The sequence below is a fragment of the Physcomitrium patens genome, chromosome 2, assembly GCF_059467195.1.
Source record: "Physcomitrium patens ecotype Gransden chromosome 2, ASM5946719v1, whole genome shotgun sequence".
Taxonomy (NCBI): Eukaryota; Viridiplantae; Streptophyta; class Bryopsida; order Funariales; family Funariaceae; genus Physcomitrium; species Physcomitrium patens.
The window spans coordinates 7,833,689-7,905,777 of record NC_143411.1 but is presented as its reverse complement, the minus strand read 5'-3'; the positions used below and the strand labels follow the sequence as shown (position 1 = coordinate 7,905,777).

Genomic DNA, 72,089 nt, shown 5'->3' with positions numbered 1-72,089 from the left:
TTATAAAGGAATTTCTGAATTTGGAGTTTGTGTAAAGAAGTTATAGAGCATTGAAGACAAGACATGTAATTCAGAGACAATAAGTGAGTCGTTTTGTTGATAGTAATGGTTCGAATCATATCTTGAGTTTTCAGATGAATTTTTTGCTAAAAATTTATAGAAGTATGTGTTATTGAATTAAAAAGCTATATATCAAAATTTTATGGTATTTTTATATTTAATTCATGAGATATAAAGAAATTTGTACATTGATGTATGTAAGCAAGGATTTGAAGCTACTATTAGAATTTTGGTCATATCTCAAGATCCATAATGAATTCATGGTTGAATTTTGTTGTAGTAGTTTTTAAAATTATATTAGTACTTCATGTAAAATTTGAGTTTATTTGGACAATCCAATTGTGAAATATGAGCTATTGAAGTTTGGGAAGAATTTATCTTAAGGAAATATAAGTTTTTTATAATATTTTTATCACCTTTTTGGTGATCTTTGGTACTTAAGGCTCATGTATTGATGTAATTTCTTCTAAAGGGACAATTTTATATATAAGCTTGATATTCTCTTTTATTTAAAAGCTTGGTTGAATATTTAGTAACAACCAAAAGTCCAACGTTTTCTTAAGGCAAATTTTTTCTACCACAACAACAAACTATCTAACTATCTTAGATGAACATTGTAAGTGTATACGATTTCCATAAGCTAATGCAATGGATCCTTGAATTAACCACAATTTATATATGGTCTAACCTTTTTTTTTGTGATGAGTGTTTTGGGCCAATATATGTATGATCTAAGTCCCTATTTGGCTTTTCTAATGTTGACTAAGCTAGAAACATTGATGAATAATGCTCGATCTCAGGTTTCTATTTTTTGCTTTCAAATTGTATCATCAATTGGAGCTCTATCTACCAAAGTTTGACAGCTCTTTTTAGCACGAAAGTAAAGAACATGGCTATGATCATAGCTACTTCTAAGTTGGTGTGGCTACACCATTTATTCTATAATCTATCACAATACAAAATCCTAAAATTTTCTATGGTAATTCATTATGATAACCAATCGACTCTTGTGCTCATTAACACAATAAAATTTTACTTCAAAATAAAATATATTACTATGCAATACCACTTTATTTGGCAAGTATTGACATTCAATAAATTATAGTTTTAATATTATTCTAAGCATAACATGTAGACTAACTTGTTCACCAAATTATTGTCTAAACTGAAGCTTATTCAATTTCTGCCACTCTTAGGTTTACTTAGAAGAAAATAATAATTAGTTATTTTTGTAGGTATAATAATTTTAGGTATAATAGACTTTAATCCATTTGAGAGGTTGCAATTTTTTAATCTCACCTCCTTCAATCAAATAACTTATGTGTCTCACAAAATACATTGATAATTATTCAATAATATTTTAAGCACATATTTCATTTGTAATTTTATGAGTCTTTTCCGCCTCTCAAATACTACTAATTGGACCTTTTTTTGTCTAAATAATTTGGAATATAATACAACTAATTCAAATCCTATCTATCATGCATGGCTAGCAGAAGTCTACTATATATCTCTTCTACAACCAACTAAGTTAATTACAATATAACTTAGGGCATTTAAGATGGTTCAATAATAATGTTTTTATATAGTACTCCAATCAACAAGATCAAGTGCTAGTCCAAAAGCATTAGACTTTTATTCATGTTAGTATGAGACAAATAACAATCTTTCTTATTATTTAACTTCAAATAAAAGTGGCATAATAATTGGAGAAAAAAAAAAGATAATTTTATTTAACAATTGTAGCATAAGGTAATCATGATTAATTGTAGAAAAGGTCAAATTATAAATCAATCAAATCAATCATGCTTTCTATACTCAAAAGAGGTAGAAAAAAACATCTTCTATAGATTTTAGGAATTTGAAGTTGCTTAGAAAACCTAAATCTTTGTTATTCACATTCTAAAAAAACTTGAATAATTTTACAATACACAAGTCTATTCTTTCTCTCGTCCTCCTTCCCTTCTCTCTTTCTTTAAATATGAAATAGTTAATATTTATTCATTGCAAATCTTGTCAATATCATATGATAATATATCTATATGATAAAGAATAAAAAATTAGATGTTATTATAATAGAGCCTAATAAAAGATGTAGTAAAAAAATAATGATATATTATAAAAAGATAATAAAAAATTTAATCTCAATACTATTTTTTATAGAAGAAACTTCTATTTACTTTATAGAGGCATAAATGAATCAAATCAAAGTAAATAAGATAAGAAATTAATAATGACATGTTTAGAAAAGAACTAACAACAAATTAAAGTAAAATTTACATCAAACTATTAAAATTTGATATTTAGTAAGGACTGGTGTTGTGATGTAACATGGCTAATGAATGAAAGAAAAAAAAAATATTATATCATAGAAGATATTATTTTAAAATATTATAGCAAATTATCTTAGAAATAAGTAATAATAAAAAAATAATAAAATTAAAAGATATTACTATTGTTTTTTTACAAAATAGGCTTCTAATTTTTTTTTATAACCATAAATAAGGCAAAAAAAAGTAGATTGAAAAATAAAATAATATAGACATATATAAGAGGGAATTAAGAGTAGATTTTAGCAAAATTTACCTTAAGAAATTAAGAATTGATACTTAGAGAGGACCGATTGTTAATTTGGAACAAAATCAGACCATAAGGCACAAAACCACACATCTATAGTGACTTCAAGGTTCTTTGGTAGATTACAAAGTAGGTTTTGAGAGCAGAATTGTGGAAGATTTTTAACTATCAGTTTTATGTCAATCAAGTTAATATTTAATTATGGAGAGATTTTCAAAGTTAGTAATATTTTTAGTTGGTTTAGATTTTAAAAAATAAAACTATGTTTACATATTTGAGGGTTTCTTGAATTTTTTGGTATGTATATGAATAAATTTTTAATGGAGTATTGATGTATTAGTTGTGAATATGTCTACAAATTTTGAGATCAATTGAATGGTTAGATCAAAGTGTGTATTTGTTTTTGTCGTTTGAGCTCTTAAGAACTGGAGTTTAATGGTTAGTGAGTATTTTTAAGATGTTTAGAAATTTTTTATTTGGATTGAAATAATTTTTTTTTATATGAAGACTAGACTTGATTTCCAATAGTTAAAAAAAATTTTGAAAGAAATTCAATGATTCAAAAAGAAGACATTGGCTTTGAAAATTCAACATTCAGATTGGAGTAGGAAGTTATCAAGGACACAAATTGGAAAAAGATACATAAACTTATAGAATCTATGTCAAAAAGAAAGTGATAAAATAGAAGAAAGTATATATATTCAAGAAAGAACTAGAATGGCTATTGTCAAAGACTAAAAAACATAAGACTCTTGAAACTAGACTAAAAGTAAGAAAGGAGTTGACAAGAGTGAAGAAGGCTTTATTCTTGCCTCTATATATACTATCTAACTAAGAGCTATGTGGCAATATTCTATAGGATCTCTAATATGTGTTGACTTTGTAGGACACATGCCTTAGCTTATAAGGTAAGTTTTCTACATGTGAATCATCTAATTATCTTGTTCTTCAAACTACTAATATAAGTGGTACATGGTCAACTTATTGACCTTGTTTTTAACCTAAAAAGTCAATTAAAGACACTATAAAGTCAAAGCAAGGTCTATCAAGCTTCTTAAAAGCTTTCTATAAGATATTATAATATTTATCTATTTTAACTTACTTCTATTTATTCTTATTATCTAGATAATTATCAAGGTAAATATATATGTCTCTGACATTATTCCTCCCTTTTAGGGACGAGTTCCACGAGGAGTAGTGATTACATGTTGATGAAGTCCAAAGTATGCCAAACTGTATTTGCTACATGCTTTGATCTTTGTTCCTTTTGAAAGTAGTTGATAGGTCCTTTCAACCATTGATAATGTTTCACACCAAGGCAAGAAGACCATCCTGATATTTGATTATTATTGAGGCCTTCATAACTTCTTTCAAATAAAACATTAGCAATACCATCAAGAATGGTTCATACTTCCAAAAGTATCATTAAACATCGGGAGTTCCTTCTAAGGTCATAGTATCAAATGTATTATATCTCACCATCTATTTGAGGAAGAACATGTCATGCTTGAGGGTCTTCATCTGGATTTTTTCATCTCAAAGGTTGTGATAGTCGTAATGTCTCATTTGGTAGTTTAGCAAATGATAGCTCTTAAGTTGAATTTGCTGGTTGTTGGTTATTTGTCTCCTAAGCACTAAAAAATCTAAAGAAAAAATGATACAAGATAGAATGAAATCTCCATTGGGCTTGCTTTGCTTTATAGCAAAGAATTTTTTAATTCTTCATTTTGATTTTGATGGATGTCATTGATGAAAAGCTTTAATTTTGGTTGATGCATTTGCTAGATTCCTAGATGGCTCCTATGTACATTCATTAATATTATATCTATGCCAATATACCAAATATTCTAACCTATTTTGGTACCGCCTTGAATCTAAGACTTCTGTTATTTTAAATTTTTCATTATTGTCTACTTCTATAGGAGGTGGTAGTATTTGTCTCCTTCTTTGTATATTTATTGCCTTGTATGGCTCAAGTAAAGATATATAAAGTAGAAGATGGATTTTCATAGACTCCGGTAGATATAATCGATAAGCAACTAGATTGATCCGTTTACAAATGAGAAAGGGTCCAAGCCTACGATAATCTAATTTGTCATAAGGACAAATAATTTTAATATTACGACAAAATAACCATATCTTATCTCTTACATGGAATTGATGTTGTTCCTTGTGATATACATCTGTGTTGGCTTTTTGTTATTATTGAGCTTCTTTTAATTGTACCTTTATTATTGCATGTAGCTCTGACAATCAATTTTCCACATTTTTTGCTGTAAGATTATCAACTTTTGAAAAATCAAAAGTATCTAATAGAGGATAATAACCATAGTTGGCAAAGAAAGGTGTTTGTTGGATAGAAGAGTGTATCAAATTATTATAAGAAAACTCTACTAATGGCAAAAGATTTATCCAATCATCTCATTGATAATTGATGGTACATCTCAAATATTACTCTAAAACTTAATTCATCCATTCTATTTGTCCATCAGTTTGAGGGTGAAAAGCCAAAGATAGTTTTATATCTACCTTCAATATCTTAAAAAGAGTTTTCTAAAATCTGGATAAAAATCGTATTTCTTTGTCTAATATAATATCCCTTCATAATCCATGATAGTAATAGATATTGTCAAGAAAGAGTTTAGCTATTCCTTCACCTATGATAGATTTTGTACATAGTATGGAATGTGCCATCTTGGTGAAACAATCTACAATCATGAATATGGAATTATAAGATCTTGAATTTAGAAGATTCATGATAAAATCCATAGAGACAGAAGATGATGGTTTTTCTAATATCGGTAATGATTGGAGGAGTCCATAAAATTAATGATGAGGAGTTTTTGATCTTGAAAAAATATCACATGTTTGTACAAATTCTTTAACAACCTTCAATATTTCATGCCACCAAAAATCTCTAGATATAAGCTCCAAAGTCTTATTATATCGAAAATATCATGCTATAAGAAAATTGGAACAAGTTTCAAGAGCACATAATTGCGCTTCTCATTCTAGAATATATAAGCATCTTTCAAAATAGAATAGATTCTCTTTAAACTCAAACTTAAAAGTATCATGAGACTTAGTGGAATTATTTTTAATATCATGAACAAGAAGATCTGAGGACATACTTATTTGGATTTGCTTGAAAAAAGTCAAATCAATAGTCAATGTTGATTTCATTGCTTGGAGATGAAATTATTCTGGCTTAAATAAAATTATCTTTTGTTAGTCAAAAATTACTTTTCTTTCTTTTGGTGTAAGATAAGAATGTCTAAAAAAGGCATCAAATAAACCTTGTTTTTTTCCTAGCTGATAAGTGATATTAAACTTAAATCTTGATAAAAACATTCTCCAACGAGCCTAACAAGGATTCAAAATATGTGCTAATATGAAATACTCAAGATTCTTGTGATTCATATACATAGTAAGTGGACTTCAAGCACCTTCTAAATAATGATACTATTCTTGAAAAGAATCCATGATTACAAGAAGTTCCTTATTGTAGATTTTATAATTAATCTTGACTGCATAAAATTTTCTTGAATGAAAAGCTATTGGATGAAGTTTTTCATCTGCTCCTATTTATGACAAGACTGCAATGAAGGCAAAATCAAATGCATTTTGGAGAAGTTGATGTAATACAAGATTGGTGTAGAAGTAAAAGCTTTCTTCAAAGCTTCAAATGATGCTTCTACTTTTTTACTCCACTAGAGCTTATCTTTATAAGTTAAGCATGTAAGTGGCACTACAATTTGAGAAAAGTTTTTAATGAAGATATGATAGTAATTGGAAAATCTAAAAAAGTATTGTATATCTTTTATTATTTTTAGAATCTTCTAATCTATAATTATGTAAATTTTTTAAAGATCCATTATTAGACCATTGTTTGAAATAATGTATCCTAAGAAGTCAACTTAAGTAGTGTGGAATACACACTTTTCTATCTTGGTGTACAATCTTGCATCTCTAAGTTTTTGTAACACACGACAAACATGAATTTTATGTTCTTCTATATTATTTGAATAGATTACAATATTTTCTAAGTAATAGACAACAAAATTATCTAAAAAATCATAAAAAATATCATTCATAAGATGTTGAAAAGCAATTGGTGCATTTGTGAGTCCAAAAGGTATGATATTATATTTGAAGTGTCCATACCTTATTCAAAATAAAATCTTCCATTCAACTCCTTCTTTAATATAAACCAATTTGTATGCTCTTTGTAGAACTATTTTTATATAGATCTTAGCTTGATTTAATTGATCAAAAAGTCTAGATATCAAAGGTAAAGGATATCTATTCTTAATAGTAATCTTGTTGAGTCCTCGATAATCTACACACATTTGCAATGATCCATCTTTTTTCTTCACAAATAAGATAGAAGTTCCTCCATGAGATTTTGAATGGCATATGAAATTTTTGGCCAATTTCTCATCAATGTACTTCTTGAGTTCAATCAACTTATTTTGTAATAAATTATAGATTGGACCAAATGGTGGCTAAGTTCCTTCTTTAAGATCGATTAAATAATCATATCGATGATGCTTTAAGAAAATATCTGCATTTTTCTTCTCAAAAATATCTTGAAAATCTTGATATTGACTTGGAATTTCACTTGAAATCTTTCCATCATTTAAAATAGATGTGCATAAATAATAAAAGACGGCCCTTCTTTTGCAACATACAAAGAATCTTTTGCACCTACAAAATAGATTTGGCTATACTAGACTCATGGCTTTCTATTGGATTAGAAAAATTCTTAATGATATTTGAAGAAAAGTCAAGTTTATAAGAGATCCAATCTATCACAAGATTATACTTTTTTAACCACGATAAACCTAAAATGACTGAATTACAAAGAAATTTAATTATATTAAAAATTATGCAACTATTATGACCATTTATTACTATATTTATAGGAAGTGTTTTATGAATAATATCTCTAGAAGATAATAGACGACTGTCTATGACTTCTACATATATGGATTTAGTTTTTTGTACTAATTATATATTATGACTTTTAACAAATTCTTCATCTAAAAAATAAATTAAGGCTCTTGAATCTATTAAGGCAAAGACTTTGTGGTTATTAGGTTTTAAATGCACATCTATTGTAAAACAAAGAGAGGGTTTTGAAGAGAGAATAAGACTTTTATTAGGAATTGTATAAGATTTCAGTCGCTTGGTCCCTATCGTAGCTGAAAAAATTTATTTTCTAACATGTTTTTATCTTTAATAGCAGTACTCCTTATTTTGTAGTTGCATCATTTCTTTGGAAAATTTTGAGTAGTTTGCTTAGTTTTTCTATAATATAAATATAGTCCTTCTTGATGACAACAAGTCTTTTCTTGTTCAATAAGATGTTTAGAATGTACTGCATCAATTTGCATATCTTCTACTTTCAAATATTTAGATTGAAAAATCGTTGGTGTCATCATTGAATTATAATAACATTGAGGTTTTTTTGTGCGATTCTCAGATTGAAACTCAAAAAGTCAATTCTCACATTTCTTAGCAAAATCAATTACTTGACTCAATATCTAACGATCAATTAAATTGAGCATCAATTTATTTACTTCATATTATAATGCATAGAGAAATTGGCTAATAAGTGGTACATCATCTCACTTGATATCTATTGCTAATTGTCAAAATTGTGAAGTGTATAATATCATTGATCAATTGCTTTGTCGTAAGATATGAATCTTGTTGGTTGTAACATGGATTGCATCATGTTTTCTATACATAGAATAAAACTCCACTAATAATGCTTCCAAATTATCCAATATTGGATCATGTCATTCAAAAAATGATGAAAACCATGATAAAGTAGAATCTGAAAGTAATGTTTTAATAAACCTGACTTGTGATCCTTGAATTGAATAACTTTGAGCTTGTAGTTCAATCACTAACTGTACCTGATTGATGATTCTTTGAAACTTAAATCTTGTGCCATCAAACTTCTCAAGCATTCCAATTTTTGATTCCTTGAAACTTGAACAATGTTCTATTGTAGGAACAGTAGTATGGCTTAGTGTAGATGTTGAAGCAACTCCAATCATCTCTATATCTTCATTGCCTGATAATCTTATTGCACCTTGTGGTGGTAGACTCAGTCAATGCATTATAAGTATTAATTCTGTCATTTGCTCTTGCATTTGAACCATTGTACTCTTCATTTTAGCAAGCTCTTCTATGCTAGCATAATAAAAAGAAAGGTTTCTATTCTCATAAAATATGATACTCAAGAATTAAGAAAAAAATTCTAGAAAAAATATCAGTTTAGAAGAGGATTATCTGTAACTTCTAATATGCTTATGTCTTATTAAGAAAAGGGGATAATCTACTCTTAATTAAGAAAAGACAAAGCTCTGATAAACAAGTTCAATAGCTAAATTAATAGATATTGGGATTCTAATCTACTTTAGGATTGGTTTGAGTTGGTTAGGTTTTAGTTAAGATTTGATTTAGGATTTAGAATTTGTCTAGGATTTCGTTTAGAATTTAAGATCAATCTAAGATTTGGTTTAGGATTTAGGATTTGTCTAGGATTTGATTTAAGATTTAAGATTTATTTAGGACTTAAGATTTTTTAGGATTTAATTTAGGATTTAGGATTTAATTAAAGTTTATTAAGATTTCAATTAGCAATAAAGTAGAATTTGGTTAAGATTTATTTAAATTTCCTCTAATAATTCTTTAGGATGTCTTTTGTATTTATTTAATATATATATATATATATATATATATAATTTTTTTAGAAGTTCTTTAGGATTTTTTCATGTTTCTTTTGTAATTGCTTTAAGATTTCTTTTGGATTTGATTAAATCTTGATTAGAATTATTAAGATTTAATTAAATTTTATTTAAGATTTTATTAAAGTTTTTAAGATCTTATTATTGTAATTTCTCTTCTATCTTCTATAGCCTAGTCTCCTGTACATTTTCAAACAAGACTTCAGGTAATACAACACTAATTGTTAATTTAGGACAAAATCAGACCCTAAGGTACAAAACTGAATGCTTATAAGAATTTTAGGATTATTTTTGTAAATTGGAGAGTAGAATTTAAAAACAAACTTAAAAAAAAGAATTTGGACATTGGTTTCATGTCATTTGAATCAATATTGAGAGTTTGAAAGATTTTTAAAGTTAATGATGTTTTCAATGGATTTAGATTTCGATAAACAAAAATATGTTTACAAATTTGTGAGTTTCTTGAATTATATGGTATATTTATAGGTAAAATTTGGACAAGTTGTTGTTGTACTTGTTGTTAATATGTTTAAAAATTTTAAGTCAATCAATCAATTAGATTGAAGTATATGAAGGTTTTTGTGGATTATGGTCTTAGAAATTTGAGATTTAGAATTAGCGAATGATTTTGAGATTTAGCAATATTTAGTACTTAAATTAAAGAAAAATTTAAAGAGCTATATTAAGACTTGAATTTCTACACATAATCTAATTTTTGAAGTAATTGAATGATTTAACAAGGAAAAATTGGTATTGAAAGATTAGCATTTAAATTGAAGAAGGGAAGCAATCAACAATTGAGAGGTTTTGAGAACTTTTCTTGCAATTGGTAAGTTTGATTCTTTTCAAACTTTGTATGCTTATTAATTTCTTGTTGGTTTAAATCTAAGTAAAATTTTACTTAAGATCTATAACTCAATTAATATTTATTGAAGTTTCAAATAGTTATAATAATTGATTGAAATTTACTTGAGATTTCTTAGAGTTATTTAGAATTTGAGATTTCATTCAGATTTGGTTTAGAATTACAATTTAAGGTTTATTTAGGATTTGAGATTTGTCTAGGATTTAACATTTTATTAGGATTTTAATAGGATTTAATCAATGATTTAGTTAAGATTCATTAGAATTTCAATTAAGATTTCAATTAGGATTTGATTTTAGATTTGATTAAGGTTTATTAAAATTTAATTAAGATTTAATTAGGATTAATTAGAATTTATTTAAATTTTATTTAGAATCTTTATTTTTAGTATTTTTTAGGATTCTTAATTATTTCTTTATATAACTTTTATTTGTAGAATTTCTTTAAGGCTATTGTTGTTTCTTTAAGGTTTTATTTTTATATTTTTTAAAGATTTTTTCATTATATTTCTTTGAGATTAAATTATAACTTCTTTATGTTTCTTTTGTATCTTCTTATAAATTTATTTTAATTGATTAAGATTTGATTGGAGTTATTAATAATTACTTGAAGTTTATTTAAAATTCTATTAGACTTAGTAGAATTATTGTTGCATTTCTACTTACCTTCTACAACTACGTGCTTAATACATTTTCATGCAAGAATACATGTAATATGACACCAATATTTTAAAGTAAGTAAATTTTGGCTCTTATTCTGAAGGCTAGAACTTAGGTTCATTTTGTTGGCCAGAAATAATAATATCTTCAATCAACCACCATAGAATCAAATAAGAGTTGAGAACTTGATTTGATAAGGATTACGCTACTACAAGCAGATTTCTTGGTTCTAGACACAAAAATAGTGCAATAATAATTTAAACATATGACAAAAGGTTTTAGTTGAATTTGACTAGAAATAAAGTAGCTTTGTGAATCTCTATATTAAAAATAGCAACCAAGTTACTTAGGACCAACGTTACCTTAGATGGTAGCAATAGTTAATAGTACCTTTAAATAGACAAAGTAGGTTTTTTTTTCTCTCTTCCTTCCTCCCTATGTTTTGTCATAATTGATATAAGCAATCTATACTTTGTCTTTTATTGTAATTAAACAAAGTTCAATTTTTTACTATATATATAGATTTGTATTCATCTTATGTTGTTGTAAGTCTATAATTGTAAAGAAAAATCTTTTGAAGATACTTATTGATGTGATTAAACTTGTCGCTTATTTATAGAAAATATTAACAAAATTGATTTTATTTACAAAGCTACAAGTTGTTTGCTTAAGTTTTAAGTATATTCATTAGTCATAACTTTATTTATAAGCATAACAAGATCTTCAAGGTGCTCACTTGTAATAATAACAAATATGTAGAAATAAGAATTTTACCAATATAATTGACTTAAGCCTTCAAGAAGCTAAAAGTTGTTTTATATTTGGCCCAAGAGGACATTTAACCTTTCAAGAGACAATTAGTAGCATCCTAACCTAAAGAAATTCATTTAAGAATACCAATCCTATTAAATCCAATATATTTAGGCTAATTTGTAGCTTGATGAAGTATTAATAATTTGGATACTTCAATGCATGGCTTGCTGCATTAGCACTTTGACTAATTTAATTAAAAAATACCATATTTCTTGTTTTAACATTAAAACAAGCCAACAATGTATAGACCTTTTTAAATAGTTGATTATAGATATTTCAAAAATAACATAATTTAAAGAAATATAAGTCATACAACAAAAATACTCTAATGATAGTACTCCTATTACTAATAAACTTATAAGTCTATAAGTAAAGCTATAAATATATGGCATTTAAGATATTTAGAATATAAATGAAAATTGGCTCTTTTATTAAATGACACCAAATTACATTACCTTATAATATTAAATTGAAGAGTCCAAAAAGGGCAAGACTCACTTTACTATAGCATTCTCAGCTAATACAAAGAGACTTTACAATTTAGAACCACTTATTATTGATTATTCTAAGAAGTTGCACTACTTCTAAAGAAAATAAGCAAATAGCTTAACTTTTACTATTGCTACAATTAAAATTCTTGATTGAATATTCTTATTTTTTACAAATAGATATGAAGTTTGGATAGGAAAATATATATAGATGATTGACATATCTTCCTACTTTTAGACAATATATCTTAGAATGGCATTGATAACTTTTTCTTCACCAATGTAAATGTATTCATGTTGTCTTTAAATACAATCTTTAGTATCCAATATATGGATGTTGGATCATACTTACCTTTAAATGCCACTATTATTGCTTCTAGTTACAATACATAATCAACAAAAAAAAAGTCAACAATTACAATGACTATCAAATTTTTTAGAATTAATCAATATTACAAACAAATAAGCTATTAGAGAAGAGATTTTAAAGTTTATAATTTCACTTTGTATAATAAAATGCATGTCAATTGATTCTTCTTTAATCTAATTAAAGAAGTTAATTCAACATACATAAGTTTTTTAGAAATCGTTAGCACTAGCTAGAAAAAAAATATAAAGTAAAGGATCAAATAGATGCAAATGTAAGAAAAGACTTTGTTATTAAATTTTTGGCCCAAAAAAAATTATGATTTTTAGCTTTGTCACAATTTTCCTTGATTTTGTAAAACCTATCCATTTTACAATGCATCAAGATCTATAGAATGTATAATATGATATTTGAGCTTCCAAGACCTATACAATCTACTCTAGATAATTGACTTATGTAGTAAAATAACACCTTCTTTGTAAAAAAAATATATCTTTAACTTCATAATTGCTATTTAGGATATTAAGTATTAAAAATTGAAAGTAATAGCTTATGCCATAGAAAAAACATCAAGTTATAGAAAATTGACCTAAAAAGATATATATATATATCTATATATATATATATATATATATATATATATATATATATATATATACTCTAATGCTTATTTTAAATTAAAAGATGAATTTTTTTAATTAAGATCAATCCGTTGGCTTAAAAAACCTCATAAAAAACATCTCTTTTTATTATTTTGCTCACACATTACCTATTAAATATATATGATATACCAAATTAATACATATTTTGTAATAGTATATCAAGATATAATACAACAAACAATCACACATCTTTGGTGCTTCTTTATTTAATATAATTCATAAGATGATTACATAATTCTAAAAACAAAATCTATAATATATAATAATTAATAATGATACTAAAATATTAATAGGTTGATGAACAAAAATTTGATTCATAAATTTTTATTTTATTAAAGTGTTTTTATTATTATAAACTAATAACTATATTCATGAAATATAAAATTTGAAATAATTTTATAATTTGACACTATAATTATCAAATAAAATATATTCAAGAATAGATGTAAGATATATATTAAATTTTTATAGTCTTATTATAAAGTTTAAAAATGTAAAGAAAATTTGACTTGATATTAAAATTACTAAATACAATAACAAGACATAGTCCTATTTTGGAAAAAAAAATGAGTATAACACAATTTGTTACAAAATCACTTACTTTACTTACCAAAGTGGAGAAACATACTTTTTCATAATAAGTTCAGAATAATCTTAAATCAACTATAATTAGAAATGTTATTAAATAAAAAATCAAATAACTAATAATTAAAAATAAATATTATAAAAATAATATTCTATAAAAAATTTATAATATTTTTAGGTTATTTTTTAAAAAATTAAATTTAGTTGTTTTATTATTTTTATAAATTATTATTGGAAAATAAAATAAAATAATATATTTATAATAAAAAGAACTATTTCAATATTTTTATCAATATTTTATTGATATAAAATATTAAATAAATTTTATTTATTTTTAAGAAAAAAAATTTCATATTATTTTTATGTTTTTAAAATCTCAATATTTAAAAAATATTTATTTATTTATTTATTTTTTATTTTTATTTCTTAAAAATTATACACAAAGTTAATAAATATTTTTATTTTTTAAAAAATAGTAAAAATCTTATTTATTTAAAGCTATATTTTAAGATATATTGAATTTATGAAAACTATTAAAATTTTAAAACTAAAACAACAAATGTATGATTATATCTAAAGATATAATTTTTTACATACACTTTGGAAGTTTTTAAGCAACACGAAATTATCAAACGACCAATTTTTTGCTAATTATATATATATATATATATATATATATATATATATTATCAATATTCCTCTAAGTTGTTAAATCAAATTACGGATCAATTGTTGCTGTATTTGAATTTTTGAACACATATAAAACATTACTTCATACTCACTATAATATTAAATTATAAAAACATTTTAAAGTTCTTTTGAAATATATATAATCACGTCAAAACTTGAACAATAGAAATAAAATCCTTGTTCAAAATAGAAGATTTTTTTTAAAGTAATAATGTTATAAATAGAAATTTGGCATCAAAAAAACAGTTTATTCTTTAGTAAAGCATAATATATAGTCTTTTATTTTTTAATGTTCAAATTTCAAAAAATTAGAGTGTAAAATACATAATATCATTGACAAATTTAAACATGTAAAAGAGTTATGAGATTTTTTTGATTATTTAGTGTTGATTATGTTAAATATTATTTTTTACTACCAATTAAAATTTACGTGATTTTTTTTTAATCAAATCCTTTTAACAATATAAAAATTTTATATCAAATATATTTAAGGTAGGATTATATGTTTACTATTTCATAAGTACATTACTTATAAGTTTATAAATAAAAATATATGAAAAGAAAAGCCTTCTACAAATTCAATCAAATATAAGTCAACAAATAGTAAGACAAAACATCTATAAACAAAAATAGTACATATATAGTATTTGTTTAAGCAATTGAGGTAACTTTAAGTCTCCAAAACAAGTTTACTTAACCATATGCATGATTTTTATTAAAAATTAAAACTAATTGTAAAACAAAATTCTAATTTAAATATTTTAAACTTTTTTTTTAATTCAATTACTTCAAAATATATAACAAAGATGCAAATATTGTATTTGTCTAGAAAAGTTTCTATCAAAATATGTGAAATAAATAGAATGTGTCTAAATAGTAATAATTCTTATTACAAGATTTCATGCTCAATGAAGAAGTCTTTTAAAATAAGCTTCTATAAGCCACCTATAATAAAATAAGCATTTTTTTATACAATTCAAGATTGACTTCTTGCTATTATAGTTTGGTTTATAAAATCTATGTATGTTATTAAAAAAATATTCTAAAGAAGTCTTTAAGCTTAGGAAAAAAGATAAAAGAGTATTATTAGAGAAAATTTATACAGAAGCTTCGAGAATAAAATACAATGTAGAATTTGTTGTTTTTACATAAAATTAATAGTTTTAATTTATAATATATTATAAATCATTATATAATTTATTTATTATAAAAATTTAAATTTAAATACTTTATTTAAAAAAAGATCTTAAAATTTTTCTTTTCAGATACTTAATTCTTTTTTGTGTAGGCAATTACATCTCAAAGTTGGCATTTAGGTATAAACACCCCCCTAACAATACTGTTGTGGATCATGGATTTTGTTTTAGTAACTAAGCATAGATATACATTATAATTTGTTGCATATGAGGTAATGTAAAAAAAACACATGAATAAATAAGATATTTTGTATTAAGGTCTTGTTATTAAGATTATACCAAATGAGCTTCTCTTTTGTAATCTTCATCATTCTAAAATAAAAACTAGACCATTGCATACAACATACTATTAAATTACAAAATACCAGCTAAAAAAAACCTTTTCTCTATGTCCATTAAAACAAATTGATAAAATTTGATGTTTACAAAACCCAACATGTGGACCCAAGTTCAATTTGTAGCAAAGAGGCAAAAATACAATAGAACAATCCAAATCCTAACACCAATCGAAGATAATCTTTTGCATGGACAAAATCTTCAACATGGAGAAAAATAAAAAGTTGGATGAACTTGAATACCAATTGGAAATATCAAATATACACAAAATTACACATACCATATATTTTATGTATAATAATATACTAGCATAAAGTACACCAGAAGGTCACACGTCTAGAGTACATCTTGTTCAAGTGAGAGATGAGCGTGTGATGTTGCGATTACACAATTCAATGTACTCTTTTCACAATAAAGCCAACGCAGCACATCCCACATCTCCTCCAAAGCAATGAAACACTAAACGAAATTGAAACACTTCACAATATGGTGCACATTTCCGACAGTTACTTTGCTGGGTGGGTCAGATTCAACAGTGTGCCTGCCTCATCAGAATCCAGTTTTGCCGCAACTTCTGATCAGTAAATCCATGAACTTTCACGAGCAGTGTCTGTGTTTTCTAGAACCCGGCTACGTCGACGAAGCGTGCAGCTTATCACCATGTGAGTATCAACTTCCTTTGACAGCAGCTCCAAAGTCAGCCCCGAAGTCTCTGAGAATGCATCACGGATGAGGGCATTCTTGTGTTCGATTAAACTATAGAATACATTCAGCAAATCGGTAGGAATTGAGGCGCTCTACACCTTCCGCACTTTCCGAGTGCTTGCACTGACAGGACTTATGAGTTTCCGTATTAGTCAAACATAAATTGTGTTCCGCTCTGGAAAAGTCGGCCAATCTGTGAAAGCAGCCACGTAACGGTTGGCCCCGGAGAAACTCTGTTAGCCATGGTTAAGTTTCGATGTTCACGCCCACTTTTCACTTCAGCGCGGAGTTGCCTGTTCATTGCTTGCGGCACCCCGTCTGCTTTCACTTAGTCGGCTTCACTCACCTGGACACTTTTGAGTGTCGGTTTTTTCTTCCAAATTGGGGTGAAGTCTAATCCAACGCGCCGGGGGGTGAGGTTCTGTTGCTCGGGGCACCTGTTGTTGCGGCGAAGTGGAGATCAGAGGAGGTGGAGGAATTGGGGCTTCGTTTTCTTTGTATTTTCTTGCTTGTCGGGTGGTCTGGCCATCGGTCATGGTAGTAACTCGCCAAGAGAAGGGAATTGTCGCGTGAAGATGTTCAGTGATGTAGTCGGAATTAATGTCGGAGGTTTAGAGCACGTAGCTCTGAATTAGTTGTTGCTCAAGGAAACAGGGCTGATCACGTCCTGGTTGATTCAATCTAGAAAAGTCGATGTCTACAGCATTTGGCGGTAATTGTGTGGAGGTGGATTTGCCTATGATCCAGTTGAGTTGAGAGTGCAGATGGGTGCTTTTGTTGGTTGCTTTCAGTGAAAAGTCTGCGTTTCCATTAGTTTTTTTGCTTTGCTTAGAGTTTTCTTTTTTGCCAGAATGCATGTCCCAGAGAGAGTTTTGAAGAGGTTTTAGGTTTTTCGAAGCATGAGATTCTTTTCCTCTTTATCTTTGGGTATGATTCAACAGGGATTTGGTTCTTAGTGCAAACATATAAGCTTGGTGGTGGTCCGTAATTTTCCTCTTTGTGTTTGACCAGAAATCCATACACGTGACAAAGTTCTCGGTTCCACAGAGTCTCGAAGAATTGAAGTTTTTTTGTCCATCCACTGGGTTGTCAAGGGCATTTCTGGACGTTTCTCAGCTTTTCAAGAAACGGATCTTCTCCATACTTCATATTCATTCCTTTCCACATCAGGTAGGTTATGACCCATTTGTCTCTGGAATATCGTTTGTACGGACGCTGGACTTATTGCCCCGTTGTATAGCAACTTGAAGGCTAAATCTTTAAAACCTTCTATTGTGTATCTGTGTCACACACACACACACACAAATATATATATATATATATATATACATGTATTTTTAATACGTCACAGTATGCCATGGGTTTGGATTGTGAACCAGAGGATTGCAAAGGACCCAACAACACACAGACAACTACATGTGAATGTGACAGTTTAAGCCGTTACCAAAGTTCTTTCAAGGTCTACCCTCTTATTAGAAAAGGTTAACCAGGTAATTGTGTTGTGCACGTGTTGTGTATTGTAAAGAGAAATTAGTTATTTGCGAGTTGAGATACGCACAATTTTATGAGGGTTTAGCTGCATATTTACTGATTGACGCTTACCGGAACACTTGATGCAGAGTTAGACGGTTTAGAGCCATCAGAAATGATAGAAAAGAAGCCTTCTCGGTGGGGGCTGCTCTCGCGGCAGGCTAGCGTCCTGGGTCGCTTCAAAAACAAGCTTAGATTGAAGAAACTCGAATGGAAAAGGTTTTACGAACAGTTCTGGGGGCCGGCACCTCCAAATCCAGCATCACAAGATGATTTTAATGAGTGGCCGGATAGCTGCTACAGCACTGAAGGTAGTCATACGTCAAAGAACAACTCGCTGCACTTGGACTCCTCATCTTCGGAGGATTATTGGGCTCTTTTTCGACAAGAGCAGATTGAAAACCCACCCCCATTCCAACTAGGTGATCGAAGTTTTGTGCCTGAAATTTGTCCAGTGGTTCCCTCCACATTCCAACAGGACTCGGGAATGTATGCGCAAAGTGAACAATTCCATCTCACGCAAGGCAGAGGCGATTTTGTCACGACGGCGCTGCCGGGTTCTCCAGTTGTCGGCACAACGGAAGCATCGTTAAATGGTCAGCAACAACTACCGACGCCGCGGTTGGATCATACGAATTCATTCGACTCAAATCCATTGTCCGTTGACGATTATGCAGAAACGGAGAATGATGCCATTTCGGAATGGCTGCAGCTGGATTTACCGAAGTCGGAACAGCAAGGATCGTCTCATCTGAATACCGACATCATGAGGAGCATGAACACGAGATACTCGGGAGAAGCTTCCACTATGCCATTAACCCCTGAAGCTCGACTGCAGTGGTTCAAACAATTTTTTGAACTCGGCGCGGAAGAGGCATTGACACGGCCTCACCAAGCCTCAACAGAGCTAGGCTGGCGGGTCATGGTGCGTATCGTTTGCGCCTGCCGAAAACTTTCAAGACTTATAAGAAGAAGAAGAGTGGACGAAATTCCGCCGGTAAGAGTTCTCGTCTATATTCCCTCCGTTTATCACTTAAGGATATCTTGTCGTATGTTAACGCCTCCTTTCAATCGTTTATTGCAGGGTCGGGCTATAGTGCGTAAGAGAAACAGAGGATTTGGAGAAAACCGCAGCCAATTGTACAGGGGAGTTCGGAGAAGAAATGGGAAATGGGTATCTGAGATCAGGGTTGGTCAGACAAACGAGAAAGTATGGCTTGGCTCCTTCGATACAGAAAAAGAGGCTGCGCTTGCATTTGATGCGGGGAAGTATCACTGCAGTTCACAGCGGCGCTGCAGCTACAACTTTCCGGAATCTCCTCTATTGCTTGGGCCTCCCGTGAACATCCATGAGCTCAGTCCTGCGGACAGGAAGAGAACCATTCAGAAGTTGGCGGAGGATCATGTCAAAGCTTGCACATCAGATCAAATCCGATCAACCAACTAATTCTGCTTGGTGACACCTTTCACCACAAGGACGACAACCTTAGGGCTTTCCATTGTTCACTTTCACCCATTGTCAATCAGTATTCGTTTTTTCCTTTTCCTCTTCTTTTAAAAAACTTAGAAAATTCTGTTTTCAATGCAATGCACTGTGTCTACAATGAAGTAGGCACTGGACATGTTGCACAATAGCCCAGAAGTAGCAATTTTCTTTCCTGCTTTAGAGAATCCGACAGTCTGGAGTAGTTCCGTATCTGCAGCGTAAGCGAGCTAATATCCGTTGAAGACTTCTGAGAGCGTTGTTCAACGAAATGCCTACCTTGGAGATCGAGGTACCACTTTTTTCCCCACCTTACACACGACTGCGTTCAGAATGAGTTTCACGATTCTATGCCTATTTAGGATGTGTCTTGTGTTCAGTTTTAACGGCATGACATCTCTCATGTGCCGCGATTGTTTCCTTTCCCTCGTATCCAGTCTGAAGCAGATGTTTGTCCGACCTCAGAACAGTATTCAACTTCTATATTGCGTGTTAGGAACACGGTTCATGTCTTAGTCTTTGTATTGCACTGTCAGTCCTTTACTTCCCCAGTTGCCAGTATTCAAGGCAATACCTCCCAATTGAATGAGGTTTTTGGATGGAGGATGTTTTTTCGTGATCCAATTAAGCTTGGGTTCACTCTCTCAGGATCACAACGTCGTCAGTACCGACTCAACATCCTATGAAGCAAACTGCTATGACATTGCTAACTTTTTGTGTTAATTCTGGTATCTGAAACTCAGTGCTTGATATTCAAGCTCCATCACTCGGACCACCAAACACTGGCATTGAAGACGTTGCAGAGGTACTCAAAGATGTGCAAGTCCAAGCGAAATGGTGTCTAGAGATGGTAAGTGCCTGCACAGCAATCAATGCTTAAGCTGGGTCAAGTCATCACCCAGAAGATTAAAAGAGCACATGTGCCATAATGGCATTGAATAAGTGCTCATGCAGTGGACTCGTTTGCTTTGTTGTTGTTTCTGTGAGACATGAATTCTCTACTTGAGCTTTTCGAGGTGAACTTTCATGGGTGCCATCTGAGAGCAGGTCTGTTCACTCTTGATTGCAACACTTCGTGCTGGGAAGAAACGCAATCATCAGTGCTGATCGTTGAGCACGACGCAACTTACGAAGAAGCCATACAAGTCTTGCAAGATATGAAGAATGATCAATATTGGGCTGCAACAAAGTCTGATGGTTTTCACCTTGAGACTTCATTCATAGCAAGAAAGTAGCACAAAATATTCTGATTCGCATCTCTCTGTTATCTTGCAAGGGGTGTAGCAATATTTATTGAACGATATTGTGTACAAAATTTTGGTAACTTTGCACACTGCAATTTGAGCCATCAATGTTAGGGGAATGCTACATGGTCAATTTACCCATATTCTCACGGATTCACATAAAAGACCTTACCAATTATTTAGATTTTGTTTTTGAATTCTGTGAATTTAAATAGGAATAATAATTTCATCTTTGAGTCAATTGCTATTGTTAAACTCAACAAAGAAAATGGATTAAGATCAAATTTTTGTATTTGTAAAACATATAAAATGAGTTGCAATCCAAAATTTTCATTTGAAATCGGCTAAAAAATAGATTACAAGATAAAAAATTATATTTTATTCATGTACTTTGCATTGATACTTATAATGCATATTAATTTGAAAAGACTATGATATTAATAATTAATAATTAAATCTTTCTAGTTGAATTTGTTAATGTATCTTGCAAATTTTGTAAACTTTATTGAAGTTATTTATAAAAAAAAAAGAAAAAAAAGAAAAAAAAAGATTAATGGAATATAAAAGAATATATTTTTTAAAGAAAATCATCATATTGGTATCAAATTTGAAGCTCATGAAGAAAACTTCACAATATAACATATTGTAAACATACTTGTAGTTGATAGAATAATTTTTTTAAAAAATAGATTATTTGGTAATTTAATTCATGTATTCTTTATAATTATTTTATTATAATCAATATTAATTCTTAAAAATCCAATATTTTATTAATAATATTAATATTTCAAAATCTTCTTACTATTTTTATAAACTTAAAATAATTATGTAGAATAATTCTTTATACCTTTGCCAATAAAAAACAAGTTTGCTTTTGTGAAGCTTATAATTATATACAAGCTCATATATTCACAAAGTTTACATAACCACAAGTGTACCATCTAACTTTCACTACCATTAAGTATAATCTTCATTTGCATTAAAAATTGCCTACAATCTTCTATGAATTTCATCTATCTATTTATTGATAATGTATTAATTTATGAGGTTCCATTCTTTATGTGCTGCTTCAAACAATTGTTGGGCATCATGAGGTCTCTTCTCTCTCTACAAGAAAATATCACTAACAAACATATTTACTTAGATAAGAAGTACTAGATAGAAGGTAATAATAGATAGATTTAATATTATCTTATAGTATAGCTTTTTAGAAGCTTCATAGATGCATATTTGACTTATACATGTTTATAGTTGATTTATAGGTTAGAAACTTAGTCAACAAGTTAGTTATGGATTACACATGTAAGTAGCTTGTGATACAAGCTAATGATATGGCATCCATATAAGAAACTTATCTTACAAGTTTAGACATATATCTTATAAATTAGATAAGTATTAGAGGTCTTATAGGATGTTATTATGTAGCTCTTAGTTGGATAATATATGTGGAAGTAAGAGCGAAGCCTTCTTCATTCTTATTAATGCCTTTTTAGTCTTTAGTCTTATTCCAAGACTTTCTAATCTTCTTGTCTTTAGCAATAGTCATTCTAGTTCAATATATTACTATCTTTGAGTGATTTTTTAGTCTTTTTAAGTGACTCAAGAGTATTAATCTTGTAGTTCTTTAAGATGCATGCTCTTGATAATTTAACAAGAGCACTAACTCATTGTCTTTATTTTTTATAAAAAGTAAATAGATTATCTTATTTCTATTGTTGAATTTTGAAGATTACGGACTATCCATTATTAAATTAATAATTTAGTTTTATGATAGTGATTGTTTTCCTTAAAGAGAGTAGAATAACTTTTTTTGTAGAAACTTTCATTTGATATTAGAGGTTCTAATTAATCCTCATGTAATTTGACTTATAGATTTGTTTGAGTTATCTATGGAAGGAAAAATTATGGATATTATTCTTGGCAAAAGTGAGAATACATTTGTAACTATTGTAGATCTTTATGAGCTTCTTAGTACTCTAAAGGTGGAAATCTTATGTATCTTTAATATCAACCATGGAGGTAGTATTCTGACACCTATGGAAGAAGTCCATAATAAAACTCAAGATCTATGCCAAAAAGTTGTGCAATTGAGAGAAGCAAAAAACTTAAGCTTATAACTAAATCCATGAAATCTTACTACTCCAAGTATGAAAGAAGCAAACATAAACATGCCCAAGAAGTTTAATGGAATAAGATCAAAATTTCAAAGATTTTTACAATAAATAAAGTTCTATCTAAGATTGCATCCTTTTTGATACTTTAATAGATTTAATCAAATTGGATTCATAGGTATACTTTTTTCTAAGAGTACTCTCTTTTAGTTTGTATCTTTGATGAAAAAAGATTCATGTCTTCTTTATGATTTGAATTCATTCTTATAAGTATCTATAACTATTTTACAAGAAAATGATTGAAAAAAGATAACAAAGGCTAAACTTGTATCTTTACAACAAATATCATGTTTAACTACTATATATGCTATAGAATTCTAAAATCTTCTTTATAATATAGATTAGAATGATAAATCCCTTATCAACCAATTTTGATAAAGATTAAAAGATAATTTTAAAGGTTTATGATTTAAAATATTAAAAATAGATTTGTTAGAAGAATTTATTACTTAAGCTATTATATGTGACAATCAATTCTTTGAAAGATGCTAAGAATAAAGATTGAGCTAAAGAAGTACAAATCAAACCATGGCGACAGCCTCTAAGTTCACAAAAACTAAATCATTAAGACTAAAATTTATGCAAATTGATGCAATATATTTCAAGCTTCTTATTGAACAATAAAAAAAATCAATGTTGTTAAGAAGGTTCATACTTATATTTTGAAGAACTTAAGCTTATTAATCAACATTGTATAAAGAAAGAAAACAACTACAAAATAAGAAGTACAATTGCGAAAGAAGACAATGTGTTGGAAAAAAAAAATTGTAGCTGCAATAAAGACTATACAATTGGAATCTTGCATTCTAATTAATAAAGGCCATATTTTCTTTTTAAATTCTTCATATTATTTTATAATAGAAGATGATTTAGAACCAAAAAATCACAAAATATTTTTCCTATGATTATTCCATTGATCTTCAAGATAAAGCTCAATCACCCTTTGGACCAATTTATAGTTTATCAAGAAATAAGTTGGTTGCATTTAAGGAATCCATTTAAAAGAACTTGACTAAAAACTTCATAATCCATTTTAAATCTCCAATAAGAATTTCTATGTTATTTGTAAAGAAAAAAAATAGATCTTTGCAAATATATATAATCTTTAAAGATTCAATAAGATCACCATAAAATAATAGGTATCTTCTATCTTTGATTTTAAGACTTCTTCATCAATTAAATCAAAGAAAAATCCATATAAAAATTGATCTAAAAAGAGCATACAACTATATATATATATATATATATATATATATAAAATAAAGATGAATAGAAGAATATATTTTGAACTAAATATGAGCAATTTAAATATAATACTATATTTTTTGGACTCAAAAATATATTAGTTATATTTTAACATTTATTAAATGATGTCTTTTACGAATTTCTTGATGATTTTATAGTAGGTTATCTAGAAAATATTTTAATCTACTTTAAAAATATAGAAGAACATAAATTTCATATTTGTTACATACTACAAAAACTTAGAAATATAAGATTATATGCCAAGATAAAAAAGTGTATATTTTATACCACTCAAGTTGAATTCTTAGTATAAATTATTTCAAATGATGACCTTATGATAGATTTTAAGAAGATTAAGACTATTGTAGATTAAAAGATCCTAAAAATAATCAGACATAAGTAATATTTATAAAAATTTACTGATTTTTAGTAAATCTTCATTAAGAACTTTTTCAAGTTGTGGCTCTTCTTACACATCTTACATGTAAAGTCAAACTTGAATTAAGCAAGGAAGTTGAAGCATCTTTTGAGGCTTTGAAGATAGCTTTTATTTTTGCACTAATTTTGTTTTGCATCAACTTTTTTAAGGCATTCTTTATAGGAATAGTTGCATCAGACTTTGCTTTAGAAGAAATATTGATACAAATGAGAATAGATGACAAACTCCATCCAATAGCTTTTTATTCCAAAAAAAAATTAATAATCAAGATCAATTATAAGATTCATAACAAGGACTTTTTATAATCTTGGATTTATTTCAAGAATGACATCATTATTTAGAACGCATCTCTAATCTTATCACTATATATATGGATCACAAGAATCTTAAATTTTTCATATCAATACATACTCTAAATTATTGCCAAGTCCACTGAAACATGTTTTTATTAAGATTTGATTTCAAGCTCATATGTTGATTAAGGAAACAAAAAAATTGTCAGATATTCTTTCTAAACATTCTTATCTTGTACCAAAAAAAGAAGATATAATTTTTGACTAATAAAAAATAATTCTTTTCAAGCCAAAATATTTTTATTTTTAAGCAATGAAATCAACATTGACTGTTGATTCAACCTTTTACAAAGAACTTAATTTAAGTATGCCTTCTCATGTTATTATTCATGATAATAAGAATAATTCTTTTAAGTCTTATAATACTTCTAAGTTTGAATTCAAAAATATTCTACTCTATTTTGAAGGCCACTTATATGTTCTAAAAAGTAAAATATAATTATGTGCTCTTCAAGCTCAAAATAATTTTTTAATAGCTAAACATTCAAAAAAAAAATTAATTAATTAATACTTGATATTGAAAGATTTTTTGTGTCTTCAAATATAAAAAGTAGTCAAAGACTTTGTACAATCATGTGACATTTATTTAAGATGAAAAAATCCTTATCATCAATCTTATAGACTTCTTCAGCCATTATCTATTCTCAAACAACCATGGTCTTTTATTTCTATGGATTTTATTATGGATCTTCTAGTCTTAGATTTTTATGATTCTATATTCATGATAGTAGATCATTTAACCAAAAAGGCACATTTTGTACCATGTACAAAATCTATCACTAGTAAAGAAATAACTAAGTTTTTTTTTAACAACATCTATTGCTATCATGGATTAATCAAAGATATTATATTAGATATAAAGATATAATTTGTATCAAGATTTTATAAAATCCTTTTTAAGATTTTAAATATAAATATAAAGCTATCTTTGACTTTTTATTTTCAAATTGATAGACAAATAGAGCATATAAATCAAGTTTTGGAAAAATATTTAAAAAATACAATCAATTACTAATAAGATGATTAAATAAATCTTTTATAATTAGCAAAGTTTCTTTATAATAATATAATATATTCTTCTATTCAATAAAAATATTTCTTTATTAATTATAATTATCATCCATAACTTGATGCTTTTCACTTCTCAAAAATTAATAATATTATGGTAGAAGATTTCACAAATTATTTATCTAAGTCACATACAACAATGAAAGCATAATTAAACGAAGCTCAAGAATGATAAAAGACCAAGATAGATACATATTGTAAGAAACAACCTCAATTCTATGTTAGTAATAAGATATAGTTATTTTGTTGCAATATCAAGACTAATTGCTCTTGTGATAAGTTGTCACGGACACAAAATACAGACTTGAAATCTAACAAGAAGTTCAAGAAGAAGTGGCAGAACTAGATTAAACAGATGAGTACAAGAACAACACCAGAAAGGTGAGCTAGAACTCCAAGAGATGTGTTGTCGAGACTGAAGAACTCTTCAGCCTCGACTCCTATATATACTACTGGCCTATGGTTCTAAGGAAGCGCATCAAGAAGCTTCCCAAGAACTATGAAGCTTCTCGAGCAACTACCCAAGAGCTAGGAAGCTTTTCAAGTAACTTCCTAGAATCTACTAGAATATTCTAAGAATCTTCTAGAGCCTTCTAAGGAAATCTTTAGGGAATCTTCAAAGAATCTTTAGGGAATCTTTGAAGAATATTCTAAGAAAATATTTAAAGAATCTTTTGGAAGTTTCTAGAGACTTCTTTCTAGAAGGTTCTAGAAACTTGTCTCTAGAAAGGTCTAAGGACTATGTCCCTAACATCACCTCCTCCTTTAGCTTCGAGGTCTCCGAGAAGCAATGTTATCGTCAGTCAATATCAACGCAAGAAAATGAAGATCTGTCGCATAACCTCTGCTATGAACTCCAATTGTTGTTCACGAGGCAAGTGATTCAATGGTCCTTGAAGCCAACGGTAGTGGCCCACGCCTTCAACTTCTGACCAAGCATGAACCTCCGTGTCTTCATTGTGAAATTGTCCTGCAAACACTCCTTCTGGCTGACCATTGTAGGCAGACTCGACCTCAAATACAATCACCAGCGATCTGTTGCTCGGAATCCTTCGACGTCGTCGTGGTGCAGGCGGTTCTTCATCTCGCGGTCGTCTTCGTGAGCTAGTTGCTTGAGATGACATGACAAGTGTAGTATCTTGGCTATCCATATTCAAAGGCTAAAACAATAAGAACAAACTTGGGCTACTAACAAAGTTCTATGCTATGTTGGAGAGAATGACTACATCAACTATGGATTTTGGTGGTACTCTCTCCTCTTTTCTGTTTTTTGGGTGAGCAAGCTTCAGTAAGAAGCTATCATCGAACTGGCTTGGGTTTCTCGGGATATCGTCGATGAAACTCCTGTACCTTTTGCGACGCATTCGTAAGATTTTCGGCCGGCTCCCATGTTCGTTCATTAATATCGTAACCGCTCCAATGCACAAAGTATTCTAATTTACCTCATCTTTGCCGTGAATCCAGGACCTTTTCTACCTCGTATTCTTCGTGGTTCTCTATTTCTATGCTAGGTGGTGGACATTGTACTCTTCCAGGAAAAGACGATTCTCGATAAGGCTCCAACAAAGAAACATGAAAGACAGGATGTACCTTCATAGTAGCTGGTAACTCCAGACGATACGCTACAGGATTGATCTGCTTCTGGATAACAAATGGTCCCAATCTCCGATAGTCCAATTTATCACATCGCCGTTTGGTCTTAATATTTCGTCGAAGCAGCCAAACTTTGTCTCCAATCGTGAATTTAGGTGCCTGATTCCGAAATTTGTCCGCGGACGCCTTGTAAGATTCTTGGGCAGTTTGCAATTGAAGCTTCAATATAGTTTGAAGTTGCAAAAGCTCCTTCACTAATCCTTCAGCTGCCGGATTGTTAATCGTTGACGAACTCCATAAGTCAAGCTTCGGATGGTATCCATAATTGGAAAAGAATGGCGTTTGTTGAGTTGACGCATGAAGGGTGTTGTTATATGCGAACTCGGCTAGCGGTAGATATGCGGCCCAATCATCTTGTTGATAGTTGATGGTGCAACGTAAATATTGCTCTAAAACTTGATTCACTCATTCTGTTTGGCCGTCCGTTTGAGGATGAAATGCTGAAGAAAGCTTAATATCCACCTTCAATATCTCAAAAAGAGATTTCCAAAACTTTGACTCAAACTGGGTTCCTCGATCCGATACGATATCATCTGGTAGACCATGATATCGATACACATTATCAAGAAAGAGTCTTGCTGTGTCTTTGCTTGACGATGTCTTCTTGCAAGGGACAAAATGTGCCATCTTTGTAAGCCGATCTACGACAAAAAAAATGCTGTCAAATGAATTCGATGGTGGTAGATCCGTAATAAAGTCCATGGAAACCGAAGACCATGGTCGGCGCGGAATAGGTAATGGCTGTAGAAGTCCATAAAGCCAATGTCGAGGGTTTTTGGATCTTGAACAAATGTCACAAGATACAACAAAATCTTTCACATCCTTCCACATTTGAGGCCACCAGAAATCGCGGGAAATAAGTTCCAAGGTCTTATTGAATCCAAAATGTCCCGCAGCTGGAAAGTCATGACGAGATTGAAGAACTCGGAGTCGTGTTGGCCCTTTTGGGATATACAACCGCTCTTCGAAATATACTAGATCTCCTTCGATCTTGAATTTATCATCACTAGCATGTTGCTTGATATCAAGGGCTAGAGAATCTTCAATGGTTGCGGCCCGTACCTGGTCGAGGAAGTCAGCATCAATTGGTACAATAGCTGCGTTGAGTCGAAATTTCTCTGGCTTCAACAATGTCGTGCACTGTTGATCAAATGCTGCATCTCCAGCCTTTGGCGCGAGATATGATCTCCTTGATAATGCATCGGACAACCCTTGTTGCTTCCCAGGCCGATAAGTAATAACAAAGTCGAACCTGGATAGCGACATACTCCACTGAGCTTGACGCCGATTCAAAACCCGAGCCGACATAAAATACTCCAAATTCTTGTGATCCGTATATACGGTCACTGGATGTGTAGTTCCTTCGAGAAAGTGGCGCCACTCTTGGAAAGAATCTACTATAGCAAAGAGTTCCTTATCGTGGATCTCATAATTGATCTCAGCAGCAGAGAATTTTCGAGAATAGAACGCAACTGGATGGAGCTTCTCATCTACGCCCATCTGTGAAAGTACAGCTCCCAAAGTAAAATCCGAAGCATCTGTCTCCAAATAAAAGGCCTTTGTAAAGTCCGGATGTACCAAGATTGGAGCTGTAGTAAATACCATCTTCAAATCTTGGAATGCTTTTTCTGCGATAGGTCCCCATTCGAGCTTGTCCTTGCACGTTAACCGAGTGAGAGGGGTAGCAACTTGAGAATAATTCTTGATGAAGATCCGATAGTAGTTAGCAAATCCAAGAAAACATTGTACGTCCCTAACCGTCTTCGGAACTTCCCAAGACATGATTGCTTCCACCTTCTTTGGATCCATCTTCAATCCTTCCGTAGTCGCGATGAATCCCAAAAACTCCATCTCAGTTTGGTGAAATAAGCACTTTTCCAATTTGGCATAGAGTCCTCGTTCCCGTAGTTTTTTGAGTACCAGACGAACGTGCTTCTCATGTTCTTCCTCGTTCTTAGAAAATATCAAAATATCATCTAGATAGATGACAACAAAATCATCTAGATGCTCTCGAAAGATGTCATTCATCATGTGTTGAAAGACCGCTGGAGCATTAGTAAGACCAAATGGCATGACATTGTATTCAAAATGGCCATACCTTGTTCAAAAAGCTGTCTTCCATTCATCTCCTTCCTTGATTCGCACAAGGTTGTAAGCTCCCCTTAGGTCAATCTTTGTAAAGATCCTTGCACGCCCAAGTTGTTCTAGAAGACCAGAGATCAAAGGCAGTGGGTAGCGATTCTTTTTTGTCACCTTGTTGAGACCTCGATAGTCCACGCACATCCATAGTGAGCCATCTTTCTTCTTCACAAATAAGATTGGTGCCCCAGCTGGCGACTTTGAATGACGGATGAAGTTCTTGGTTAGATTCTCGTCAATGTACTTCCGCAACTCAGTCAACTCCATCTGCGACAAATTGTAGATTGGTCCAAAAGGTGGTTGTGCTCCTTCTTGCAATTCAATGGCACAGTCATAGGATCGATGCTCTGGCAGCATATCAGCATTCTTCTTTTCAAAGACATCTTTGAATTCTTCATACTGCTTTGGAATAACCAAAGTCGGAGTTGCATCTTCTCGAGTCGGAGTTGCAAAGATGACAAGAGGTGTATTTTGCTTGGCTTCCTTCATGAAAGCCCTTGCACCTATAAACAAGGATTTGTTTCTAGACATTGTCTTGGCAGATTCCACCTTCAAGGAGTTTGTTGGAAATGTCACTTTCCGCAACTTCCAATCTATCAATGGATTATATCTATCAAGCCAAGATAGTCCCAAAATGATAGGACATGAAGGGGTCTTGATAACATTAAATACAATATTGCTCTCATGGTTTTCAAGACGTACCTTCAATGGTTTAGTTTCATGGATAACATTGCCCGAAGACAATGGTCGTCCATCTATGACTTCTACATGGACAGGCTTAAGTTTCTTTACAAGAGAAATATTGTGAAGCTTGGCAAACTCTTCATCTATAAAGCAAGCGGATGCACCCGAGTCTAATAAAGCATCGACTTGTAGTTCTTGAATACCCAGATGTAAAGGTACCATAAAACAATCTGAAGGTTGAGCTGAGAGAAAGGGACCTTGATTAATTTTGGATGTTGAGATGTCCAGCCGCACGGTCCCTATTGTGGCTGGGCGTCCTTGTTTTCCTGCATGCTTGTACTCCTGAGTCTTGTTGTTTGAGGCTTCTGTTTCTTCCGACAATCTACAGCTTTATGGCCTGCTTCTCCGCAATATAAACACAAGTTTTGTTCAAACCGTCGCTTCCTTTCCTCAGCTGTGAGGGATTTGAAACGTACCGCATTAATTTGCATGGGTTCAGGATCTGTGGAGTGATTCTCTGGACCTTTTGAAAATGTAGCAAATGCTCCATCATTTCTCCATCCTGATCGTCTTTCTTGTCGTAATTCAAAGAGGCGGTTGTCACAAATAATTGCCTGAGATATAAGTTCTTCTAAAGTATCCGCCTTAGGTATGGTGATCAATAAGTTCTTGACATCATCTCTCAGTCCATATCGAAATCGTGTCATGAACGCCTTATCATTCCAATCAAGGTCACATGTAAGCTGTTGAAATTCTGCAGCATAGATTGCAGTAGAACGTGATCCTTGTCGCAGATTTTGTATCTTTCTTTCAGCCACTCTTTCTCGATCGCTATTTCCAAACGCAGCAGTAAGTCTCTCTATGAAAGCCTCTAGGTCGTACAATATTGGAGAATCCTTCTCCAATAGTGGAGCAAACCAAGAGCGAGCATTTCCTGATAGAAGAGTACCTATGAAAGCAACCTGGGTAAATCCATTCGGATAACGAGAAGGGTATAGGCGTAGGTAAAGCCGTACTTGTTGCACAAAACCTCGAAAGTTGGCTCTTGTTCCGTCAAACTTGTCTGGCATACTCGCTTTTGGTTCTTTCGTACTAATCCTTGAAGTATCTATAGGGGTCGTATGTGACACATGTCTTGCTTCTCTCAGTCGAATAATCTCTTGTTATAGGCTATGAATTTCGCGTCTAGCTTCTTCGGTCACTAGATCAATTTGAGGTTCTTTACTTGGATTGTGAAAAAATGCAATCTCCTTTCGTACACTATTCATAAGAGCTTGAAGATCTGCAAGAGTTGCCACTCTATTGTCTACTTGTGGAGATGCACTGTCTATGACCTGGTCTACTTCCATATTTAGAGAATAGATGGATTAAAATTTTGAGAGAAGAAGAAATTGCTAAGTCTCTTGGAGAAAATTGTAGCACTGCCTGTCACTAAAACCTACTCGGAGAAAAGGAAAAAAAACACTAAACGATTTCAGTTTTAGAGGAGGGTAATCCGCAACCTCTAAAAATGCCTCAATGCTTTCGAGAAGAGGGGTAATCCGCACTCTATCAAGAAGGCAAAGCTCTGAAATCGATGTTTAACAGTCTTTTCTACTAGCTATGCTAAACAAAAAGAAGGAATTAATATCAATCCAAGAGAGGGTAATCCGCAACCCTTAGAACGCTCAAGTATCTCCAAGGAAAGGGGTAGTCCACTCTCTGCCTCAAAGAACTAAGCTCTGATATTGTGATTGAGAAAATATCAGTTTAGAGGAAGGTAATCCGCAACCCCTAAAGCGCTAGAATACCTTCAAGAAGAAGGGTAATCCGCTCTCAAACAAGAAGGATTTGGCTCTGATATTAAGATAAAGGTAGTCTCGACAAACTGTCACGGACACAAAATACAGACTTGAAATCTAACAAGAAGTTCAAGAAGAAGTGGCAGAACTAGATTAAACAGATGAGTACAAGAACAACACCAGAAAGGTGAGCTAAAACTCCAAGAGATGTGTTGTCGAGACTGAAGAACTCTTCAGCCTCGACTCCTATATATACTACTAGCCTATGGTTCTAAGAAAGCGCATCAAGAAGCTTCCCAAGAACTATGAAGCTTCTCGAGCAACTACCCAAGAGCTAGGAAGCTTCTCAAGTAACTTCTTAGAATCTACTAGAATATTCTAAGAATCTTCTAGAGCCTTCTAAGGGAATCTTTAGGGAATCTTTGAAGAATATTCTAAGAGAATATTCAAGGAATCTTCTGGAAGTTTCTAGAGACTTCTTTCTAGAAGGTTCTAGAAACTTGTCTCTAGAAAGGTCTAAGGACTATGTCCCTAACATAAGTTGGATTACTGTTGACTTAGATTATTTTTTATTTGTGAATAAATCAATCTAATTGCTTTTTTATTATATCTATTAGAGTCTATGGAGATCCATTTTGTATTCCATATATTTTCTCTTTCAGCCATATAAGACAATGAATATCTTGGAAAAAAGACAAATGACACCTCTTATTATAGAAATGAATAATAATCAAAAGTTTGAAGTGAGAGAAGTCTTCAACTCAAAGCAGTGGAAAATAGGTTGGAATATTTTGTTCATTGGTACAACTATGATATTATTGAATACACATAAGAATCAACTAAAAATCTTGCAAATATAACAAAGAAGGTTGATGCTTTTCATTGACAACATCCATCAAAACCAAGATAAAGAATAACAAATCTTTGTTATAAAATAATTATAGTTTTAAAAAAATTACATTTTATCTTCCATCTTTGTTTACAATTTATATATATTTATGGCACTAAGAAGGTAGAGAACCAAAAACTTGCAAATTTAATTCAAGAACTATTTTCTACTAATTTATGAAATAAGAGATTAAAATTGTCACAACCTTTAAGACAATATAATTTAGATGCAGATTCTTAAGAACAACAAGTTCTTCTCTAAATAGATGGCAAGATATAATGCATTTGATATCACGACCTTAGAAGAGATTTTCAATGTTTGGTGATTTTATTAGAAATAAGAATGAATTTTGATGGTCTTACACATATTTTGTTTGAAAGAAGTTACAAAGACATCAATAATGATCAAATAACAAAGTAGTCTTTCCATCTTAGATTGAGACATTATCTATGACTAAGAAAATCTATCAACCACCTTCAAAGAGAACAAAGGTTAAAGTATGTTGCAAATATAATTTGCCGCATTTTAAATTTCTTCAATATATGATGATCATTCCTCATGAAACTTGTTCCCAGAAGAAAAATTAATGTCATGAACATACATATTTATCTAGTTAAAAAATACTAGATAGAAGGTAAAAATAGATAGATTTTATATTATTTCATGGTTAAGCTTCTTAGAAGCTTTATAGATACATATTCAACTTTATACATGTTTATAGTTGATTGATAGGTTAAAAACTTGGCAAACAACTTAACCATGTGTTGTATGTGTAGATAGCTTGTGATACAAGCTTATGATATGATGTGCATATATGAAACTTGCCTTGTAAGTTAAGACATGTGTCTTACAAATTGGACACATGTTGGAGGTCCTATAGGACATCGCCATATAATTCTTAGTTGGATAGTATATATGGAGGCAAGAATGAAACCTTTTTCATTCCTATCAATACTTTTTTAGTCCTTAGTCTTGTTTCCAAACTTTCTAGTCTTCTTGTCTTTGGTAATAGCTATTCTAATTTAATATTATGCCATCATTGATGAATTTTCTAGTATTTTTGAATGACATAAAAACGTATTGATTTTTTAGTTCCTTGAAATTTATGTCCTTGACAGAAACAATTTTAATGTGTCATTTAAGAATCATTCAATAATTCTCAATTAGATTGAAGTTTAAAGAATTGGATAGCCAAAGTACTTGTGTATAGCTATATTCTTTCTAAATTCTTGGATACTTAAGTCTTTGGTACTATCTTGCTCCATATGTTGTTATGTAGATGTAATTTGGCTCATCGCTTAGAGTGCAAATAAAAAGAACAATATAAGGTTCATGCAATTCTTAAGCAAATTATATATCATTGAAGCCAAGTCTATTACAAGGAGTAACATACTCCCTCTTTGTCGTCATTCTCACTAATGCTAACCTAAAACAACATCTTTTTGTAATATACACAAAAATCCTAATATTTGTCTCCTTTTGAATTGAAACTAGGTTTCAAATTCTTCTTGAGTAGTTTCTTACCTCAATGCATATGGACCCTCTTTTGTGCAAGATATGGAACATAGACTATAGTAGCTTCATCAATGAAACAATCCTAGTCCATTATTGCAAACTCCATCCACTGCATCTATGAGCAAATTCTTGACGTTTTTCTTTTAGATATGACCTCTAATAAGATTCATCCATGGTACCTTTAAGCAGAAATTATTAGTAGAATCAATCTTACAATTATTTGTGAAAGAGAGCCCAATATCTGCTGCTTTTGCAATCTCTTGTAAAGATAACTTAAGATTCTTATCTATCACATCTTCTACTCTCTTTTTTATAACTTTTGTAATCTTTTGTAGACGATCTTTGTAAGAAGCATCTTCAATATGATTCTTTTGTGAATCTTCTCTCTTCACCACCTCCTGAGCTCTTGACTTTCCTATCTCTAAAGCCTTTGCAATCCTCCCATAATCATAGTCTATTATATTGTAGATGTTTTAAATCCTCTTGTTAAACTCTTCCCTTGTCTCTTTATAGTTGCATGAAGGCTCCAATATAGAGACAATCAAATACAAAAATTCTATTAAAAGAGGTATAAGAACTTATTACACATAACTACATATTATTGATTTTTTTATTTTATTACTTTAAATTATATAATCATTTTAATTCTAATATTGAAATTAAAAAATAATATCACATGTGAAATTTTTTAATTTTAATTTTTTTAAAAAAATATATATATATATATATATATATATATATATATATATATATATATATATTTTAAATATATATACATATTGAATATTAATAATGCAACAAACCATAATCTATTTAACATAAGTTTTTAGTTTTTTTTTCTTCTAAAAAAAATCTTGTTAATATTTATTATATTTATATATTTAAAATTATACATAATATGAATTTAATTTTAATAATTTATTTTTTTATAAAAATAAATTGTGATAGGAGTAATAAAAATTATGGTGGCATTAGCAACACCCTATATATAAAAAGAGAGAGAGAAAAAGAGAGAGAGAGAGAGAGAGAGAGATTTAATATAATAGATAAAATCTTTGTTTGTTTGTTGATTTGTTTATAATCTTTTTTAAATCTTTGATAATTTACACAATCTATAGATATTTAGAGAATAAAAATTCAATATCAAAATCAAATAAAAAACTTTAATTATCATATATATATATATATTTTAGAGAATAAAAATTTAATATGAAAAAAAAAACTTTAATTAATATATATATATAAAGAAAAAATTTGAATTAAGATTTTACTTCAAAGGTTTATTGATTGTCTTAAATGTGACCCCTTTAGCATTTAAAGTATTCTTTAAAATATATGTTTTATCTTAATTAAATACCTATTCTAAAAAAACATTAAAAATATCCAAAATTAGGGCCGTAAAGTAAGGCTCATAACTTCTACTTTTGGTTTATTTATTTAGTATGTTCTAATACATAGCTGGTTCTTGTCCAGCTGGATAGTATGGGGTCAGGACCAATGATGCGACGCCCCGTCAGCTTTGTTCAGGGACAGGGTGGCTGGAGCTCGAGGTCTTCGTCTTCGGCTTGGCTTCGTGTTCCTGTGTCGGCTCTTTTCTCTAGCTTGATTGTCACCATTGTGTGACGATGATAGCAAGATATATTTACACTCTGAGGATTGAAACGAGTCTGTGTCGCGGTGCTGGAGATTTTGCAAGTGATTAGCTATGTCTGGAATGGGAGATGGTTACGTTGGCACGGCGCAAGATGCAGCCAGAATTCGGCGGCTGGAGAAGCAGCGGGAAGCCGAGCGCAAGCGTATTGAGGACCTTAAGAAGAAGTCCGCGGAAGGGCAGGGAGGTCTTCTTCAGTTTGGTTCTGGTACCTCAGAGGTAGGGCACTGTGAGTATTGGTCTGTCTTTTTTCTAGTTTTGTTGTTTTGGTGTAATTAGGGTTATGAAGATGGATCTGGATGCTGGAACCGTTGCCTCCGGAGGATTGGCTGTGTAATTTGATGTGTTTCGCGGAGTGCGAACTCTTAAGTTCATTTTATTTGAAATTTCTGAGGAAATTCGTTTAGCTCGGTGTATTGGCTTATTGTGATGGTGTTTTATGAAGCTTGCAGCAGGACACTGTGTTGTGATTATTCTGAACGGTAGTCTCTACTTATTCAGGCTTTCCTATCTTATGGTAAAATAATTGTTGCGTGAAGCCCGCATGGTGAATAGGATAGAATCACGATGAGCTGAAGAAGTGTGAATCGTTTTGCTGACGATGTGTGTGAGTTAGGATCGTCGTCTCCCCTATGGTTCCACTTCAAGGGCATGTCTTATGTTAGGTTGCAAGGTTCATTGTAATATGTTATTTTAGCCGGCAGGTCGAGGTGGTTTTATAAATCCTTAATGCCTACCGTTCTGTGCAGAGTCTTCAATAATATGTAGTTTAGATGTCGTTCAAGTTATGAGTCATGCGTCTGATGAGTAATGCGTCATTAGTTGCTTAAGACTCCTGTTTCACTCAAATATTATGACGATAGAATATCCATGAAATTTTTTTTATCATAAAAGACTCTCTTCCAGAACGAGAACTTAAATCTTTACATTTATTTTCTTGATGCATTGTCCTGCTGTAATGATTGATATTCCTATTTCTGTTTTATTTTTACTTAGATCGCACTTTGGTTTCTTCGCTGTGATACAGTTGTTGGAGAGTGCATTCAAGAAAGAAACAGTCGGACTTGTGACTCGTGAACAGTTTGTGGAGAAGGTAAAACTGTTATATATATTTTGATCTTTGATGAAGTCTGAATTTTTCACGTTATCAATCAAAGTTCGTGTTCTCATGTCTGCCTCGTTCCTTGATTCATCTATGTCATTAGTTTAGATTTACTGGAGTTCTCAGCTGGATAGCTTATGCTGTTGTGCCTGACCCAGTAATTTGATTTCTTTTGTATTTGTTTCAGCGAGTCAATTTGCGATCAAAACTTGAAGAGGAAGAGAAGGAAAAGCAGCAAAAGCTTGCTCTAGAGTAATATGCTGAACCTTGTCGCTTTTTGACTAGGATGTGCAATGGTTGCATCGAAAGTTTCCCTACTCTGGTCATTACTCATAAGGGTATTTTCTTATGTTCTCTTTCACTAGTAGCTCATCTTATATTCGAATCCTTAGGGAGGAGCAACGACATGTTCAGAAACGGAAGAAACGAAGGGTTAAAGGTCCTTCTCGTCTTTCTTTTGCTGATGAAATCGATGGAGATACAGATGAAGAGAATGAAGCGGCTGGTATGTAAAATCAAAGAAGCTTTCTATGTTTGTCATATTGACTTGTCTACACACGTGTTTGTGAGTTTGTGTTTTGTTTTTGGTTTTATTTTAAAATCAGAAGTTCAAAAGTCTTTAATACTCCCTTTTCGTTCAATATCTTGTCGAGACTTCTGGTTACTCTCATACGACCTGCTATCATCAAAATCGTATTTTTCAATTTTGACACCGTAAATGGGGCACTGAAGTCGTTCGGATAGTATTGTTCCTTGAAGCAATGTGACAAAGTATCTTCTGTTGAAAAAGTAGTTGGATGACAATGTCAGTGTATTAAGTCACTCGTTTCCCTCTGGAATGTTGATCTATCCTCCCTACCATTCAGGGAAACAAACGTTAGAGCCTATCAAACAACAAAAGCTAGGAAAGTTCGGTAAAAATCCAGGCGTTGAGACAAGCTTCTTACCTGACAGGTATGATTGTTGTACTTCTCTCACCACCTTTAATTAATCACCTGATCTTTGTGGACGACACTTGGAACCTACGACCTCGGATGTTGTTCATCGTCATTACCAATTATCAGTGATGGGCGGTCGAAGCTGTTGTTTCTGCAGAATTTTAGTTATGAAGCCAGAGTTTATGCCTTGCTATTTGACTCTTTGTAGCTCTGAAATGAACTCTTTGTAGATCAAAGTTCTTGTTGTTCTAACCGGAAGATTAGTGTCTTTAAATTGGTTTGCTCATTTTTATGATTGGACTCTTTGGGAATCGATAGTTTACTGTGTGCTATCCTGCCATAATACCTTACTATTCTATGAAGAGTGTGGAGGGTGGAACTGCAGAGAGCGAGAGGCTGAGGAACAAGCCGAGAGAGAGCGTCTACGAACCCAGTGGCTTCAAGAGCAATCTCGCGTCAAAAGTATTGCAAACTGCTTTTTTGTTCCTATCCAGTTTAAGAGGGAGCATGTACAGCCGCGAATGAACTTGTGTGCTATGCTATTACATCAGTTGTTTGCCCCAGGTCCATCTGAAGTATTTTAGGTTGACACGATTCTTTTAATTTTGCTTACAGATGAAGCTTTGGAGATAACGTACAGTTACTGGGACGGAGCTGGTCATCGTCGAGTCATACAGGTGACCTCTCGCTCGCAACTCCCTCATTTACAATGGGTTTTGCATTTCCACTATTTATATTTTGTTTTCCTCCAAATTGAGTACACTCTGCAAAGTTGCCCTTGCTGTTGTGGATCCACTTCAACTTTCTATTTTCATTGCCGATGATGGATTTTGGTTTGAGAATAATTGCAGGTTCGCAAAGGTGACTCTATAGCCGAGTTTTTGCGTGCAGTTCAACAGCAGCTGGCCTCAGAGTTTCGAGAGATACGCACAGCTTCTGTTGAGAATCTTCTCTATGTGAAGGAAGATCTGATCATTCCTCACGTAAATACTGACTTTCTCTTATCCCGTGTTACTGGAAATGATTTTCATTCAGCAGTTCCGCTTCTTGGGTGCGTACAGTATATACGGGTGTTTCTTTGATCATTCGTTACTGATGATCATAAACATTATGGATTCATAACACACTTCGGATTAAGAGTCACTGGTTTGAGGTGATTTTTTTATTTGGGATAACACCTTTGATCGAATATTGACTGCGCTCGTACATGTGGGTGTTTGGGTCGTGCAGCAGCATAGCTTTTATGAACTCATCATCAACAAGGCAAGGGGCAAGAGTGGGCCGGTACGTCGGTGTGCGATTTATTTTGTTATATCTTTTCTATCACTATTTAGGAGTTGTAGTTTACCGACCTGGATCAAGTGTTAAGGAACGTAATGAATCATATCCATCTGAAGGTTAGGTCAATATGCACGCTTGAGGTTAGATCACAATCCACCTTCGTTTATAATTTTCTATATTTGCAACTCATAGTTAAGGAAACATAGTTGAAGAAGTGTTTATATATATATATATATATGTGTGTGTGTGTGTGTGTGGAAAGGGGGTATTGTTCACTTGGGTTTCATTATTATGTTCTTGCTTTCAGCTTTTTCATTTTGATGTGCACGAGGATATTCGAACAATAGCAGATGCTACGATCGAAAAGGATGAGGTGAGAATTGATATCTAGTAGAAAACCATCTTTTGCTGCTGGTTAGCTAAATCATGGAGACTGCATTTGTTATTTTTCGTGTACGTTTTTGGTTGTACTTTGCAGAAAAGTATGTTTCAGATGTTATTAAAACTTATGTGAAGCAGACAAGCATTGTAGTAAATGTTTGTATCTTTTGACAGTCGCACGCTGGAAAAGTTGTTGAGCGTCACTGGTATGAGAAAAATAAGCATATTTTTCCAGCTTCGAGATGGGAGGTAAGTCGGCGAAGTTGACTAGCAATAATCTGTTAAATTTGTGAAGGCTTATTCCGTCACCTTATTATCCAGCGTATACCATCAGTGGTCGAAGGGTTGGCTCTAATTCAACAAGGTTTGTGATTGTCTAACAACGCCGGTTGGTTTCAAAGAGCATTGAGCTAAATTTTTTGCTGTTTCTGTTTCAGATTTATGACCCCACCAAAAGATGGGAGCGGTATACTATTCACGGTGACTAAGTGGAGATAAGTTGTATGAGTTTGTGGGTGTGGAGTAATCACCTATTTTGATAGGATATTGATCGGTGTAGTATCGATTCAGTTTCATTGCTCCTAGTAGTAGATTCTGTAGCTCCACTGAATATTCTGAACTTAGAAGTATGAGAAGCTAAATTTTGGTTTTCCTTTCGGAATGCAACAGGGAAAAATATTAGTTCTGAAAGTTCCGAATAGCCCAGTGTTGGTCACGAACTCCTTGGGTTGATGGTTTTCCATAACATGTTTTAACGTGAGTCGTAGAACCAAACTTATTAAAACTAATTATTTTGAAAAGCAAAGCAAAAGCACTGAAACAGCCATTTCTTGATGAACCACATACACCTTCTTAACTTGAGCGTACTTATCTAAAGGAGAAACTTTTTCCCAAAATAATCGCTTAAAATTCATATCTAAGTATTTGGTAATTATATATTCAAGATTTGTGACAAATTGAAACCATATGAACATTTTGTGTTCCGACTTCTCACAAGGTTGTTGATATTGGGTATTTTCCTTCCAATAAGCGAATTTAGAATCATGTATTTAATTTTTAATCTTATAAATAAAAAGATTCATTGTGAAGGGCTTCCCATGAAAAATATTGCAAATAGTGAAAATTCAGTCTGATGAGCAGAAGCAATGTCTGGACCAGAAAGGTTACTCCACTTTCTGGAAGAGTAAAAGTCTTCGTTTATTCTTCAGCAGTCGGCAACCTCATTCCATTCACCACAAGTGTATCTCCTTTTGTACAGACTCGATAGGGGATAAGCTGACGTCTTCAATTAAACTGAACGGCATTTATGTTTTGAAATAGCGAGTCATTTCGTGTTTTATTCTGATGGTATTTGCTGCAAAAGAAACGATTAAACAGGACGTGTGAGCAAGTATCTAACCTAAAAATGTACCTCAAAGGCTGGAATCGGTCACTTGTGCTTCATATGCTACAAAACAGAACCATCCACCCTTCACAAGAGTGTTGACTCTCAATTTATATGCCCCTACAGTGCCCACCAGCGTTGCCTGCAACCAACAACAACAACAAATGAGCGTCTGAACATCTGCTCAATTCGCACAGTAACAGCAAGTTATCTTTCCGCTACAAATGCACCCTAAATCCAAGCTACGAAGCTCAAATGATCTCTACCATCTCATAAGATTAAATAGTTCAATTCATATCGTCAGTTGTATAACGCGGAATCAACTAAAAGAAGTAAAGGCAGAAAGTAATGTGGTTTGAGTCTAACCTCATGTAGTTCCACTCTCAGGTCCATTTCAGAACAAGCAACAGGGTAAGATTTCAACTAGAGGAAGAAGTCGCGATATAGGTTAAAAACACGACGAAGGTTTATAATTTCATGATGTTGCTTATTCTGAAACGGAACTCGACCTCTGCAGCTGCGTGTCATCGTGAATAATCTTCAACACAGCTTGGTAGGCTCTCAATGCCCAAAACCAGAGCCTATTCTACAATAATAACAGTGTCCCTTGCAACTGCAGACGCCGTGTGTAGTTCAGCGAATCAGCGATAAGACGCTGCAAATGTGCGGCTCATGATGAATGTAAAAGAACTAACAAACCATACTGATTCAGAGGAGAGATGTGTATGAATAGTGTTTCAGTGCTTTAGTGACAGGGCGTTGAGACTAGCCACATACTGTGGCGATGAATGTGAGGGATTGAATATCTTCATAGAAAGGCCAGTTCGTCAGTTGAATTTCATCTGCCCAGTGCCCATCCGAGATAGAATCAAGAGGCCTACTGCTGAGCCGCAGAGCACAATCAACAAGATGACCAGGAAAAGAAACGCAGATGCTTCATCTTGCAACTTCAAGGTCTTCTGCGTCTTCTTCAATACTTTGTCCATGAACGGGGCGAGAGCAGCAGCACCAGCAACCCGCAAAGGCCTCGTGAAATTGTTCCCCGTCCACATCGATATCATTCCCTGCCATCATAAAAGAATATTAAGTCGAAATTACTTTCTCCGTTTGAAGGGCGCGACAAGAACAATCTACCAGTCACAAAAACTCAACAAGATCTAACATCACAGTATACTTACGCCAAGACATGCTTTTAGGTTGTTCGCAGGATTTTGTCCCGTGCTCTTCTCAAAGGCCAGGAATGCAATGAAAAAGAACGTGGTGTATGTGATGCCATTGAATAGACCATAAGCAAGCAAACCAGCCCGGCCCAACTTCGTGATTTTCTCCCGCAATTTTCCTGAACTCATCTACGCAACAATTTGTACACTTAATCTCGTAGGCATGTGAACATCGGAGAGTACTGTGACAATGAACCTCCAGAGCCTCCAAATTGAGATCCTTCTTTCCCCCCTAGATTCTACAAAACAAGTTTATAAGCCTGAAAAGTGGAACCACAAAAAAGCCACAGCAAGTAAAACTTTTCCCATCAATCAAATCTCCAGTACATTGAGGTACAAGATTCAAAGGCAGCTGAACTTGATGAAGCTAGAGCTCTAAATGGGGCGCTTCTGGTGTTCAAATAAAAACGAACCTGCCAATCTTTCCAAAATGATGTTAAGCTCTTGGTCGAAGCCTGGTCATGCATGTCGATCTCAATTTAGCAAGAATTACCCCAGATAGACGAAATAAATAGAAATCAAACACATCCGCATTTCTCAATAACACAACCTCCTCAGCTACGCTATTCCAAATACACTTTTCTTAACCCTAAAGATATTCACATCACAATTTGCCGACGATCCCACTACTTTCAAAGTTACATATATATATATATATTTGCACACAATTCATCGACAATAGTTAGCTTCTAATCCCACAAGAACTGTACATAGCCAACATGAATGATTTTGGCAACTCAATCTTCCACCTTCGCATCCAAACACTCTACAATGCGAAGCCTTGGTCAAGTGCTTCCCCACTCACCTCCTGGTCGCGCCCAACATCCAAGACCTCCCTAGACTCATCTCCCTCCGCGGCAACAGCCCAGCCTCGTCTCCTCCTCGTTCCCAGTTCACCATCACGGTCAATTCTCTCCACGCGCCCACACCAACCCACATTCCCTTCCGAAAACCTCCCCCTATCCTTCCAAACCAATCCCAGCCCAGTAACTCTCCCTACCGACAAGCTATCGCAACGCAAGGCACCGTCTCTGGCCACAACCACACGAGGCGAGAACACGGACGCAAGCATGTTGGCCACAGTTGCACACGACGACGACAACCGGAGGAATCTCCAACGGAAACAGACGTCACACAACAACAACACCAACAACAACAACAGATTCGAAACTCGTCGTACAAGTGTTCTGTACCCTCGAAATCGTCACGAAGCGTGCCTTGATGGACACGCAAGACTACAGCGCCGGATGGCACGGCCTAATTTGAGTAATGGTAGCGTGGGAGAATCGATTGCGGCTTGGATTTGCTGTGCGTTTCATGGCGACACTCAACCGGGTTTGACTGGTGCCATAAGCAAGAGTGCCATTTACTGCAAACGCTATCTATCCTGTAGCATCGGAGAGAGACTACGGGGACTTTGACTGGAACTCATCCGATCTGCATCTGGGTCACTGAGATTGTTCCCAACGTCGCGTCGGATCACGATGTTTCTGCATTCCTCCTCCTCCTCTTCTTCATTGTTTCGAATTCTACCTCCTCAAAATCATCGCACTGAAACCTCTGGTCTTGATTTCATTTCTGGAATAAATTTGAGCGTAATTTTTGTATGGCTTTTAATTAGTGTGAGGATTTTTATTGTTTTTGAGATGGGGCCGATGTTGGTGCGGTTTAGCAACTGGTTCATACTGCTTGAATGGTGTGGAATTTGAGTTTAGTGTAATTGTATGAATCGAGCCAAAAACAATGACTTGAATAATTTATATCGTGTTGATGGTGGAGGTGGTGAAGTGATATTAGCAGAAGGGTGTTGTTAACACAACATTCTGAAGGTGATAAAATTGACATTCCTAATGACTCTTCAATACCCTAAACCCTAAATTTAGGGCTTATGTCATGGAATTTCTCTACTTATCCAATTTCCATGCATCATACTCTCAAAAATCCCGTTTGTCTTCCTGCTCCCACTCCTCTTCTCCTTGCTCCTTGGCTTTTAAAAAGGAACCGACTTTCATCCCACATCATTGCATGCTGAAACATACTTGTGATGATCTTGCAAAAAACACTCCACTTCTCTCTTTAGAAAGGAATAGAATTACATCCCACATCACACCTTGTTTATAAGACAGTAGTAGAAACATATTATATGTGGAAGTCAAACAGTAAATTTGTGAAACACTTTTGATGAAAAAAATAAAACGTGTGACATTTAAATCTTCTTGTATTTTCATGTAGTTATTTTTAACTTTTACACTTTTTATTTTTTATTTTTTTGTCTCTCATATTGTAAATTACTATTTTTTACTTTTTTACATAACCAATATAAATATATATATTTATATATATATGATGCAAGACAATAAACATAACACAAAAGTTGGGTCCTACTTGCTTAGACTTGAATAGAAATTGAAAAATAGGCATTTAAATTCATTTATAAAAAAAATTAAAAAAAATAATTTTATGTATTTTTTATAAAAATTAATCCGTATTTCTTTTTGGTGTATGTTTAGTTTTTCATATATATATATATATATATATATACATATACATTAATAATTTTATTTTCTATTTTTAATAATAAACTTCTAGAATATTAATAAAACCAAAGTTTGCTTAAACATCAATACAAAATCTTAGCTATATATATACTTTTGTAAGTTTCATATTAATTCTAAGTTCTTGCTAAAAATGGTTATAACCTTTAATTGCACATTGACTTATCTTAATAATGACATGATATATTATTAGACAACATTCACTTTTTCATATTACATAATTATTTATAATTCAAATATTCATCCCACACATAGCTTACATTTAATCTTCTTTTGATAGTATTAACTACAAAATTTTATTTCATTCTAAGCAATCTATATTATATATTGCCATTTCTTTATACAACAATGTCAATTGGATTTATTTATTACAACCATAATCAAAACCTACAAGTTTTAATCTAAGTTTAAAAAAAATATATGAATATTTATGGTGATTTGAAAATCTATGGTAAAGAAATTATATAAATATATACATACATATACATGTACTACCAAAAATCCATGCCATTAGGAAAAAAAGTATTTTACCATAAAATAATGCAACACTTAATAAGAAAGACAAATTGTCATGGACATATGTACTTAATTCAATAATTACCTATATGATTAGGTAGAAATAGATAAAAATGGATTAATTTCAAAATATATTCTAGAGAAGCTTCCTAAAAGCTTCATAGATGTAATTTTGACTTTATATGTGTTTATAGTTTATTATTAGATTACAAACTTGATCAACAAGTTAATGACATGGCACATGTATTGGTGTCATAAACATATATTTATTGTAATTGTTATCTTAGTAATATAAATAGGTAGAAGTATGTAAAGATAGATTAATTTCATAATATCTTCTAAGATATCTTTTTAGAAGCTCATAGATACTACTTTGACTTTATATATGTTTGTAGTTGATTAATAAGTTGAAAACTGGGTCAACAAGTTAACCACATGCCATACATGTTGGTAGCTTGCAAAATAAGTTAATTATGTGGCACTCATATAAAAAACTTGCCTTGCAAGTTAAGATAGGTGTTGTGCAAAGTCAACACATTTTTGAGGTCCTATAGAATGTCGCTACATAGCTCCTATGTAGATAGTATATATAGAGGTAAGAGTAAAGCCTTCTTCACGCTTATCAATTCTTTTCTTATTTCTACTATAGTTTGAAGAAGTTTCTAAGTTTTCTTGTTTTTTGGCAATAACTATTCTAGTTTTTTTTTTTTTTTTTTTAATATATATACTTTTTTATTTCTATTTTGTTATACTTCTTTAAAAAAAAATACTTTTTTATTTTTTTTCATTGAGTTTTTGTCCTTGGCAGCTAAACAAGAATAGACTTACAATGTAAGAGCTTCATCTTTACTTGATTAAGAGTAGATTATTTTTTTTTTTTTTTTTTAATAAGACATAAGCATATTAGAAGTTGCACATTACTCTCTTCTAAACTAATATTATTTATTTTGATCTCAAGTTCTTTTTTTTACTTGTCTTAAGCAATATTAGATATTATTATTTTTTAAAAGTATTATTATAATATAGCTTATCCATATGAAGAATATAATGGCACAAAAATAAGAAAAATTGATGAAATTAATGCTTCCAATGGATCAATTCAATTTTACCACCACAAAGAAGAATTGAAATGACAAAAAGTAGAAATATAGAGATAATTGGAGCTCTTTCAATATTTGCACTAAATCATCTCTTTTCTTATGGTAGAATACCATTTAAAAATTAAAAAACTAAAAATTGCGTTACTTGAGAAGTTTGATGGTACAAGATTAAATTTTCAAGGATTCATCAATCAAGTACAATTAGCAATTGAACTTCAATTCTAAAGCTATTTAATTCTAAGATCACAAGTTAGGTTTATTGAAATATTACTTTTTAATTCTGTATTATCATGATTTTTATCTTTTTTTGAACAACATAATCCAATATTTGGCAATATAGAAGCTTTTTTGGTGGAGTTTTGATCTATATTTTTATTAAGATGGCACATTTTGTACCATGCATAAAATCTATCAAAAGTGACAAAAAAATTAAGCTTTTTCTTAACAACATCTATTGCTATCATCGATTACCTAAAGATATTATATTAAAGAAGATAACTTAGTTTATATCAAGATTTTGAAGAATATTTTTTATTATTCTAAAAGTAGACGTAAAACTATCTTTAGCTTTTCATCTCCAAATTGATAGACAAATAAAGCATATAAATCAAGTTTTAGAATAATATTTGAAGTGTACCATCAACTATCAAATAAATGATTGAATAATCCTTTTATCATTGACAAAGTTTGCTTATAATAATACAATACATTCTTCTTTGCAACAAATATATTATTTTTTTAATTATGGTTATTATCTATGACTTGATATTTTTTACTTTTTAAAAGTTGATAATCTTAAGGTAGAAGATTTAAAAAAATATTTATCTAAGCTACATATAAAAATGAAGGCATGACTAAAAGAAGCTCAAGAATAACAAAAAAATAACACGGATGCCTATCACAAGCAATAACTTTATTTCCATGTTAGTGATAAGATATAGTTATTTTGTCAAAATATTAAAACTATTTGCCCTTATGACAAGTTGGATTACCATAGATTTGAACCATTTCTTATTTGTTAACAAGTCAATCTAGTTGCTTATCAATTATATCTATCAAAGTCTATGAAAATCCATATCATATTTTATATTTTAATATGATAATACGATTATATAGTAAAAAATAAAAATATGGATGTCATAATAGAAGATCCTAGCAAAAAAATATGGTAGAAAAATAAGGATAAATGATAGAAAGATAATAAAAGATTTAGTCTTAATGCTATCTTTTTATAGAAGGAACTTCTATTTATTTTGCAGATGCATAAATGAGCCAAATCAAAGTAAACGAGATAAAAAATAATATAGACATGTCTAGGAGGGAGTTAAAAGTAGATTGTAGCAAAATTTTCTTTAAGAAGCCAAAAATTGATATCCAGCAAGGAATTGTTGTCAACTTGGATCCAAATCAGATCTCAAGGTACAAAACTATACACCTATAGTGACTCCAAGGTTTTTTGGTAGATTAATAAGTGGGATTTGAGAACAAACTTGAAGAAAGATTTTTGGGCTTTGATTTTATGTTAATTGAATTTATATTAAGTTTTGAAGGATTTTCAAAATTAGGAGTATTCTCTGGTAATTTAGATTTTTAGAAATAAAAATATGTTTACAAAATTAAGGATTTCTTAAGTTTTGTGGTGTATATATAGGCAAGTTTTAAATATTGTATTTGTGTTCTAGTTATAAATGTGTTTACAAATGTTGAGGTCAATCAAACTTTTAGATCAAAGTGTGTGAAGGTTTTTGTGGATTGAGGTCTCAAAAATTGGAATTTGAGTGTTAGTGAGTATTTCTAAAATCTTTAGCAATCTATTAAATAGATTGAAGTGAAACTTTTTTTTTTATAAATATTAGACTAAATTTTCAATATTTTAAGAAAAATTTAGAAGCAATTCAATGATTCAAGAAGGAAAAATTAGCATTGAAAGTTTAGCATTCAGATTGGAATAAGAGGCCACTTAATACCCAATTGGATTATCTTCTATTTCTCTTAGTTGGTAAGTACGATTGATTTTATCTTTCTTATGCTTGTTTCTAACTAAGATATTAAAAAATGTGCAAATTTTGAGTTGATATCAATGGTTTGATTATTAGTTGGTAAGGTTCTAATTTTGCTATAGGATTTGTTAAGAGTTTGTTTAAGATCTAGAGTTTGATTGGGATTTGGTCTAGGATTTGATTAGGATTAGGATTTTCTTGGAATTTGGTTTAAAACTTGATTAGAAATTGATTAAGATTTATCTAGGATTTAAGATTTTATTAGGATTTTATTAGGATTTGACATAAGATTTAATTAAGGTTCAATTAGGATTTTAATAAAAAAATTATTTAAGATTTTTTTAAAGATCAATTAGGAATTTAATTAGCATTGCATTAAATTTTTTATTTTTAATATTTCTTTAAGATTCTTTATTTTTTCTTTAAAGGTTTTTATTCCTAGTATTTTTTTTAAATTATTGTTATTTCTTTAAATATTTATTTTTATATTTCTTTAAAATTTCTTCTGGTTTTTCTTTGGAATTTATTTGGAACTCTTTTGTGTTTCTTTTATAACTTCTTTTAAATTTCTTTTGGATTAATCAAAGTTTAATTAGGATTATAAGATCTATTTAAGGTTATTTAAGATTCTATTAGACTTAATAGTATTATTCTTGCATTTCTATTCACCTTTCACAACTAGGTGTTCAATGCATTTTCAATCAAGAATACATATAATACAACAATGTGTCTTTTTTGGAGCCATATAAGATAGTGAATATCCTAAAAAGAAAATAAATATCTTTGCTTCTTATAGAAGTGGATAATAATAAAAAAATTCAAGGTAGAAGAAGTCTTGGACTTTAGACAATATCAACTTAGGTTGAAATATCTTATTCATTGGCACAGATATAATATTAATGAATGTAGATAAGAGCCTATAAAAAAAACTTATAAATGCAATAGAGAAGATTAAAGCTTTTCGTCCATAAGATCCATCTAAATTAAAATGATGAATAGTAAATTTTTTCTATAAAAAAAATTCATTTTAAAAAAGATTGAATTCTAATTTCTATTCTTATTTGTAGTTTTTATATAATTGTGGCATTAAAAAAATGAAGAATCAACAACCAAAATATTTAACTCAAGAGTAATCATTTGCTGACTTATTGAAGGAGACCTTAAGATTATCATAGCCTTCAAGATGATGTTATAAGAATAAAGACCTTCAAGAGCAACATATTCTTCTTTGAATACATGGCAAGATACAATGCATTTGGTATTATAACCTAAGAAGAGAGTCTTGATGTTTGATGATTTTATTAGAAGTACGAACAATTTATGATAGTAATATAAATATTTTCCTTGAAAGAAGTTATGAAGGTCTCAACAATGATCAAATAATAGAGTGGTCTTTCTTCCCTGAAATAGAATATTATTAATAGTTGAGAGGACCTATTAACTATTTTCAAAGGGATCAAAGATTAGAATACATTGCAAATACAATTTGTTCCATCTTAGACTTCTTCTACATATAATCATCGTTCTTTGTAGAACTTGTCCCTAGAAGGAAGAATAATATCATGGATATATTTATTATAATTATAATATAGATAATATAAATAAATAGAAATAAATAAACATAAATTAAATTTATAATATCTTCTAAAGAAGCATTATAGAAGTTGCTTTAACTTTATATGTGTTTGTAATTGATTGATAGATTAAAAACTTAGTCAAAAAATTAATCATGTACTACATATGTTAGAAGCTTGTAAAACAAGCTAACTACATGGAACCTATGTAAAAAACTTGCCTTACAAATTAAGTTATATATTGTACAAAGTTAACACATTTTGGAGATTCTATAGAACATCGCCTTGTAGTTCTTAGGTAGATAGTATATATAGAGATAAGAATGAAGCCTTCTTCACTCTTATCAATTCTTTTCTTACTTCTAATTTAGTTTCAAGAAGTCTCTAAGTTTTCTTATTTTTTAGTAATAGCCATTTCAATTTTTTAGTTTATATATTTTTTTGAAAAAATTTCAATTATTTATTTATTTTCATTGAATTTTAGTCCTTGATAGTTGATAGCTTATAAAATAAGCTAACTATGTAGTGCACATTTAGAAGACTTTTCTTGTAAATTAACATATGTGACTTATAAAGTTAATATGTGTTAGAGGTCTTACAGAATATTTCTACATAATTCTTAGGTAGATAGTATATATGGAAACAAGAGTGAATTTTTTTTCACTCTTCTCAAAGCCTTTTTAGTCTTTAATTTTATTTTAAGACTTTTAAGTCTTCTCGTCTTTGACAATAGCAATTCTAATTTAATATAGTACAATCTTTGAATGATTTTTTAATCTTTTTAAGCGACACAAGAGTATATTAATATTTTAGTTCTTTAAGATTCATATCCTTGGCAGTTTGACAAGAGAGCTAATTCATTGTTCTTATCTTATTTTAGAAGTGAGTAGATTATCCCACTTTTATTGTTGTATTTTGAAAGTTGCATGATACCTACCTTTAAATAAATATTTTAGTTTTTTAACACCTATTTTTTTCTTAAAGAGAGTGGATTATCCTTCTTTGTTGAAATTTTAATTTGATATTAAAGGTTGTGGATTACCTTCTTTTAATTTGACTTGTAAATTTGTTAAGTTGTTTGAAATAGAAGAAAAAATTATAGATGCTATACTTGATACAAGTGAGAATAGATTTGCAACTATCTTTAATTTTCATGAATTTTTCAACATTCTTAAAGTAGAAATTTCACATATCACCAACATCAATTATGGATGCACTATCCCTACACCTGTAGAAGAAGTTCAGAGTCTATGCCAAAAAGTTATGTAGTTCATAGAAGCAAATAGAGCAACCTCACAATCAAATTTAAGAAGTCTTATTTCTATAAATAAGAAAGAAATAAGAATTAATATACTTGAGAAGTTTAATGGAAGAAGATCAAAATTTTGAGGATTTTTACAATAAATTAAGCTCTATTTAAAGTTGTAACTTTTCTAATATCTTGATGGATTTATTCAAGTTGGATTCATAGGTACATTTCTATTTGAAAATACTCTTTTTTGATTTGTATCTTTAATAGAAAAAGTTTCATGTCTACTCTATGATTTGAATTCATTCTTGAAAATGTTTATGGCTACATTTAGAAAAAGTAATCAAGAAGGGATAACACATACTAAGCTTGTAATTCTATGACAAAGATCACATTCAACTACCACATGTATTGCTGAATTCTAAAACCTTACTTGCAATATAGATTAGAATGACAAAGCCCTTATCAATCAATTTTGATATATATTAAAAGATAATATTAAATATTTATTATTGGCAATGCTGAGAGTAGATTCATTGGAGCATTTTATTGCTTAAGCCATTGCATGTAACAATTGATTCTTTGAAAGACACCTAGAACAAAGATTTACTTAGAAAGATACAAGTCAAGCTATGGCAACATCTTTTAAGTTTTTAGAAGCTTACTTATTCAAACCAAAGCCTATGTAAATTAACACAGTATGTTTTAAACATCTTACTGAGAAAAAAAAGACTCATTGTTGTCAAGATTTATACCTATATAGTAGAGAATCCAAGCACATTACTCAATATCGTCCAAAGAAGTAATGCAATCATAAAATAAAGAAGATGGTTGCCAAAGAGAACAATGTGTCAAAAAATAAGTTTTTTGAACTACAATAGGAATTGTACAACTAAAATCTTATATAATATCTAATAAGGATCATATTCTATTATTAGATCTCTCATCTTATTTCAAAATAGAAATTTATTTAGAACCATAAAATCACTAAGTCTTAGCCTTGTTAGATTTAAGAGCCTCAGCCTATTTTATAGATGAAGACTTCATCAAAAAATTGGATATATTTTTAATTAAGAAAATCAATCTTGTATATGTAGAAGTAATAGATGGTTATTTTTTTATTTTTTAGAACATATTACATATGAAATTGTTCCTTTAGATGTAGCAACTAGTGATTATAATAGTTTAGTAATATTTAATGTGATTAAATCTCCTTTTAATCCAATTATTTTATGATTACCATGGTTAGAAAAGTATAATCTTCAAATAGATTAGATTTTTTATAACCTTTATTTTTTCTATAGTTTAATCTAAGATTGTGTTAGGTAAATAAAAATCTATGAGATCATTACATTCTAATAATTATTGATAGGTGTAAGAACTTTTATGCATGCTGCAAAAGAAAGATCAACTTTTGCTATATATGTCACACTCATTGTTGATGGAGAAAAGATTTCAAGTGGCATTCTAAGCCAATATCAAGATTATTAAGATATTTTTGAAAAAAAATACAAATATTTTTTTAGAGTATTGTTCTTATAATTCTTCTATTGATCTTCAAGAAAGAGCTCAACTACCATTTGGACCAATCTATAATCTATTACAAAAAAAAATTGGATGCATTTTAAGAATACATTCATGAAAATTTGGCTAAAAATTTCTTATGCCATTTTAAATCTCTAGCTAGTCTTTCTATCTTATTTGTGAAGAAAAAAGATGGATTTTTATGGATGTGTGTGGACTTTTGAAGAATGAAGAAAATCACCATCAAGAATAGGTATCTACTATTAATCAAGACTTCTTTATCAATTAAATTAAATGAATATCTATACAAAAATAGATCTATAAGGAGTATACAACCTAATATGTATTAAAAAAGAAGATGAATGAAAAATTATATTTTAAATTATGTATAGACATTTTGAATATAATGTCATGCTTTTTGGACTTATAAATGTACCAATTGCTTTTTAACATCTAATGAATGATGTCTTTCATGAGTTTTTTTGATGATTTTATTATCTTTTATTTAAATGATATTTTAATCTAATCTAAGAATACATAAGAATACATAAGAATATGAAGTTTATCTTTGTTGTGTATTACAAAAATTAAAAGATGTAGGATTACATATCAAGATAAAAAAGTATATATTCAACACTATTCAAGTTGACTTCTTAGGATATATCATCTCAAACGATGGTCTTATGATAGATGTTATGAAGATCTAGACTATCATGGATTAAAAGATTTTAAAAATAGTAAAAAATGTACAATATTTTTTATAATTTATAAATTATTATTAGATCTTTATTAAGAATATTTTTTTAAGTTATGGCTCTTCTTATACATCTAACATGTAAAAACAAACTTGAGTGGAGTAAAGAAGCTAAAGTATCTTTTGAAGCCTTGAAGACAGCATTTATTTTTATACGAGTTTTTCAAGATAATATTATTTCTTTATAGAAATAGATGCATTAAATTTTGCTATAAGTATTGTTTTGTTACAAATTGAAGAAGATGATAAAATTCTACCTAATAGCTTTTTATTCTTAAAATTTTTGAATAATTAAGATTAATTATAAGACCAATAATAAAGAAATTTTTAGAATCATGGATTCATTTCAAGAATGAAAATATTATTTAGAAGGTACTTTTAATCCAATCACTATATATATAAATCATAAGAACCTTAAATACTTTATATTGATACAAGTTTTGAATCATTGCCAAGTCCATTAGAATATGTTCTTATTAAGATTTGATTTTAAGATCACTTATCAACCTAGAAAACAATAAGATTTATTAAACATTATTATATTACATGAAAACTTTTTTGAAAATGCATCAAACATCTGGCTATAGAAGGTAGAAGAAAAATTGCAACAACTTTAATAGAATCTTAAATAAATTTTAATTAAATCTTAATAATATTAATCAAATTTTAATAAAATAAAAAATTCTAAAAAAATTATAAAGAAATCATAAAGAAATAATAATTAGATCTTACAAAAATCCTAAAGAAATTCAAAAGAAATATTAGAAAAAACTTAAATAAATCTTAAATAAATTTTAAATAAATCCTAATTATATCTTATTTTAGTCTTAATTGAAATCTTAATAGATTTTAATTAAATCTTAGGTCAAATACTAACTAAATTCCAAATCTTAAATAAATCCTAAATCCTAACCAATCCCTAGATAAATTAAGTTAATCCTAGGGCAGTTTAGAAACTCAATATCTATCAACTATATTATTGATCTTGCTTAAGATTTTACATACTTTTCAACAATTAAGTTGGCAACAAGCATAAAAAATTTGAAGAAGGTCGAACTTATCAAATAAAAGATGAATGTTCAGGTATTGGCTAGCCTCCTACTCTAATTTGAATATTAAACTTCTAGCAGCAATTTTTCCTTCTTGAATAGTAGAATTGCTTCCAAAATTTATCTAATTTTTTTTTAAATTAAGTACAATTTCTATAAAAAAAAATTAACTTCAATCCAATTGAAATATTGCTAAAAAACTTAAAAATATTCATTAATCATCAAATTCTAATTTCTCAGACTTCAATCCATAAAAACCTTCATACACTTTGATTTAACTATTTGATTGATGTCAAAAATTTTACACATATTTATAACTAATACATAAATATTATTTTCAAATTTTATCCATATACATACCACAAAAGTCAAGATATCTTCAATTTTATAAACATAACTTTATTTTTAAAAATATAATCTAACTAAGAACATTACTAACTTTGAAAATTTTCTAAAAATTAAATATTATCTTAATTGATAAAAAAAATAATGCTAAAAAATATCTTTATCAATTTTCTCTCAAATTCCACTCTTAAATCTATCAAAGAACCTTGAAATTACTGTAGATGTGCAGTTTTGTGCCTAAAGGTCTAATTTCAACCTAGGTTGACAACCAGTCCTTTGTGAGTATCAATATTTCGTAATTTGAGGTAATTCTTACTTAAACCTATTGATAACTCTCTTCTAAATATGCTTATATCAATTACTTATTTCATTTACTTTGATTTGAGGCATTTATATTCCTACAAAGTAAATAGAAGCCTCTTTTCTAAAAAACGGCATTAAGACTAAACCTTTAATTACCTTCCTATCATTTATTCTTACTTTTCTATTATATCTTTCTATTAGGCTCTTCTATAACAACATCCATATTTTTATTTTTTACCATATAGTGATATTACTACATAATAATACCTTTTTTAGACATTCTTATCTTGTAACAAAAGAAAGAGATGTAGCTTTTGATTAACAAAGAACAATCTTCTTAAAGTTGGAGCATTCTCAGCTTTGAGTAATAAAATCAGTATTGACTCTTGTTTCAATCTTTTTCAAGTAAGTTCAATCAAATATGTCCTTTGATCCTCTTCTTCATGATATTAAGGATAATTCTATAAATTCTTATGATACTTCTAAACTCAAGTTTAAGAATAATTTACTCTATTTTGAGGATCATTTATATATTCTAGAAGGTGAAGCATGATTACATATTCTTCAAGCTTGGAATGATTTTCTAATAGTTAAAAATTTAGAAAATAATTAGACTTAAAAGCTAGTATCTAGAGATTTTTGGTAGCCTCAAATATAGAAGGTAGTCAAAGACTTTCTATAATCATGTGAATTTTTTTTAAGATAAAAAATTCCTCATCATCAACTTTATAGACTTCTTTAGTTATTACCTATTCCCAAACAATCATGGTCTTTTGCTTCTATAGAATGACAAAAGATTAATATGGATGCCTATTATAATGAACAAGTATAATTCAACATGGATGACAAGATATGATTATTTTGTCATGATATGAAGTCTATTCATCTTTGTAACAAGTTAGATTATTGTAAGCTTGAATCTTTATCTATTTTTAAATAAATCAATCATGTTATTTATTGGTTACATCTACTAGAGTCTATAAAAATCCATCATGTATTCTTCATGTTTCTTTTTAAATATATAAAACAATGAATATCTCAAAAAAAAAGGCAAATGCCACCTCTTCCTATAGAAGTGGATAATAATTAAGAGTTTGAAGTAGAAGAAGTCTTAGATTTAAGGTGATGCCAAAATAGATTAAAATATCTTATTCATAAGCATGAATATGATATTAATGAATTCATGTATAAGCCAACAAATAAACTTGCAAATGTAGCAAAAGAGATTGAGATTTTTCATTGACAACATTCAATAAAATCAAGATAAAAAATAATAAGATCCATGAAAGATGATGATTGCTCCTCATAGAATTTATCTTTAGAAGAGGGATAATGTCATGGACATACATATTTACTATAATAATTATCTATATGATTAGATAGAAGTAGATAAAAGTAGATTAATTTCATAATATCTTTTAGAAAAGCATCTTAAGCCTAATAGAGTCAGTTTTTATTTTATATGGATTTGTAATTGATTAGTATGTTAGAAACTTAGTCAGTAAATTAACGACATATCATATATGTTGGTAGGTTATGGAATAAGCTAACTATGTAGTATACATATAAAAAAACTCACCTTGCAAGTTAAGATATGTGTATTATAAAGTGAATATGTGTTGAAGGTCCCATAGAATATTGCCACATAGCTCTTAGTTAAATAGTATACATGGAGGCAAGAATAAAGCCTTTTTTCACTCTTGTCAATGCCTTTCTAATCCTTTGCCTTATTTCAAGACTTTCTAGACTTTTTGTCTTTGGCAAAAGCCATTCTAATTCAATATATTAGTATCTTTGAGTGACTTTCTAATCTTTTTGAGTGACATAAGACTTCATTGAATTTTCTTTCCTTGAGATTTATGTCATTAACAAAAATACATGTGAAAATATAACAGATATTTTTGGCTAATGATAAGGCTTTTTAATCTCAATCAATGAAAAGACATTTAATTTCAACCAATAAAAAGATTTTTTTAATATACTATAAAAAACTTATATTTATAGTAATTTGGATCTAATTTTTAATTATTTTATTAGATAATAATTCTATTATATATATATATATTATTAGATACAAAAAAATTATAAATTTTTAATTTATTATTGTTAAGTAAAAAATTGACTATTTGCAAAGAAATATTAATCAAGAATATATATATATATATATATATATATATACATTGATTAAGAAATTTAAATTATATATATATATATATATATATATATATATATATTCATAACAATGAAATCATTAATATTTCTATAATATTATTAGCAAGTACAATTCTTACTTACTTTAACAACTTAAATAGCTAAGTTAAAGGAATTTTGGCCAAGCCACACTTTCTACATGCTTCTTTTGATTGCTCCATATTATTATGATTATTATCAATGTCATTGTTATCATGCATCTTTATATAAAAATATTTAGCAATAAATTTTAGTACATAAAGATATGTATACTTATTTAGCAACAATTTTTTTATTTCTAAAAAAATTTATAATACCAAATTTCAATACATGATTGTATATAAATTTTAGCTTTTAATATATATATATATATATATATATACTTTTTTGTACATAGAATGGATTGATTTGTGCAACTTGCTGATATTTAAAAGTAATTTTGGATTTTTTTTTGTGAATCCTTGATAATATTTCCAATGTAATAAAGCCATACAATTAATATCATTCAACACTATATTTATAATTTTGTGTTTCTCAAACCAAAATTTTTCTTATAATAAATCATTAAAAGAAAAGAAAAAAAAATGATATTTATGATTAAATAAAATCACATTAAATTAAAAGAATTTTCATAATTATTGTATGGTAAATAACATGCACTCAATTTTTTTTACAAATAAAATATTGAAAAACTAATATGCTTATTTATTTGTGGCAATGGTTTTGAAAAATATAATAGTAAAGAAAGCAAGCTTGAAATGTGTTAAAAAATTGTGTGTAATATTTTTAACATTAAGAATTAAGATTATTATTATTATTTTTAAATCCATAATATTTTGATAAGATATATGCAAGTTTTTTCTATTTTTTAAAAAATAATCCATGCGCTTATGGATATGAATGCAAATTAAATTGAAAATCATTTTGTAAGGTTTAAAAGATTTCCTAAAGTAGAAATTGTAACTTATGTAAGAAACTCTTAAAATTAAAGAAACCACCATATGTATATATATATATAGATATATATATATATATATATATATATATATTCAATGTATTTTTATTTTAATTTATTTTAAATTTATTAAAATATTTGGCCCATGTAAAAAAAATTATATATTTATTTTAATTAAAATTTTAAAATAAAATTGATTATTTTCCAACAACTATTTAATAGAATATCCTCAAAAGAAACAAAAAATAAATTTTAATTCTAATTCATAAAATTTATAAGATCAATAATTTATTGCAAAAAATCTATTTGAAAATCATGAACAAAAAAATATTTTCATGATTTCTAAAATTTTGTATATATATATCAAGAGAGAGAGAGAGAGAGAGAGAGAGAGAGAGAGAGTTGTAAAAGTTATACCCTAATGTTGATCAAGCCATACTCTCCAAACCATGTGATAAATAATTTTAGAGGACATGGAACAAGGGACGGGAATAGGAAAAGAAGCATATGAATTGGAAATGGAAGATTGAAGATAAAACAACAAGAGAGAGAGACATAGATAGACAGAATTGATCATGAGATGGTAATATAGGGTATAACTTTAACAACATTAGAATGTATCTTTTTTAGTATATGCATTTAATAAATTTATTAATATATGTATGTATATATATATATATATATATATATATATTTATTTATCTAACTTATTTTTTGATTTTTTGATATATATTTATTTATCTAACTTATTTTTTGATTTTTTGCTTATAAAAATATTTCAAATGTATTTTTTATTATCATTTTAGTCTTTTAATGTCAAAGACATCCTTGCAAACTTATATATATATGTGTATATATATATATATATATATATACCAACATACATACATGTTTAATATAATATGTTGGAACACTTGCGAATACTATTGATAAATTATATTAGTTTTGATGCATAAGTATATAAAGAAGAATCCAACTTATAAATCTAGTTTTTGATAGAATGATTTTGAAGTATCATACAAAGGATTCAAGACAAAAATATTGTACATATTTTATTTAGAGATTTTTTTTTATATGTAAAATCATGTGATTTTTATGATATTAAATTATATCAATTTCTTATATAAAATTTTGAAAATCTATTGAGATTAGAAAAAAAGCTTGCTTTGAAATCAATTACTAGAAGAAGTTGAAGAAAAGTACAAATACAATAAAATAAAATTGATATAAATTAATCCATACTTGGAAATTAATATATTTCTTCAATTGAATATATAATTGCTATATACTAAAAACAAAATAGCATGCTTTTGCCATTCTTGATGTTGTTTAAAAACACCCTATTGCAAAAGAAAATTAATTTAATTTTTATTTTTTAAGTTATCTCTATTATTATAATTAAATAGAAATCCATACCATTGGGTACAAAAATTCAATAATATTTTAATTTTTTTAGTTAAAAATCAATAATTCCTAAAAAAGTATCAATTCATATAAATAAACAAAAAACAAGAATCAAATAATAATAGAACCATTTAGGTTTCTTTAGCATTATTAGCAAAAATAATTCTTATTTACTTCAATAACTAAATAGCTAATTTAATATATAAATAGAATAAATTATGCTTATTGTGGTATTTTTAGATTTATTATTTTTAGAATAAAGAATCTTGATTGTATTTAGAAAAGTACATTGTGAAAGGACAACATAAAGTTTTATATTGTGAAAGAATAACATATATTTTTGGCCATAGGGACTTCTTTGTTTCAATCAATTGACTAATAAGAAGGTTTTTTTTTTTTTTTTTTTTTTTTTTTTATCTCTTTGTCTAATAATTAAGCTTTCTTATTTTATATATATATATATATATATATATATATATATACCAATCCAACTTTATGTTTCTTATTAATAAAAGGGCCCCATTACACCAATGCAACATGCCCAAATTTGATCAAGTCAAAAAATATAGAGCTTCAAGTTTGAATAAAGCTAGAACTCTACTTCTATCATTTACATTGTATTAAATACTAGGTTGGATTATGGTAAAAGATTGTAAAATAAAAGCACAAAATTAAGGATTTGATTGTAGACCATAGTTTAATTCTTTGTTGGTTAAACAAACCAAGGAAACTATGAAAATAAGACTAGTTGCTTATTTAAATAAAACATCAACATCTTCAATAACATTGCCTAAATACACATAATCTAAAAGAGGCTAAAAAATTAGATGAGAATTTGAGAACCACCATCATCATCAAATAAGAACTTTCTAGATACATTGCTACTATTTTCTAGAATAGAATATCCATTTCATGGAAGTTGTGTATACACCTTTATCCAATAGACAGAAAGGTACGTATCCAACAACACAATCTTCTACTTGTATATATGTGCATATACCTATACATACACATATATCTTATGCAATGAACTGGAAAAAATATATTATTTCATTTCAAACTTGAATGTACAAGAAAGAAAGAAAGAACTTGAACATCTTACTGTTTGAAGTTGTGGTTAGGAGACCATGGTAATGAAAATAGCAACATAAACATTTCATAAAAAATAAAAAGAAGTGGGAGGCGTGACTGCATGGCCCGAATCTGAACATTCTTTCTAAACCCAACCTTCCAACTTCTGATTAAGCCTCGAATGTGAGTGCGCCTCTACGTCGCTACACAAATCCTTCGTTCCGCAACAATGGAGGATAGAGGATGCGCAAGCAAGCGGTGCGCTCCGCGGATGATGATGATGTTGCTGCTCTCGGGTGTGCATCTCGGTGGACATCGGATATCGCAGCGAGATGGCGCAAGACCGTTGGGAAGGAAAAAAGGAAGGAAGGGAAGGATGAATTAATGGATGGATGGCAGCCAATTGGCATCGGCACAGACTCGCCACGTTCACCTCCACCACCACCGCAGCCGCCACGCCCACCTCCAAATTTCCCTTCTCCTCAGCTGGCAAGGTTTCGACGATGAGAATCCGAAGCGGCACATTTGCATTCCGGGTTAGCTGAAGTCAATCCTGCTGAGTTCTTAGTTGGGTACCGCTTCTCTGTTTCTCTATTGTTTTTGTTTCATATTGGTTGCGGTGTGGCTTGTCTTTGCTGGAATTAGCTCTGCTTTTTTGTCTGAACAATGTGCATCGTTTGTTGTCGTTGAGCTGCTTGGGTTTATGGGAGTGCGTTGTTGGGTGCTTCTTCTTCTGTTTTTTTTTTTTTTTTTTTTTTTTCTTCTTTTTTTTTTTTTTTTTCCTTCTATTTTTCTCCTGGTGGTCTTTTATTTTCGATTGCGATGCTTGTGAGTGATTGTCGTGAGTAGTAGGGGTTTTGTGTAATTCGCTGTGGGCATGGTCTCGTGCGGGGGGATTGTGCTGCGCTGGAGCTGTTGATTCTCAAGTGGGTTTGAGCCGCTAGGATTTTTGTAGAAGGGAAGAAGCCTTTACTTTCGTGACGCTGGTCACTCGGTTAAAATCACACGCTTACTGATTTGTATGCCAGTTCATTCTTGTCGTGGACTTCTCGCGTGTGGCAGAGCGAAGGTCTTTGGTTTTAGTAACAAACACGTCTTTATGATGGCGTCTGCGTGGGGTACGAATCAGATCATGGCTCTGTACTCGCGGAAGAAGCAAAAGATGTCTTCACCTGAACGTACAGTGCAAGTTTCTGTCTCGCAACCGCTTTCTGCCGTAGGAAAGCAAAATCTAGGTCATACTCTCGCTGAGACACCCGTGAGAACCTACTCTACTCATCCTACATACCCCTTTCCAATTGCAGACCTTCACCCATCGGGAGGGCTGCTGCACTCAGAGTCAATTCTGACATCGGCAGGAAAGGTGATAAAGAAAGGTGACTTGGATCTTCTTTATTTCCAGGCTTTCATCAAAGCTCCTATGGCGAACATGCTGTACAAGCACTTGCTTCATGAGCTACCCTGGTACAAAGTCATGTATATAGCTCGGGGGATGACAATCAACACACCGCGCTACACCACCGTGTTTGGGATTGACGAGACCGCAGTTTTCGAGGCGCCCTCTGACGAAGAGGGTGGGGAATCTGTTGGTGACGACGAAGAGAAGAAACATATCAGAACGCACATACCTGTAGCAGGGCCCAGGGTTTTGTCAGCCATATCCAAGCAACCCGTGCCAGAAAATGTGTACCACAAGCCACCGCGGCCGATCCCTCGTTGCCTGCAGGAGCTCAAGAGGTGCGTGGAGCAAGCTACGGATGAGTACTACAATTTTGTGCTAGTGAATTTCTACGCTGACGGCACACACTCCATCTCGCCTCATTCTGATGACGAATCCTTCCTTGGAACCAACCCTTGCATAGCTTCTCTTAGTCTAGGTGGAACGCGGGACTTCGTAATGAAGCACAAGACGAGAAAGGATGTGAATTCGGAGAAATTTGCACTTCGGAGTGGAGATATGGTGGTGATGCGAGGGACTACACAGGCAAACTGGTTCCACAGCATTCCCAAGCGCACAGGGAAGACGCAGGCAACAGCGCCGCGCATCAATGTGACTTTTCGGAAGTGCATCAATGCTAAGGGAAGCAACAACTACTCCCATTACAACGTTGGAAGTGGACCCATTCATCGCTTTGTGAACGGAGCTATGATGGAGCAGACCATCACTGAGTAGCGAACCCTAAAACTCTGCTGCTTCTGCTTCGAATCCTTCACATCAACGGAGAATGTGGGCACCTTGAAGAGCGTTGGTGGCGTGTTGCACACGCACCTGCATCCATTTTCGCTTCTTCGCCACGGCTGCGTGCTGGGAAGATCTTCCTTGAAGAGCCAATAGAGATTTTTGCTGAATATCTTCATGTTTTGAGGACATCCGATCGAAGACTGGTTATTCGGAGCTTGATAAGCATTCGCGTCCTGTATTCTGATTTGTCCTCATCACCCATTGGGTTCAGATATTGAGTACTGCAATATTCTGTGGCTGTCGAGACACCATTGCCGCCAGTATTGCTCAGTTCATAACAAAGAACCGCTTCATGGCAGACAAATCATGTTACCTTATCATGGAGCAAACTGGAAGACGAAACTTGAGGACGGCAGAAGAAGAATCACCTCACGAATTTGACACGCCGTCGTTTGTCATTCAACCTGCATGTTGCAGACTGAACACCTGATTCTACTTACGGTACCTTTACCTCCATTTGTTAACTGCTGATGCAATTGCCGAAAGTCCATGTCTTCTTCTACTTCTTCTTCGTCTCAGCTTTTCTTTCGTGGCTGTAGCTTCTGTGCAAATGCTTGTTCTGCTCAGACTATTGTGCAGTCAAGCTGGTTGCTGCATGAACTAACTTTCCATGTGGGTCACACAGTAGCATTCAACTCGCCATAGATTCGGGGCAGAGAGCACATAACCTCTGCTTATTGTGCTTGTTATCAAAGAGTAGATTCTTAGAGGGAGTTTTTCTGATTGTTGGAAAGATTAAAACTTGTTTTTACGAAGTGTATACACTAGCATGTTATACAATGTTGAGATTTTGAAAGTGGGTGAGGATTTTGTTTTTGTGTTTCTTCCGCGAATAACATTGAAACAAATCATTTTATTTTGACAAAAAATCATGTTTGAGATACTATTATGTATAATGTGGTTTGACATGCTTTGTTTTTACAACTAAGTATATTACATTTGATTGTATATTATATTTGTTTGCTGCTTAGTTTTGAAATCTTTGAAATCTTTAAAATATTTAAAGTATTACTATGATAATTTTTTTAATTAGAGAGTAAAAAAATATGTATTACATGTGCTATTGTCTATGTATAATCATCAAAATAAATAACATTATTTACAATAAAAATAAAAATAAAATTGTAAAAATCTTTATTATTAAGATATAATTTGAGATTTAAGTTGTGTTTAAAATATTAAATTCATTTTTTTAGTCATACTTAATTTTTGGATCAAACTTATGCCATATAATTAACTATATATTCACTATATCTATATGGTTTATTTATACACCAATTATTTTATGCATTAAATATTATCATTTTTCTTTACCAAATATCATAGATTTTTTTGTAAATAATTTTAATTTCTAAGAAAAAAAATATTAACACGTATATTAATCAATGAATTAATATCTTCACAATCTTTTATATTAAAACCTTTTAGCAATACTACAATCTATTAAATCTATCTAACATCCAATTTTTTTTAAAAATATAAAACTTTCTATTTTATTATTTTATCATGATTATTAAAAATCTATTAATCAACTACAAACGTGTATTTAATAAAATATAAACTTTCACATTTGACTTTATATATGTTTGTAGTTGATTGATAGGTTAGAAATTTGGCCAAAAAATTAGTTACATGTTGCACATGTTAGTAGCTTGTGGTACAAGCTAATGATATGGCACATATATAAGAAACTTGACTTGCAAGTTAAGATATGTGTCTTGCAAATTGGACATATATAAAAGGTCCTATAGAACATCATCATGTAGCTCCAAGTTAGATAGTATATATAGAGGCAAGAGAGAAGTCTTTTTTACTCTTGTCAAGGCTTTTCTAGTTCTTAGTCTTGTTTTAAGACTTTTTAGTCTTCTTGTTTTTGGCAATAACTATTCTAATTTAATATATTATCATCTTTAAGTAATTATTTAGTCTTTTTTGAGTGATACAAGAATATATTGAGGTTTTAGTTTTTTCAAATTTATGTCCTTAATAGTTTGATAAGAGTGATAAGTCATTATTCTTCTCTTGTTTTAAAAATAAATAGAATATTCTACTTCTATTGTTATATTTTGAAGGTTATAGACTATCTATCTTCAAACTAACATTTTAGTTTTTAAATATTGATTGTATTTTTTAAAGAAAGTGGTCTACCCTTCTTTGTAGAAACTTTCATTTGATATTTTAGATTGTAGATTATCCTCCTTTAATTTGATTTATAGATTTGTTTGAGTTGTCTATGAAAGAAAAAAAATGTGGAAGCTGCTTTTGGCAAAAGTGTGAATAGATTTACAACTATTGCACATCTTTATAGGCTTGTTAACACTTTTAGGGTGGATATTTCATATATCTCTAATATCAATCATAGAAGTAGTATTCTAATGCTTATGAAAGATGTCAACAATGAAGTTCAAAATCTATACTAAAAAATTGTACAATTGAAAGAAGCAAGTAGGTCAAGTTTATAACTTAATCCAAAGAGAGTTGCTACTATAAGTATTAAAGATGCAAGGATAAGTATGCAAAAGAATTTTGATAGAACATGATCAAAATTTTGATGATTTTTGTAATAAGTAAAGCTCTATCTAAGATTACATCTTTCTTAATACTTTGATGGATTTACTCAAGTTGAATTTATAGGTGCATTGCTTTTTAAGAATACTCTCTCTTAATTTTTACCTTTCATAGAAAAAATTCACATCTTTTCTATAATTTGAATTCATTCTTAAAAGTATATATGGCTACTTTCAGAGAAAGTAATCAAGAAATGGTAGCAAAGACCAAACTTGCATCTTTATGACAAAGATCACATTCAGCTATTATATATACTACTAAATTCCAAAACCTTACTTGCAACGTAGATTAGAATGACAAAGCTCTTATTAACCAATTTTGATATAGATTAAAAGATAATGTCAAAGATTTATCGTTGATAATTTAAAAAGTAGATTTATTTGAGAAATTTATTACTTAAGCCATTGCATGCAATAATTGATTCTTTAAAAGATGACAAGAACAAACATTTAGTTGAAGAAGTACAAGTTTAGATAAGGCAATAGCTTCTAAGTTCACAAAAGCTTATTCATCAAGACCAAAATCTATGCAAATTGATATAGTATGTTTTAAATCTCTTATTGATTAAAAAAAGACTTGATATTATCAAGAAGATTTGTGTTTATATTGTAGAAAACCTAAGTACATTACTCAATATTATTTATAAAAGTAATATAACTACAAAAAGAGAAGCTTGGTTGCTAAAGAGGACAATGTATTAAAAATAAATGTTTCTAGCTATGGTAAGGACCGTTGTTATATTATATATCTTCATATTTGGAAATGCACCAAGCATCTATCTGTGGAAGGTGAAATTATATTTTAGAACTATCTAAGAATTTTAATATGTTACACCTTTATAAAAAGAATGCAATTTGAATTTTAACTCAAAAATACTTAAATCCAATATCAAGTGCTCAAAAACACTTTACTTAGTAATTTCAACTATACATAAATTCTAATTGCCTTATTACTTTCATAATTAGGTATTTTTTTTTATTTTTCTTTGCAAGCCCTAATCCCAATCAACAAGTTTTAGCAAGCTGTAGTTCTTAATCTAACTATTCACTTGGAGCAAAATTTTGCATATAAATGCCGCTATAAGTCTTTTATGTGTTCAAAAGAATTCATTCCAATCCAACTTATAGATCATGAAAAAACGCTTGAAAACCACATTGATATTACTTGGCTATCAACTTGAAAGTTGATGCAAATATTTCAGGAATGATTTTTCCTTCTCCAATTATTAACTTCAATTCAAAATTGATATGTAGCTTGATCTTTAAGTCTTCTAACACTTTGCCAAATTTCACTTTGATCTAACTAATAGACCTTCAGATATCATAGAAATCCTATTCAACTCCAAACTGCTAACTTTTGATATCTTCTTATACCAAAATCTAGATATCTCTCAATCGCATCATTAGATTATCACAAAATTTTACATACACTTAGCACGCCTAATTAAACAAGTATTATCAAATTTTAAATTATAGATATAGTAACAATTTTATGAACTAGCCAAAAGTACTAACTCTAATTGTATTGCATAAATTCCAAATCACCAATATAAACCTTGATTTTGAACAACAATTACAAAGTTAAACCAAATCCTACAAAATATGCATAACATCTTTAAAACAAGCTCTAAGCCAGCTCTCTAATCTTAATTACTAATCTTTGAATATCCTTGTATTTTGTCCTAAGCAATTGTTTTAGTCGCTAGAGATTTGATTTGAACCCTGTTTCACAAATAATTGATCCTTGGATTTCAATCTAATCTATTTTAGGGATTTTTTTAGCCCAACCCTACCTTCAACTTAATCTTAGTATCAACCATATTAATTATTTATCTCTTTTAATCTGATTTTACTAATTTATGGTCTTTCTAAGGCAATAAAAGAGTCTCTATAGCCTAGAAGGTAAAATTACTAATCAACCTTCAACATACTAACTACTAAGACAAGAAAATAAACTAAAAGGATTTTATAAAAGCCATATTTAAATATCTTGAATTATTATTGAATCAAGATAATTAGATATTAATTAGAAATTTATTTTTGATTATATTTTTATCATATAGTCGTATTACAATATGACATTATGCAAATGCAATCTTGTAAAATACTTTATAAAGGTCCAATTTTCTCCTTAGATTTTCCATTTGATTTATAGTAGAAGTTTGCTTAGGACCAAAAAATCACAAAATCTTTGCTTTGTTAGATTTAGAAGCCTCACTTTGTTTTATAGATGAAAACTTTGTCAAAAAACAAAAAATATCCTTAGTCAAGAAAACTTAATCATTTAGAAGTAATAGATGGTTTTTTGTTGTATTTTGGAGGTATTATTTATGAAATTGGTTCTTTAGATATAAGAATTAATGATCATAATATCTTAATAATATTTAATATAATTAGATCATCTTCTAATGCAATCATTTTAGAGTTATTGTAGCAAGAGAAGTCTAATCCTCAAATAGATTAGATTTCTTATAATTTTAATTTTTTATATAATTTAATCAAATATTTTATTAGTCTACTAAAAAATCTATAAGTATAATATAATTAAATCCTTATTAGTAGATGCAAGAGCTTTCATGCATGTTGCAAAAGAAGGATCATCTTTTTTTATATACGTCACATCCATTTTTAATGGTAGAAAGATTATAATCAACGTACTAAATCAATACAAAGATTATCAAGATGTTTTTGAGAAAAAATATACAAATATGTTTTTAGAGCATTGTTTTTATGATTCTTCAATTGATTTTCAAGAAGGAGCTTAAGTGCTATTTGAACAAATCTATAATTTATTACAAAATGAGTTGACTACTCTCGAGAAGTACATTGACAAAAACTAAGCTTAGAACTTCATACACCATTCATAACATCTAGCAACTAGTCCTATCTTATTTGTAAAGAAAAAAGATAGATCATTATAAATATGAATAGACTATCAAAGACTCAATAAGATCACTATCAAATATAAGTATGCTTTACTTTTAATTTTAGGATTTCTTGATTAATTCAATCAAACAAAGATCTATAGAAAAATAGATCTACAAAGAGCAAAGAACTTGATATGCATCAAAAAAGGAGATGAATAGAAGATTATATTTTGAACCATATATGGATATTTTAAATATAATATCGTATCTTTTAGACTCAAAAATATACCATAATGTCATACCTTTTGGACTCAAAAATGATGTACTTTTCAACATCTAAAAAATAATTTTTTTTGAGAGTTTTTTGATGATTTTATCATCTATTATCTAAGTTATATTCTAATCTATTCTAAAAATATAAAAAATACAAACTCTATATTTTTCATGTATTAAAAAAACTTAAGAAAAAAAGATTCTATACCAAGATAAAAAATTATATATTTTTGTAGTTGTCGTTTTACTTATTCTACAAATTCCTTTCAGAATAAATCTATAGAGGGGGATTTGAATATAGGGAAAGACTATTGCATGAGCTTATATGTTAGGATCACACAATTAACCGTAATCCGAACTACTAAAATACTAAGAAACACTACAATACTTTCTCCTAGTAACAACACTCCTTCATCAATTGATAACAACAACTTGTAACCTTGCATTATCAAAAGACTACTCAAAACACATAAATTCCATCCAACACCAGAAATAACAGACTTCATTCCAACCAATTTGGATTTACACAATTTCTATAATCACAGACTTTCTTTGTCAAAATACACACAACTCTCAATAAACAACAATCATAATCTTCTATCCATAATCAATCTTCCAATAACTTCTGATATAATTCAATCACACATTACTCATATTACATAATCAATAATTCATAAATCAATCTATGATTTATTCTATAGATTCACTTCTCAGTATTTAGAAACTATCCATTACTTTTGAACAAAAAATAAACAAAGAGGTAGCAACAAGCTTACCTCGGCTCATGACTATCACAGTCTAGCCCTTACCATATCTTCTTCAACTTACTTATGCTTTACTTCTAAAATTCTAGATTCTAACCATCATTCCCTACTTAATCATTTTTCATAACTAATTCAATCACTCATTGTCGTATTATAATTTATTCATAGTGTAAAAATAATGGTTATTATATTGATGTTATTTAATAATGACCTTAGAAAATAATGAGTTATTTTCTATAAAATTTCATGATTTATAGAAATCTTAAATAACTTGTATAAGTTTTATAAGTAAAAATAGAAGTATTAGGATTATTTAATATGAAAGATGTAGAAAGATATGAATATTGATATTATAGTAATGTGGCCTCAGGCCATCTACGTGGATAGATAAGGCAAGGATAAGAGGATCTTCACTATTTTAGCTATAGATCATGACCAATGAGCTTCAATGGACTGTCTGAGAGAAAACCGAATGTGAGGCCACTTCTTTGGAGGCATTAGAGGGTTTAGAGGGAAGATTCAGAAAGCTTGTCTTTTGGGCTATAATTTTGGTGTATAAAGTTTGTTATATGAGTTTTGTATGAAGAAGTTAAGGTTGTTTGAAGTTAGGGTGTGAATTGTTTATCAACTGTCACTCTTTTAAGCATATAGAAAGTTGTAGAAGGTTTTTTAGAAAACTAAAGGTGTGATTGAAAAGCTGGTTTGAAGGAATACAGTTTTTGTATAAGAGTTGTTAATTTTGAGTCTATAACAAGAGAGTTATGGCTGTTTAAAGTCTAGATGTGAAATTTGTACCTACTGTCACTCTTTCAAGCATACAAAGAGTTGTAAAATGGCATTTAACAATCGAAAGGTGGAGTTGGAAAGCTGACTTAAAGTGCTTCAATTATTGTGCAAGATTTGATAAAATCAGATCTGAAGTGAGGAAGAAATGGCTAGTCAAAGTTAGAGCTTGCAAATTAAGGTAGTAAGTGAACCGAATTGTTGATGGTTATGTTTTGAGCCATTGTTTTTGAGCATTTTTGAATGAATTTTGGCTCAAACTTGCCAAAGGTGTAGTTATAATATTGAGAAGCTACACAAAAAAATTTCATATCATTTGAGTGTTGGGTTTATAAGAAATTGCAAAATCAGTACATAGGTGTTTGTAAGTCAACATGTAAAGACCGTGCTACTGAAATTGTGTTATCTAAAGTTTTATATAGAATCGACGGTTGAAAATTGGATATAAAATATTTAAAGGTACTACCTTACTTCTCAAATAATTTGAGCTCAATCTAACGGTTGGATGGAGAATTATAAAATTTTAAAGTTCAATGCATCAAAGGGATTCGGTATTGAAGAAATTTTGGTATTACATGGATTTTACTACTACAAAAAGGGTTTTGGAAATTACGAAAGATTTAGAAATTATTGAATGATTTTATTATTATTGGAGGTCTAGTAATTATTATTTATTGCTACAACTTTTATTATTATTGGAGGTCCAATAATTATTATTTATTGCTACAACTTTTACTATTACTAGAGGTTTGATAATTATTATTTACTGCTACAAATTTTACTATTATTAGAGGCTTGGCATTTGATGTTTATTTCTATTATGTTTAATATTATAGAAAGGAATAAAAACAAAATTATAAATAATCTTAGAGTATTTTCTATCTTATGATTAATTGAGAATTTAGTGTCAACCAAAAGCCCAACGCTTTTTCAAGGCAAGCTCTCTTTTTTCCGACACCATCCTAGTAAATTAACTATCTTATGAATTATTAATCTAATTTATCAATATCTTACAAAAAAAAATTACTACCTCTTCTACAATTTCATACTATTCAAGTTGATTTCTTAAGATATATCATTTTAAATAAT

General features: G+C 30.2%; 4 protein-coding genes across 24 annotated transcripts; 3 read left to right on the top strand and 1 right to left on the bottom strand.

Annotated features, from left to right (window-relative positions):
* Positions 1–17,040: 17,040 nt before the first annotated feature.
* LOC112278963 (uncharacterized) lies at positions 17,041–21,129 on the top strand. Of its 21 annotated transcripts, none has more exons than XM_090245268.1 (7): positions 17,045–17,233; positions 17,812–17,934; positions 18,144–18,254; positions 18,384–19,291; positions 19,379–20,069; positions 20,521–20,627; positions 20,825–21,129. In XM_090245268.1, exons 4-5 carry the CDS (start codon positions 18,410–18,412, stop codon positions 19,739–19,741), a joined length of 1,245 nt encoding a protein of 414 aa, XP_090101394.1. In that variant the 5' UTR covers positions 17,045–17,233; positions 17,812–17,934; positions 18,144–18,254; positions 18,384–18,409; the 3' UTR covers positions 19,742–20,069; positions 20,521–20,627; positions 20,825–21,129. The 21 variants fall into 21 exon arrangements, with proteins under 21 accessions (XP_024368695.1, XP_090101394.1, XP_024368696.1 ...); XM_090245240.1 differs by having other exon boundaries at positions 17,056–17,510; positions 17,776–17,934; XM_090245253.1 differs by having other exon boundaries at positions 17,096–17,233; positions 17,776–17,934.
* A 15,426-nt stretch (positions 21,130–36,555) lies between these two features.
* On the top strand, positions 36,556–41,001 carry LOC112278748 (protein XAP5 CIRCADIAN TIMEKEEPER). The gene is made up of 12 exons (XM_024512462.3): positions 36,556–36,828; positions 37,637–37,702; positions 37,899–37,963; positions 38,104–38,216; positions 38,578–38,665; positions 39,035–39,111; positions 39,265–39,326; positions 39,501–39,632; positions 39,880–39,933; positions 40,238–40,303; positions 40,486–40,560; positions 40,749–41,001. The coding sequence occupies exons 1-12, from the start codon at positions 36,664–36,666 to the stop codon at positions 40,797–40,799; spliced, it is 1,014 nt and encodes a 337-aa protein (XP_024368230.1). The 5' UTR covers positions 36,556–36,663; the 3' UTR covers positions 40,800–41,001.
* A 460-nt stretch (positions 41,002–41,461) lies between these two features.
* LOC112278749 (uncharacterized) lies at positions 41,462–44,372 on the bottom strand. The gene is made up of 5 exons (XM_024512463.3): positions 43,721–44,372; positions 43,329–43,370; positions 42,874–43,044; positions 42,062–42,759; positions 41,462–41,837 (listed from the first exon to the last, which is right to left on the bottom strand). Exons 1-4 carry the CDS (start codon positions 43,985–43,987, stop codon positions 42,523–42,525), a joined length of 717 nt encoding a protein of 238 aa, XP_024368231.1. The 5' UTR covers positions 43,988–44,372; the 3' UTR covers positions 41,462–41,837; positions 42,062–42,522.
* Positions 44,373–62,307: 17,935 nt separating this feature from the next.
* On the top strand, positions 62,308–64,629 carry LOC112273077 (uncharacterized). The gene has a single exon (XM_024501439.3). The coding sequence runs from the start codon at positions 62,526–62,528 to the stop codon at positions 63,675–63,677; it is 1,152 nt and encodes a 383-aa protein (XP_024357207.1). The 5' UTR covers positions 62,308–62,525; the 3' UTR covers positions 63,678–64,629.
* Positions 64,630–72,089: the final 7,460 nt, after the last annotated feature.

What these genes read in the sequence shown, in the direction of transcription:
- LOC112278963 (XM_024512918.3), top strand. An exon ending in TTCATTCCTTTCCACATCAG is followed by an intron (nt 17,935 to 18,383) that starts GTAGGTTATGAC and finishes CACTTGATGCAG; the next exon opens with AGTTAGACGGTTTAGAGCCA. An exon ending in GAGTGGACGAAATTCCGCCG is followed by an intron (nt 19,292 to 19,378) that starts GTAAGAGTTCTC and finishes CGTTTATTGCAG; the next exon opens with GGTCGGGCTATAGTGCGTAA.
- LOC112278748 (XM_024512462.3), top strand. Translation starts at nt 36,664, where the DNA reads ATGTCTGGAATGGGAGATGGTTACGTTGGCACGGCGCAAGATGCAGCC. An exon ending in TGAAGAGAATGAAGCGGCTG is followed by an intron (nt 38,217 to 38,577) that starts GTATGTAAAATC and finishes CCTACCATTCAG; the next exon opens with GGAAACAAACGTTAGAGCCT. An exon ending in CTACGATCGAAAAGGATGAG is followed by an intron (nt 40,304 to 40,485) that starts GTGAGAATTGAT and finishes ATCTTTTGACAG; the next exon opens with TCGCACGCTGGAAAAGTTGT.
- LOC112278749 (XM_024512463.3), bottom strand. Translation starts at nt 43,987, where the DNA reads ATGCTTGCGTCCGTGTTCTCGCCTCGTGTGGTTGTGGCCAGAGACGGT. An exon ending in ATGTTGGGCGCGACCAGGAG is followed by an intron (nt 43,371 to 43,720) that starts GTGAGTGGGGAA and finishes ATGCATGACCAG; the next exon opens with GCTTCGACCAAGAGCTTAAC. An exon ending in ACCTAAAAGCATGTCTTGGC is followed by an intron (nt 42,760 to 42,873) that starts GTAAGTATACTG and finishes TTATGATGGCAG; the next exon opens with GGAATGATATCGATGTGGAC.
- LOC112273077 (XM_024501439.3), top strand. Translation starts at nt 62,526, where the DNA reads ATGCCAGTTCATTCTTGTCGTGGACTTCTCGCGTGTGGCAGAGCGAAG.